Here is a 72089-nt window from a genome sequence, read left to right as displayed (position 1 = left end):
AATTTCAAACAAAAATTAAATGACTTATATACGATGAATCCCTAAAACCTTAGTGCTTTTATTCCTTACATTATGTTGAATTGGATGGTATCAAGTTTTATTCAAAATGATGCACAAATGAGAGAGTTCGAGTTTGAGTTTATTACCTCTGAACTAAGAATTAAAACCTGCAATGGATGTGTTACAGAAGTACTTTGATGATCTGGATAGCTTCTACGGAGCTTAGGGAAGCTTTTGTAATGCTTACTTGAGCTTGAGCAAGCATGGAACTAAGAACCCGATAACACCTACAAAACAGAAAATTTAAAATGGAAAACTTGGTTCTAGGTGTTACAGATGTGGATTAAGGGTTTGGATAGCTTATATGGAAGGTATATGGTGATAACACGATTTTATATCGTATATTTAGCTTGAAATCCATAAATATTTATAGCATTTTCCATTTATTATATTGTTTTATTATGATATTATGCGAGTATTTGCTTTGTTTCAGGTTTTACCATCTTATTGAGACTATTTGTGAAAAGGAGAAGAAATGAAGCTAAAATGACTACTATTTGTGCCTAAATGATGAAAAATGGGTGCTGAAGTGAAAAGGAGGTGCAAAAGGAGACCCAAATGTGCAAAGCAATGACCCAGCCCACGAAGGATCAATTGTGCGTGGCCCAAATCGTCCCAGCAAGTGGAGACGCACGTCTCCAACGTTCTTCTCCCACGTCACCAAGAGGAGACGCCCGTCTCCAACTACTCCTGGATTTTCTCCACTTGAGACGCACGTCTCAAGTCGTTCAAAGAGGTCTCCCCAAAAAGTGGAGACGCACGTCTCCAAGCCCCAGTCAGAGAGATTCTTGCTTTCACGCATTCCAACTGCAAAGGCTCGCCTATAAATAGAGGCAAATACTTCACTTCAACCTGTCCAATTTTCTGCTAACGAAGTGCTGCCGAAATTGTACCGTGACCGCTATTTTCTTCCTGCTTTCAATTTAACCGTTTTATTTTCTCACAGCAATTTCTACACCGGAAATTGTTGTGAACCTTTTACAAATCTAACCTTACGTTAGACTTATCCCTTTTTTATTCCTTGTTTTAAATTTCTGTCCGTTTAATTCCGAAGAACGATCCAGCCAACCTGTGGTGGAAGTTCGATACTTCAAGATTCAATTCAATTCAGCTTTATTTTATTTCAGGTTTATCATTTACCGCTTTATTTATTATTGTTATTGCATGATATATTGTATGCCATTTAACATGCCTTTTATTATAAACCAAATTAATTTATGCATGCTTAACCATATTTATATGTCTGGCTAATTAACTAAGATATCGGTATGTAAAGTAAGTTAACCGTGGAATCCGAAATAAATTGGCTTAATTATGTTTTATTAAATATCACTTGTTTTTGGTTTATATGTCTAATTTAGTTAGTAAGTCTTAAAACCAATAGAGCGAAAGTTTGAGGGGTTAAGACGGTCAAAGGTTAAAATCAATAGAACGAAAGTTTGAGATCTTTAACTGGATAGTAGACATAGGACATTAGTTTTAAGGATGGCGAAAGCGTATTAAAACTAGTTAGAACTTATTTATTTTCAAAAAATGTTTTTACACCCGAGCGGGATGGCGAAAGGGTACGTTAGGGATATTAGCATGTTCCGAGTCAACAGAGCGAAAGTTTGAGATTAGGGGATTTAAATAGATAACAACTTCATAAAACAAGCATTTTATTAATTACGTTGTTTTCAAAAAGCTTTTCTAAAATCTAATGGGATGGCGAAAGCGTACATTACGAGTTAGGATAGTAGTCTAAATCAACAGAGCGAAAGTTTGAGAGGAGGACTTTTAATCAATTGAATTAATAAAGATTTTTAATCGAATTATGCATTAGCCAATGGACCTTCGGATCACCTAAAGTTAAACGAAATACATACTGATATCCGTCTATTATTATATTTCTTAATATGCACAATCACTTTCCTTTAGAAACAATAAAAATATTAGTAGCCTTAGCTTTACATAGTAACCTTAGATAACGGTAGATCGATTCATAGTCCCTGTGGATTCGATATCTTTTAAAACTACACGACACGACTGTGCACTTGCAGTCATAAGATTAATAGACACGTAAAGTCGCGATCAAGTTTTTGGCGCCGTTGCCGGGGACTATTTAAGTCGACATCGTAACTCACTGTTACACCGTAGAGACTAGGGCAATTCTTTCCTTTCTTCCTGGACGATTGTATGCCAAATACTTGTTCACAAGGAGGAGATTTATTACAACGAATTAACGAGATCGAACGTTTCATTAACGTCAAACTTCGAGCTCGCAACCTTCCCGAAGTAGCACCAATTCTGATTAATCAGGAATTGATCTTTACTGATCAAATCAATCAAATTACCCCGAAGTTAGAGATGGCTGCTATTCGTCCTCTTAGAGACTATGCCGCTCCTTCACGCGCTGAACCGCACTCAAGTATCGCACCACCTGCGTTTGAGGCGAACAATTTCGAACTGAAACCTTCGTTGGTACAAGCTGTTCAAGAGAACCAATTCTCTGGAAGCCCTGAAGACGATCCCAACCTCCACTTATCTGTGTTCGTGCAATATGCCGACACTGTCAAAGCTAACAACGTTAGTTCCGAAGCTATTCGATTACATCTTTTTCCCTTCTCCTTGAGAGATAGAGCTAGAGCGTGGCTTCAATCCCTACCCTCTAATTCCATAACTACATGGGACGAATTGAAGAGAGTTTTCTTAGCAAGATACTTTCCGCCTAGAAAAACCGCTATGCTAAGAGGTCAAATTAACGGATTTACCCAGAAAGATAACGAATCACTCTTCGAAGCTTGGGAACGATGCAAGGACATGCTTAGACTATGCCCATATCATGGACTCGAACCATGGCTGATCATCCATACTTTCTATGGTGGTCTCCTTTATAACACTAAAATGACTATAGATGCCGCTGCTGGCGGAGCATTAATGGACAAACCCCATAATGAAGCATATAACCTCATAGAGAGCATGGCACAAAACCATTACCAATGAGGTGGAGAACGAGCTGCTCTAGAGAAAACCCAAACCAAAGGAGGAATGTACGAAGTAAGTGGTATAGACCGCGTTAACGCTAAAGTAGACGCTTTAACACAAAAGATCGAAAACTTAACCATCACTCCTTCAGCCACCGCTGCTGCCGTAGCACCTAATTGCGAGATTTGTGGATTAACTGGACACGCAGTTGCCGAATGTCAACTCTTAACTGGTATCCCATCTGATCAAGTAAACTATGCTCAAGGAAACCCTTATTCTAACACGTACAACCCTGGATGGAAAAACCATCCAAACTTTTCGTATAAGAACAACAACGCGTTGTACGCGCCTGGACAAGCACCTGCTGTCCCACCTGGCTATCAAAAAGCGCCTGTAGCTGCTCAAAACACCCCTAGGAAGTCGAACCTAGAAGTCATGATGGAAAACTTTATAGCTTCCGAACAACAAACCAATAAGGACTTCCTAAATCAAAACATCCACAATAGGGAGCAAATAAACAATTATCGAACAAAGTAGATGCCTTAGCTACGCATAACAAAATGTTAGTAACTCAAATTTCACAAGTAGCTCAACAACAAGCACCTACTGCTGCCCCTGCTGGCACGTTTCCTGCTCAACCACAACCTAATCCTAAAGGACATGCGAACGCGATAACACTACGAAGTGGAACGAACTACGATGGACCTATCGATCTTAGAACTCAAAACGCACCCATGTCACAACAAGAGCCAAAGGAAACCAAAAAGACATCAACTGATGATCAAACTGCTAAGACTAATGAAACAACAACGAAGTGGAATCTGAAAAAGAAAAACCTTACGTTCCACCACCACCTTATAAGCCACCAAATCCTTACCCTCAGAGATTAGCTAAATCCAAAACCGAAGCGCAATTTAAAAAATTTGTAGAACTTCTGAAACAATTAAACATAACCATACCGTTCACAGAAGCCATAACTGAAATGCCTTCGTACGCTAAATTCTTGAAAGAAATTCTATCGAACAAAAGGAAACTCGAGGAAAACGAAACTGTTACACTTACCGCTGAATGTAGCGCTATCATCCAAAATAACATGCCTCCCAAACTGAAAGATCCTGGTAGCTTTTCTATACCCTGCGTAATAGGAAAGACTATTATAGAAAAAGCCTTGTGCGATTTAGGAGCCAGTGTTAGTTTGATGCCTCTTTCAACCTGTAAGAAACTAAATCTGGGTGAGCTTAAGGCAACGAGAATGTCTCTTCAACTAGCTGACCGTTCAGTTAAATACCCTGTAGGAATGTTAGAAAATATCCCTGTGCGTGTAGGCCAATTCTACATCCCAACTGACTTCATCATAATGGATATCCAAGAAGATTCTAACATCCCGATCATATTAGGAAGACCATTCTTAGCAACCGCTGGCGCAATTATAGACGTTAAGCGAGGAAAGCTTACCTTCGAAGTAGGAGAAGAGAAAATCGAATTTATTCTTTCCCAATTCCTAAAAGCACCTTCTATAATCGACACATGCTGCTCTGCTGACATCATCGATGAGTGTGTCAATGAAATAAAATCCGAACCACATAAGGAAACCGAGATCCTAAGAATTCCTATACCGCCTATTCTTGAAGATGACAACTGGCGTGGGGAATATCAAGATAACCACCTGAGTGAATGTTTGGCATTAACTCCTGATCCTATACCTGGGCCTAAGAAACCTGCTATAGAACTTAAAACACTACCTACCGACCTTAGGTACGAATTCCTAGACGAAGAACTTAACCGACCAGTTATAGTTAACGCAAATTTAGGACAAACCGAGACTAAAAAACTACTTACTGTCCTAAGAAAATACCCAACCGCTCTAGGATATAACATATCAGATTTGAAAGGAATAAGTCCTTCCCTCTGTATGCATCGCATTATGCTCGAAGAAGATTGTAAAACCTCTAGGGAACATCAAAGACGAATAAATCCCATTATGAGCAATGTGGTTAAAAAGGAAATCCAAAAACTGCTAGAAGCCGGAATCATATATCCAATATCCGACAGTAAATGGGTTAGTCCTGTTCATGTCGTACCAAAGAAAGGAGGAGTTACTGTAATCACTAACGCAAAAGGCGAATCTGTAGCACAACGTACCCAGACTGGATGGAGAATGTGCATTGACTATAGGAAGCTAAACAAAGCCACCCGAAAAGATCATTTCCCTTTGCCATTCATAGATCAAATGCTCGAACGCCTAGCTAAACACTCACATTTCTGTTATCTAGATGGATACTCCGGATTTTTCCAAATTCCTATCTGAAGGATAGAAAAACACTTAGAAAGGGGGGGATTGAATAAGTGTGACTTTAAATCCTGGACGATAAAAATAAATTGCACGATTATTTTTATCCTGGTTCGCTGTTAACGAAGCTACTCCAGTCCACCCCCGCAGAGATGATTTACCTCAACCTGAGGATTTAATCCACTAATCGCACGGATTACAATGGTTTTCCACTTAGTCCACGACTAAGTCTTCCAGAGTATACAGATCACAACTTGATCACTCCAGGAACACTGCTTAGTTCACTCCTAAGACTTTTCTAGAGTCTACTGATCAACACGATCACTCTAGGCTTAGTTCACTCCTAAGACTTCCCTGCTCAGCCAACTGCTAAGACTTCCTAGAGTATACTGATCACACGATCACTCTAGTTCCTTACAATTTAATGTAATCAATTCAAGAGTTTACAAATGCTTCTTAAAAGCTATAATCACAAACTGTGATATTTCTCTTATCGTTTAAGCTTAATCTCACTAAGATATTACAACAGCAATGTAGTGAGTTGATGAAGATTCTGAGCTTTGATTGAATAGCGTTTCAGCAAGTTAATGTGAGCGTTTTTTGGTGTAGAATCGTTAACCTTGCTTCTCATCAGAACTTCATATTTATAGGCGTTGAGAAGATGACCGTTGAGTGCATTTAATGCTTTGCGTGTTCCGTACAGCATTGCATTTAATGTTATACGCTTTTGTCAACTACCTCGAGCCTTGTTCACGCTGTGTCTACTGACGTTGCCTTTAGTAGCTTTAACGTTCCTTTTGTCAGTCAGCGTAGTCTGCCACCTGTACTTCCTTCTGATCTGATGTTTGTGAATACGACGTTTGAATATCATCAGAGTCAAACAGCTTGGTGCATAGCATCTTCTGATCTTCTGATCTTGAAGTGCTTCTGTTGCGTGATACCATCTTCTGATCTTCAGTGCTTCTGATCTCATGTTCTTCTGATGCTTCCATAGACCCATGTTCTGATTCTGCTTCGACCATCTTCTGATGTCTTGCCAGACCATGTTCTGATGTTGCATGCTGAACCATTTGAGACACAACTTCTGAGCGCTGAATTATGCGTACTCTTTATATATTTCCTGAAAGGGAAATTGCATTGGATTAGAGTACCATATTATCTTAAGCAAAATTCATATTATTGTTATCATCAAAACTAAGATAATTGATAAGAACAAATCTTGTTCTAACAATCTCCCCCTTTTTGATGATGACAAAAACATATATAAATGATATGAATTTGCGATCAGAAAGAGTAGACGGCAAAAGACAAATTACACAGCTATAGCATAAGCATATGAATATGTCTCCCCCTGAGATTAACAATCTCCCCCTGAGATAAATAATCTCCCCCTGAAATAAATACTCGAAGAACTTTGATAAAAGACTTCCCTGATTATTTCGGTAGAGACGATCATATAAGCTTCTGCCTTCAGAGAATTCATAGCTTCTGACTTCTGTTTCCATTGGACAGCTTCAGAACTTGAATTTCTTTAGATCCTTAGAACACTCACAGCTTCTGATTCCTGCTTCCATCGTGGACAGCTTCAGAACTTGAATTTCTTTGATCTTCAGAACATTCACAGCTTCTGACTTCTGCTTCCATTCAGGACAGCTTCAGAACTTGAATTTCTTTGATCTTCAGAACATTCACAGCTTCTGATTTCTGCTTCCATTCAGGACAGCTTCAGAACTTGAGTTTTCTGGATCTTTTAGAACATTCACATCTTCTGATTTCTGCTTCCCTCGGATAGCTTCAGAACTTTGAATGTCTACCAACATCACTTCATGCTAGATTTGTATCAGAACATTGTTGAATGTACCAGAGCATCATCAGAGCATCTCTACATCCTGAAATGTTACAGAACAAAAACTAAACGACAAAAGTCAGCATGAACGAGTTAGAACATAAAATGTATGTTTGAATACATTATATTTCTCAGAGCCATATAGGCTGAAATAATGTATCAGAGCAAATAATGTATCAGAGCCATAACATTATATGTATCAGAGCAAATAGAATTTTGTCAGAACAGGATAGACAATGATATTCAAATTCTATTATCAGTGCTTCTGATTCATTCTTCTTTCTTGCTTCTGATCTCTGAAGCTTGACAGCACTCAGCTTGCTTCAGTTTCCAAGAGCTTATTCCTTTTACAGAATAACGCTTCTTATGGTTTTGCTTCTAGTGTTTGCTTCTGAAGATTCACTTCACTTCTCTGTATCTGCAAAACACTTAAACCATATAGAACTTGCAGTTCTGTTAGTGAATGTGTGGGAGCCTCTACCCAGCAACTGATAGATTTAATCAAATCATTTATCATTTATCTTCTCCCCCTTTTTGTCATAACATCAAAAAGAATATATAAAAAAATTCAGATGTATAAAACGACAAAAGAGAACATTTACTGGAATGTAAAACACAAAGAAACTTTTCATTGATAATCAAAAGATATTACAAAAGGTTCCTATGTTTAACAAGATGAGAAACATTCCTAGCAAATACACAGTAGAATTTCCAAAGAGGAAATTACTACAAAAAATAAAAACAAAGAAAAAATTCAGTCAAGAAACTGAATCATAGAAGTTGAGCATATCTTCCTCCAACTCAAGAAAGTCTTCTGTCTTTGGATGAAAGTTGATAACAACATCAAAGAAGGATCTGACTTGAGAGGTATTAGAAGAGCCATCCCGAGATGCACAGAGATCTGTCGCCTTTGAGTCATGGAGCTACAACAGGCTTAGGATGAACGCTAGGTTTTGAGAGAAGAAATGAAAAACGAGAGAGAGAGAGAGAAAAAAAAACTTTAAGAGGAAAACAAAGAGATAGGAAACCAAAAACCATTTTGAAGAGTATTTAAAAAAAAAAAAAAAATGAAACGAATGATGACTAGCATTTAATGTTACGTGACGTGAGGAGAAATAATAAAGACAAATGAGGTGACTAGCACAGTTACCTATGGTCGGCGTCCCTTCAACTGTACGCGCGTTTATCCATGAATAGTAACGACAGGTTTACCATCCCGAGATAAAACGTAACAGCTGTTTTGCTTTAAAAGAGGTTCTGAATCAACTTAGACAATGAAACGTTAGTAATAACCGAATCATAATTTCTAAAAGATTTTAATCAGAACTTCTGATAAGAAAAAATTCATTTCAGAAGATACTCATACATGAGAACTTCTCATCTTCTCATTCTGGGCATAAGTCCATACTGATGTTCTTCAGAATGAACTTAAACCTATCTTCAGCCAGGGGTTTAGTAAAGATATCAGCCCATTGATGGTCTGTATCAACAAAGTTTAAAGAAATAACACCCTTCTGAACATAGTCCCTTATGAAATGATGTTTAATCTCAATATGTTTAGCTTTTGAATGAAGGATAGGATTCTTAGATAAACATATAGCAGAAGTATTATCACAGAATATAGGAATGTTACTCTCAAATATCTAATAATCTTCCAACTGACTCTTCATCCAGAGCATCTGTATACTACAGCCAGCAGCAGCTACATATTCTGCTTCTGTTGTTGATAGAGCAATAGTTGCTTGCTTCTTGCTATACCAAGAGATCAAATGACTTCCAAGAAATTGGCAACTTCCTGAAGTACTTTTTCTTTCAATTCTGTCTCCAGCATAGTCAGCATCGCAGAATCCTACTAAGTTGTATTCTTTAGATTTTCTGTAAACTAAACCAACATTAGTAGTACCTTTCAGATACCTTAGAATTCTCTTAACAGCAGTTGAATGAGATTCTCTAGGATCTGATTGGAATCTAGCACACAAACAAACACTGAATAGAATGTCAGGTCTAGAAGCAGTCAAATATAGAAGAGATCCAATCATACCTCTGTATAACTTCTGATCTACCTTCTTACTTACCTCATCCTTACCTAGGATGCATGTTGGATGCATAGGAGTTTTGGCTTCTTTGCAGTCCAGAAGATTAAACTTCTTCAGAAGTTCCTTCACATACTTGGTTTGGTGAACACATGTTCCTTCTGATGTTTGATTTATTTGTATTCCAAGGAAATACTTGAGTTCTCCCATCATGCTCATTTCAAACTCAGCCTGCATAGACTTAGCAAACTCCTTTCCAAGTGTAGCATTAGATGTTCCAAAAATAATATCATCTACATATATTTGACAGATTAAAATATCCTTTTCAAAGGTTTTACAAAAGAGAGTAGTGTCCACTTTTCCTCTAGTGAAACCATTATCTAGAAGGAAAGAACTTAAGCGTTCATACCAAGCTCTGGGAGCTTGCTTCAATCCATATAATGATTTCTTTAATTTAAACACATGATTCGGAGACATAGAGTCTTCAAAACCAGGAGGTTGATGGACATAAACTTCTTCATCTATATAACCATTTAAGAAGGCACTCTTAACATCCATCTGATAGAGAATGATGTTATGTTGAGTGGCAAAAGAAATTAATAGACGAATAGACTCTAACCTGGCTACTGGTGCAAAGGTTTCTGTATAGTCAATCCCTTCTTGCTGACTATAACCCTGAGCCACCAGTCTGGCTTTGTTCCTTACCACTTCACCTTTCTCACTGAGCTTGTTTCTGAAGACCCATTTTGTACCAATTATATTGAATCCATCTGGTCTAGGAACAAGATCCCAAACATCATTCCTTGTAAACTGATTCAGTTCTTCTTGCATAGCAATTATCCAGTCTGGATCTTCTAGAGCATGATCAACAGAAGTTGGCTCGATCAAAGATACAAGACCTAATTGACAGTCTGCATTGTTCTTAAGGAATGCTCTTGTTCTGATTGGATCATCCTTCTTTCCAAGAATGACATCTTCTGAATGACCAGAAATGAGTCTGGATGATCTTCTGACAGATGGTTCTTCAGAAATACTTAGATCCTCCAGAGAAGCTGATACTTGATCTTCAGATTCTTTGCTTCTGAGAAGCTCTGCTTCTGATGCATTGCTTCTTGGCTCAACAACTTCTGATATGTCAATATCATAACCTGCAAAATTATCAACCTGCTTTGGTTTTTCAGAACCAAGCTTATCATCAAACCTGATATTGATTGATTCTTCCACAATCAATGTTTCAGTATTGTATACTCTGTAGCCTTTCGAGCGTTCAGAATATCCAAGAAGGAAACATTTTTGAGCTTTGGAATCAAACTTACCAAGATGATCTTTAGTGTTCAGAATAAAACATACACATCCAAAAGGATGGAAATATGAAATGTTGGGCTTTTTATTCTTCCACAATTCATAGGGAGTCTTATTTAGAATAGGTCTGATAGAGATTCTATTCTGAATATAGCATGCAGTGTTTATTGCTTCTGCCCAGAAATGCTTAGCCATATTGGTTTCAATGATCATAGTTCTGGCCATTTCTTGCAGAGTCCTATTCTTTCGTTCTACAACCCCATTTTGCTGTGGAGTTCTAGGACAAGAGAAATCATGGGCAATACCATTTTCTTTGAAGAACTCTTCAAAGGATCTGTTCTCAAATTCACCACCATGATCACTTCTGACCTTTATGATTTTACACTCTTTTTCAGATTGAATCTGAATGCAGAAATCAAAGAACACTGAATGAGTCTCATCCTTGTGTTTCAAGAATTTTACCCACGTCCAGCGACTATAATCATCTACGATGACTAATCCATATTTCTTTCCTCTGACAGATGCTGTTTTGACTGGTCCAAACAGATCAATGTGCAAGAGTTCTAATGGCCTTGAGGTAGAAACAACATTCTTAGACTTGAATGCAGGTTTGGAGAACTTGCCCTTCTGACATGCTTCACAAAGAGCATCTGATTTGAATTTCAGATTAGGGAGTCCTCTGACAAGATTCAGTTTGTTAATCTGAGAGATCTTTCTCAAACTAGCATGACCTAATCTCCTGTGCCAGACCCACTGCTCTTCAGAAACAGACATAAGACAAGTCACCTTCTGACTCATAAGATCTTGCAGATCTGTCTTATAAATGTTGTTCTTCCTCTTGCCTGTAAATAGGATTGAGCCATCCTTCTGATTTACAGCCTTGCAAGACTTTTGATTAAAGATTATATCATAACCATTGTCACTAAATTGACTGATAGATAAGAGGTTATGAGTTAATCCTTCTACAAGAAGTACATTAGAAATGGAAGGAGAGTTACCAGACTTTATAGTTCCAGAGCCAATTATCTTGCCCTTCTGATCTCCTCCAAACTTGACTTCTCCTCCAGACTTAAGCACCAGGTCTTGGAACATAGACCTTCTTCCTGTCATGTGTCGTGAGCATCCAGAGTCCAGGTACCATGACATGTTGTGCTTTGTCCTTCTCGCAGCCAAGGATATCTGCAATAGGAATAATCTTATCCTTAGGTACCCACATTTTCTTGGGTCCTTTCTTGTTAGATTTTCTCAAGTTCTGATTGAACTTGGGTTTGACATTATAAGCAATAGGAGGAACAGCATGATAATTTTTAATATGAGTTTCATGATATTTCCTAGGTTGTGTCACATGCTTCTTGGTGTGTGTAATGTGAAAACTTTGTGCATGTGAAGTGTGCCTAATATCATGAGAGTGGCCATACTTGAACTGATCATACAATGGCTTGTATGTGAGTTTCATTTCATCAACAGGTTCAAGTTTGTATGGGGTTTCACCCTCATAACCAATGCCAACTCTTTTGTTTCCGGATACGGCATATATCATAGAAGCTAGCTGACTTCTGCCAATACTTCTAGATAAGAACTTCCTGAAACTTAAATCATATTCTTTCAGAATATGGTTTAGACTGGGAGTGGATGTTTCTGAATTAGAAGGAGATCCAACATCATTGGATAATTTTAAAAGTTTATCTTTCAATTCAGAATTTTCCAATTCAAGCCTCTTTGTTTCAAATTCAAATAGCTTTTTCAGCTTTTTGTATTTAATACAAATCTGAGACTTGGATTCCAGAAGTTCAGTTAATCCGGAAACTAACTCATCTCTAGTAAGTTCAGAAAACACCTCTTCAGAATCTGATTCTGATGTAGATTCTGATCCGTCATCTTCTGTCGCCATCAGCGCACAGTTAGCCTGCTCATCTTCTGAATCATCTTCTGACTCATCCCAGGTTGCCATAAGACCTTTCTTCTTCTTATGAAACTTCTTCTTGGGATTCTCCTTCTGAAGATTTGGACATTCATTCCTGAAGTGTCCTGGTTCATTGCATTCATAGCACATGACCTTCTTCTTGTCAGATCTTCTGTCATCAGAAGATTCTCCATGTTCAAATTTCTTTGAACTTCTGAAGCCTCTGAACTTCCTTTGCTTGCTCTTCCAGAGTTGATTTACCCTTCTGGAAATCATGGACAGTTCATCTTCTTCTTCAGATTCTGATTCTTCAGGATCTTCTTCTCTAGCCTGAAAAGCGTTAGTGCAATTTTTGATATTAGATTTTAATGCAATAGATTTACCTTTCTTTTGAGGCTCATTTGCATCCAGCTCAATCTCATGGCTTCTCAAGGCACTGATCAGCTCTTCCAGAGAAACTTCATTCAGATTCTTCGCAATCTTGAATGCAGTCACCATCGGACCCCATCTTCTGGGTAAGCTTCTGATGATCTTCTTTACATGATCAGCCTTGGTGTATCCTTTGTCAAGAACTCTCAATCCAGCAGTCAGAGTTTGAAATCTCGAAAACATCTTTTCAATGTCTTCATCATCCTCCATCTTGAAGGCTTCATACTTCTGGATTAAGGCTAGAGCTTTTGTCTCCTTGACTTGAGCATTTCCTTCATGAGTCATTTTCAAGGATTCATATATATCATAGGCTGTTTCCCTGTTTGATATTTTCTCATACTCAACATGAGAAATAGCATTCAGCAAAACAGTTCTGCATTTATGATGATTCCTGAAATGCTTCTTTTGATCATCATTCATTTCTTGCCTTGTCAGCTTTACGCCTCTGGAATTTACTGGATGTTTGTAACCATCCATCAGAAGATCCCATAGATCACCATCTAGACCAAGAAAGTAACTTTCCAGTTTATCTTTCCAGTATTCAAAGTTTTCACCCTCAAATACCGGTGGTCTTGTATAACCATTGTTACCGTTGTATTGCTCAGCAGAGCCAGATGTAGATGCAGGTGGATTTGTCGGAGTTTCACCAGCCATCTTTTAAATGAAGCGTTTTTCTCTTCCTGAATCTTTTTCTAAACACGGTTAAGTGCTTGCACCTTAGAACCGGCGCTCTGATGCCAATTGAAGGATAGAAAAACACTTAGAAAGGGGGGGATTGAATAAGTGTGACTTTAAATCCTGGATGATAAAAATAAATTGCACGATTATTTTTATCCTGGTTCGCTGTTAACGAAGCTACTCCAGTCCACCCCCGCAGAGATGATTTACCTCAACCTGTGGATTTAATCCACTAATCGCACGGATTACAATGGTTTTCCACTTAGTCCACGACTAAGTCTTCCAGAGTATACAGATCACAACTTGATCACTCCAGGAACACTGCTTAGTTCACTACTAAGACTTTTCTAGAGTCTACTGATCAACACGATCACTCTAGGCTTAGTTCACTCCTAAGACTTCCCTGCTCAGCCAACTGCTAAGACTTCCTAGAGTATACTGATCACACGATCACTCTAGTTCCTTACAATTTAATGTAATCAATTCAAGAGTTTACAAATGCTTCTTAAAAGCTATAATCACAAACTGTGATATTTCTCTTATCGTTTAAGCTTAATCTCACTAAGATATTACAACAGCAATGTAGTGAGTTGATGAAGATTCTGAGCTTTGATTGAATAGCGTTTCAGCAAGTTAATGTGAGCGTTTTTTGGTGTAGAATCGTTAACCTTGCTTCTCATCAGAACTTCATATTTATAGGCGTTGAGAAGATGACCGTTGAGTGCATTTAATGCTTTGCGTGTTCCGTACAGCATTGCATTTAATGTTATACGCTTTTGTCAACTACCTCGAGCCTTGTTCACGCTGTGTCTACTGACGTTGCCTTTAGTAGCTTTAACGTTCCTTTTGTCAGTCAGCGTAGTCTGCCACCTGTACTTCCTTCTGATCTGATGTTTGTGAATACGACGTTTGAATATCATCAGAGTCAAACAGCTTGGTGCATAGCATCTTCTGATCTTCTGATCTTGAAGTGCTTCTGTTGCGTGATACCATCTTCTGATCTTCAGTGCTTCTGATCTCATGTTCTTCTGATGCTTCCATAGACCCATGTTCTGATTCTGCTTCGACCATCTTCTGATGTCTTGCCAGACCATGTTCTGATGTTGCATGCTGAACCATTTGAGACACAACTTCTGAGCGCTGAATTATGCGTACTCTTTATATATTTCCTGAAAGGGAAATTGCATTGGATTAGAGTACCATATTATCTTAAGCAAAATTCATATTATTGTTATCATCAAAACTAAGATAATTGATAAGAACAAATCTTGTTCTAACACTATCCACCCTAACGACCAAGAAAAGACCACGTTTACCTGTCCTTATGGTACGTTCGCTTATAGACGAATGCCTTTTGGACTTTGCAATGCACCCGCAACCTTCCAGAGATGCATGATGGCAATATTTGCCGACTTCCTGGATGGAATAATGGAGGTCTTTATGGACAACTTCTCTGTCTGTGGAGGAAGTTTTGAAACATGTTTAGAAAACCTTGAATTGGTACTTAAACGATGCGTAAGCGTTAACCTAGTCCTTAATTGGGAAAAATGCCATTTCATGGTTCGACAAGGAATCGTACTTGGACACATCGTATCCGATAGAGGAATCGAAGTGGATAAAGCTAAAATCGAAATTATCGAAAACCTTCAACCTCCCAAAACAGTTAGAGAAATAAGGAGTTTTCTAGGACACGCTGGTTTTTACCGAAGTTTCATTAAGGATTTCTCTAAAATAATCAAACCCTTAACCGAATTACTTATGAAAGACGCCGAATTCATTTTTAATGATAAATGCACTGAAGCATTCCGTACGCTTAAACAAGCATTAATCTCTGCGCCGATTATGCAACCTCCCGATTGGAATGAGCCTTTCGAAATAATGTGCGACGCAAGCGATTATGCTGTAGGAGCCGTTCTAGGGCAAAGAAAAGATAAGAAACTACATGTCATATACTATGCGAGTAGAACCCTAGACGAAGCTCAAATGAATTACGCCACGACAGAAAAAGAACTATTAGCTGTCGTATTCGCGTTAGATAGTTTCCGTTCTTACTTGGTAGGAGCCAAAATAATCATATACACTGACCACGCCGCTATTAGGTACCTCTTAAACAAGAAGGACGCCAAACCTAGACTGTTAATATGGATCCTTTTATTACAAGAATTCGACTTGGAAGTTAAAGATAAAAAGGGAACTGAAAATGTCGTAGCAGATCACCTCTCTCGACTGGAAAATCTGAAACCCGAACAAGTACCAATTGACGATGATTTCCCTTACGAAAGACTCATCGCTCAGTTAGAAGCTAACGAATTAGAACCATACCATCCAATGACTGAAACCAATAACTTCGCAGAAGTAGCTTTAGCCCGCTCTGACACACCTTGGTATGCAGACTTCGTAAATTACCTAGCTGCTGGTGTACTTCCTCCTGATCTAAGTTACCAACAGAAGAAGAAATTCTTCCATGACCTAAAACATTACTATTGGGACGACCCCCTCCTTTTCAAAAGAGGCCCCGATGGAATCTTTAGACGTTGTGTACCCGAGGAAGAAATAGGAAGCACAATAACACATTGTCATTCTGCACCATGTGGAGGACACCATAGCACATCTAGAACCTGCGCCAAAATCCTTCAATCTGGACTCTTCTGGCCCAACCTGTGGAAAGACGTTTATTTTGCTGTATTAAATTGTGATAGATGCCAACGAACCGGAAATATCTCGAGACGTGATGAAATGCCTCAAAAGGGCATTCTAGAAGTAGAAATATTTGACGTCTGGGGAATAGACTTTATGGGTCCATTTCCATCATCATTCGGAAATCAATATATACTCGTGGCTGTCGATTATGTTTCGAAATGGATAGAAGCTATCGCTTCTCCTACAAATGATACACGAGTAGTTATCAAACTCTTCAAAAACGTAATCTTTCCTAGGTTCGGTGTGCCAAGACTGGTAATTAGCGATGGTGGGTCTCATTTCATTTTAAGAATCCTTGAAAAACTCCTTCGAAAATATGGAGTAAATCATCGAATAGCTACACCATACCATCCACAAACAAGCGGACAAGTAGAAGTATCTAACCGCAAAATAAAGCAAATATTGGAGAAAACTGTTGCTATATCTAGAAAGGATTGGTCATCAAAGTTAAATGAAGCTTTATGGGCTTATAGAACAGCTTTCAAAACTCCAATTGGAACTACCTCATTCAAACTCGTTTATGGAAAATCATGCCACCTTCTGGTAGAGTTAGAACATAAAGCCTATTGGGCCATTAAGAATTTAAATTTAAACTACACTACCGCTGGTGAGAAACGACTTCTTGACATAAACGAATTAGACGAGCTTAGACAAGACGCTTAAGAAAATGCCAAAATCTATAAAGAGAGAACGAAAAAATGGCATGACAAGCGTATATCTAGGAAAAAATTTAGCATAGGCGATAAAGTACTTCTATTTAATTCTAGACTAAAATTATTTCCTGGAAAGTTAGGATCTAGATGGTCTGGTCCTTTCGAAATCACTAACATATTTCCGAGCGGAGCGATAGAAATCAAAGGAGAAACCGTCAAAACTTTTGTCGTAAATGGGCAACATCTTAAGTATTACCACCATCTCGAACAGGATAAAAACATTCAAATTTTTAAACTTGACGAGCTGCCCGCTCATTCAGAAAAATGATTTTCTATAAATCGTCGAGCTTACGACATAAAACAAAGCGCTTGGTGGGAGACAACCCACAGTTATTTTTAATTTTAATTTTATTTTTTTTATTTATTTAAATATTCTATTCTATTTTTGAATTATTTTTAATTTCTTTATATTTTTATGTTCTTCCTACATTTTATAATAATTACTATAATTATAACCGCTATCTTTAAATCGTGAAAATCTTTCCTTTTTATAATTATAATTATTATTATAACTTGTTACACTTTTTATTTTATTTTTCTCTTTATTTTTCCATTTAAACAACACTAGCCTAGCTCTAACTTATTTTAATATTTTCAACTTATAGGCTTTCTTAACTACTAACTCATCAAGATGCAAGAAGTTGACAATATGGAAGTTGTGTTCCGTGGTAGAGGGCAAGAAGCGAGATATGCTAAGCTGGCTGAGAGGCAAATGGATTTGACTCGCTATCCTCACCACCCGACTATGGAAAGGCTAGGTATCGAAGAAAGCGTCATGCACTTGCTGAACCAAATCGGTTGGACCGGTTCTCACCTGTTCCACAAGTTTAGTACTTACCGAAAGCTCACTCTAGAATTCTTGAGCTCTTTGACTTATCTTCCTAACTGTGGACAAGGACTGAGGAAAGGAGTTATCCTCTTTCGAATCTTTGGATTAGAATATCAGTTTTGCATCCGAGATTTTGCTGAAATGTTAGAACTACCTCATGGATCAGATGCATACACCACAGTCGCTGAAGAAAGTCTTGCATACTGGGAGTTGGAAAGATTTTGGGTTAAGATCACTGGAAACGATAACCCTGAAGAGAACGAGTTTCAATCCGAGAACATCCATAACCCTGCTTTCAGATACTTGCATAAGATCATCGCTCACTACATCTTTGGTAAACCCGATAATGTCACTGAAGTCTCTAGAGAAGAGTTATTCATCATGTTCTGCACCTCTCAGAATCGTCCGGTCAACGCCATCGCATTTATGCTAACAAACTTCGAGCGCATCACGCAAGACGAAGTTTCACCTATTCTGATCGGCGGATTTGTCACTATGATTGCAAATGCCATAGGTCTGAGAACACCACTACTTAGATTGACACCTTTTGGTTCCTACAACTCTATGGACATTCGTTTCTGCTTTAATCGAGGTATCATTGGTAACCTTGGACCTGATCAGTTTGATTTACTCATTGATAATAAAGTACTGGATCAGTTCACCTTACCGAGTCCAAGGACGAGTGTGCATAACCCTGCTAACTGGCTCTACTATGATCAAATCCCTGAAAGAGAATCGTCTCCAGAGACACCACAAGCTTATGAACATTTAGATGATGACATGTATGTAGCAGAACAAAATTCTGATCCTGACACTCCTCTTGGATACTATGAAAATGGAAATATACCCGTAGATTACCTTGAACCTGAATATGAACCTCTACCTGAAGATGAACCCATTCCTGAGTATGAGCCTGAAACTCCTACTGGTTCACAAGAAATTCAATCTGAAGACATGACTGACGTCGAGGTCGAGCAACAACAACCTGCTGCATCTGCTGAATCAGTGGCCCCAAGAAATGCTCCTCTGAGGATCGAGCCTGCTCCTAATCAGAACACACATGGGCAAGCCATCGATGCACTGCAACACGAAGTACAACATGTGCGCAACGAGCTACACACTCTGCAAATGCACTTCTTCGATTTCATCGACACCGTCAATGCTCAATTCGACGAAGTTTTCAAACACATTTATTCTAATGTGCACAACAATAGACGTGGCTAGATGTTAACGCATAGATTATTAGATTTTATTTCTAGTTTTAGCAATTTCCAATTTCTAGTTTAGAATTTTATTTTCTGCACTTTTACATTCTGTTTCTATCAACACTCAGTACCAATTTTAATTTCAAATGCATTATTTCATTTCATTACTGCTACTGTGTTATACTGCACTGCTATTAACTGCTATATATTCCTGAACACATATAATATATTCAGCTCTGATTACCATTCTTTTTATTGTTAATAGTATTAAAATGTGACACTGTTCTGAACAATCTATCAAACTGTATAATGTCTGTCAGAACTGTCTAGACCAATGCATGCGTGGAGATCACTCCCCTAGGATAGGAGACGCACGTCTCCATCTTTGTGGGACCACCCTTCTGCATGTGAAGGACAGGAGACGCCCGTCTCCATACCCTGTCCCCCAGCAGACTGACTGCCTGAGACGCGCGTCTCCCAAGAGCAGCGGGCTGTTTGACCACGCAGACCACATTCTCCCTCTTTGAATTTTGAATTTTGAATTTCAAAATTCATCATTCAATATTCTTCATTCTCCCCATTATTTCTTCCATTTAAACACCATAAACCTCATTCATCCTCCATCATCACCTCTTTAACTCTACATCATTTCCCATTTCTCCATTCCATTCAAACTTCAAACACCACCATAACTTCATTTTAATTCTATATTAACTCCACCATTTTCAAACCTCACTATAAAACCACACCACCACCACTCTTTTTCTTCACAACCTCCAAACCATTTTCTATTCTTCTACTCTCCACACTATCTTTTTCCAAACACATCATGCCTCCACGTTCAATCATCCGAACTGTGCGTCCTGAGAGGCCACCTCCCGACCTTTCACATATTATCTTTCGAGAGGAAGACAACGATGCTCAAAGAACCAAATACCTCGCATTCTATGAATGTTCGGTTGTTCCCACGAAATTTGTGAACATCGAATGTCTAGAAACTCTGGGTCTCATAGATGGTGTCACCCGTTTGCTCACAAAATCAAGCCTACATCATCTATGTACCGAACCCGTACCAACTTATGAGCCGCTCGTCTTAGAGTTCTTGAGCTCTTTCAATTACGACACTCCTTCTGATCAACCACTTCTAACCGGTAGCATCCAATTTCGGATGTTTAATCGTGAATTTAATCTGGACCAAGAAGAAGTTGCTACGTATTTGCATTTTAATAATGCACCAAATGCTAACCGCACTATCTTTCAAGAACTCAATGGTCGATCTTGGGAGGAACTCGCTTTCGAATTTTGGTTTAATCTTACTGGCGAAATCCCTACCGGTTGGAGGACTCTACACGCTTCTCATATTCAAAACCCCGCTATACGTTATTTTCAACGTGTTTTGGGGCACACTATTTTCGCAAGATCCAACAACCACAAGGTAAACCAAAATGAATTATTTTTCTTATACTGTGCGCTAAACAATATTCGTTTCAATGCCGCACCTTTTATGCTCCAACACATCCAAGGATGCATCAACGCCCCCGCTACAAACCCCTTCCTGTTTGGCGGCATTATTACCTCCTTGGCCTGTGCCTTAGGTCTTGGTGATGACCTCATCTCCCTCTCCCATCTTATGATGTCTGCTCAATCCCTCGATCTCACTTACTGCCGTGACTCTCACTTGGTTTCACCCCGTCATGATGGCGACTACACTTTGGTCGTCAACAAAGTTCTAATTCCTTATGTCATCCTGCCATGCCCAGAGCAAATCAACATCCGTTACGTTCAGCGTTGGAGGCTTATTAATGATAATCCTCAAGATAACCAACCTGAACATCATAATGAGCCAGCGGATGCAATGGAACAAGAATTCAACCAAGCACAAGCTGAAGTCAACCAACCTCCTCCAAACAACCATCCACCTATTACTCTTGATGCCATGTATGCTGCAATTCAACGCCAAGACCAACTCTTTCAAGCTATGCAGACAAATCAAAACGAAACACTAAGGCTCATTCGAGAGATGCAACAAGAGCACCGTGACTACACTATTAGGAACGAAGGTCAATACACCGAAATTGCTACACAATTGCATGATCTTAACATTCGTGTAAATGGCTCTCCTACTGATAGACGTCGCCGTGTTCGTACAAGAGGCGCAAGCAGTTCCCGCAACCGCAACAATGAGGAGTAGTTCACATGCATTGAGGACACTGTGTAGCAACCTGCCTAAAATTTATAACTTAGAGAGTCGCCACCTATTCTGAAGGGCGAATAGGAAACCCTACGCAGTATAGAGATCAGGGTAAGATACTATATTCAGGTCGAGGGAAGGTGTTAGGCACCCTCAACCCTTTCCTATTGGCTTTGAATCTAAGGCGAAGGTTTGATGGCTAAGAGTATTAAGGTAAGGTTTATGCTAAAGAATTGAATAAGGGGAAAATTGAGATTTTAGGGTGGGGGACTCGCCTTGTTGCCAAGTGCCTACGTATCTCCTTAGGGAGAATCAGAGTCAACGTAGTTCGGGCACAGGATTGTACGCCTTTGAATTATGTTTGAAGGCTTTTGAATGGCCTATCGTAGTTTTGAATAAGGATGAAAATCCGTAATTTGATTTGAAGTGTTTTGAATATTTTAGAATTTGGGCGTACAACCCTGATTTTAATTTGTACTATTAATCGCGATAATCAATAGGTTTGATCACCATAATTAACAGATTAATAAAAGCATTGCTAATTATTCTAATCGATTGATTCGATTATCACCGTTAGCAAATTGATGTGTTATTTAATTTTATCGTTATCCCTTATAATCAATAGCTTTGATTACAAATAATAACGAATTGACAGAGAAATGCTAATCATCATAACTAATAAGATAGTTACAACCTTTTAGCAAAATATATTTTATTTGAATCTAATTTAATTAATTAAATAATTATTTGATTATTACCCACCGCGATCAATTGATTTAATCGAAGCGAATAAAATTCTAAATTGTTCGGCTAAATACCTAAGTCGGTTGGAAGAACCCTAATCCTAATGCTTTGGCCACTGGCCAATGGGATTGGGCGAACCCTAATATCTTAATATATTTTATAGGATTTTTATAGTTTTTATAATTAAAATAATTAAATAAATTAACTCGAAAAATCGAGTAATCAAAATAATCGGGAAAATATAATTCTAAACCCTAGTCCTAATTTAATATTCTAATCCTAATTTAAATAAATAATTATTCAAATCTTAAATTAAAGTAAATTAGTTATAATTTATATTTAACCTAAATAATAAAAAATAGAAAAATATATTTGAATGAACCTGGGCGAGATCCTATGTTGCGCGCTTGGGAGAGTATACCATGGAACTGCATCTCCTGGGGACGTTGGATCAAGCTGCACTGGGATCCAAAGGTTGTTGGCTGCTAGTACACCGTATGCTTGCTCAGATCGTGCGCGCCAGATTATCTTATTAAGAAAATTGGACAAAAAGAGTGGGAACTGGGGATCGAACCCCCTCCCTCTTGGTCAATGATCGTTTTCGTTTGCCATGCGCGCTGGAACGTTTTCGTGTCAAAGAAAGGACCCCAATCATACATATATGAAACGATGCGAATTAAAAATAAAATAAAAAAGAAAGAAACAGATGCAGGATCTGTTCTTCTTCTTCATCACTGCATTTTTTCCAGGAAACAAAACCTTTAGCCACGGTTATCTCTCCATGGCCATTGACCTGTAGATCTCAAAATCGCCATATATGCACCATAAGTCGCAAATGAAAGCCCAGATCGATCTTATGCAACATCCCGGATCCATTAAACCCCTCAATTCAACCTGAAATTGACTTTATCTAAAAATCCCCAATTTGAAGCTTTTAAACCTAACAATGGCAAGAGTTGATTCATACGCTTACACAGCAATTAAACCACGCATAAAGCTTCGATTTACCATCAGGAACATGAATATATAATCAAACTTTATTCATCATGTGCTAATTAAACAAGACGATTCAAGTTTATAAACATCAAACCGTGAGCGTGTAGGCGAGGATTCCAGGCTCGTTGACTGGATGTAATGATTGGTATAATTCCAGACTCGTCCCCGGTACGTGTATGGATCAATGGTAGCTCTGGATTTGCTCTTAATCCCTGAATCCGAAAATCAATCTCTCCCTTTTTTGCAGCTTTTTGTGTTAGTAAGCCTGGAATTACAATTTTGCAGCGGCCAACCCCCTCGTTCTCAATTTCTTTAGATACTTATAGCCATATATTAGGTCAACATTCTTTGCACAAAATCCCTTTAAATCCTGCTCTTTGATGCCAATATCTTTGATTTGGAAACAATCCAATCTTGCTATATTTTGATCCTCCTTCTATTTCTCTAACTTTTCCGTTTCTTTTGGCATCCTTGATTTTTTTACAAAGTTCTTTTTTTCTTTTTTAATAACTTAATAATAACAAATAATAAAATAATAATAACACTAATATAATATATTTTAATTACTAAATCCTAATGATAATCCTAAATGTTAATAATAATTAATTAGTAAAAATAAATAAAATTAATAATAATCAAAAAACAAATGTTAGTGAAAAGAAATGTAATCCCCAAAAAAAAGATAAAACCCTTGTCCTAATTGGGCCCAAGTGCTTGGGTCCCAAAATACGTGTTATCCACACCTCTATTCCAATTTATAAGAAAATGTGTTTAACAATAAGAATGTTAAACCCCACGACCCTTAATTTAGTTCCCTTGATAAATTACTTTACCGAAAATGATAGGGCAAATTTTGGGGTATGACAGCTGCCCCTGTTCAATCTTCTTAAACCTGAAGAGGTAGAAGATGATTGGACACTGAAATGCCCTGAAATTTGCTTGCGTAGGGAAGGAGTTCCGTAGGAGATGGGCTTATAGATGCCATCTATTTGCCTGGAAGGGTACTTGTCTAAAGCGTATGCTTTTCATACCTGGATCATTTGATTGTATCCGAGAAGATACGGAGTAATGTCTTACATAAGACTACTTGAAGAGGTTCCTGAATAGGATGTATCGCAAGTTGATGCGAAGAAGCTTAAGCTTTGAACAATGCTTAGGAAGAATGTCTTAGAGAAGACTAACCGAGGAGTTCTTTAAAAGAACTAAGTGTGTCTTAGAAAAGAATGGATAAACATTTTAACAAGGCTACCTAGAAAGGCATGATATGTCTTAAATAAGACTCACCTAGAGAGGCTCCTAAAAATGTCTTAAACAGGACTACCTAGACAGGTTGTGGTACGTCTTACACAAGACTCACCTGGAAAAGCTTTTAGATAGGATATGGGATATCTTAAACAAGACTTAACTAGAGAGGTTCCTATAAAGGGAACGATACGTTTTAAACAAAACTACCTAGAAAGGTTCCTATAGAGGACATAAAACGTTTTAAACAAAACTACCTATAGAGGTTCCTATAAAGGATATGACATGTTTTTAAACAAAACTATCTAAAAAGATTCCTATAAAGGATATGAAACGCTTTAAACAAAACTATCTAAAAAGATTCCTATAAAGGATATGAAATGTTTTAAACAAAACTATCTAAAAGATTCCTATAAAGGATATGAAACTCTTTAAACAAAACTATCTAAAAAGATTCCTATAAAGGATATGAAATGTTTTAAACAAAACTATCTAAAAGATTCCTATAGAGGATATGAAACGTTTTAAACAAAACCATCTAAAAAGATTCCTATAGAGGATATGAAACGTTTTAAACAAAACCATCTAAAAAGATTCCTATAAAGGATGCGAGCGTTTTAAACGGAATTACCTAGAAAGGTTTGGGATATGTCTTAAACGAGACTGCTTGGGAAGGTTAGGATAGTTATCTTGGACAAGACTACCTGGAAAGGTAAGAAACTGTTTGATTGCTTCTGGATTGCCTTTGAAGAAAGACTTGGAATGAAGTATTGGAATTGTATCTGTTAAGATTGAATCGTTGATACGATCATGTTTGCGTGGTAATTTGATGATAACATCTTTTTGAAGTGAAGTGACCTGAAAAGGTAGCGTTAGTTTTATGCAATGTCATGATGCATGTGTCATGTAATGAGATTCTCAATGAGAATTATGCATGTACGCCTATCCCACACTGCGGGATGTGAATAGTACAGGCGTGATAAGATCAAATGTGCAACAATGCTCTTTGTATGATGCTAGTATGTCTTCCCGAATATCGGAAATTTTGAGAGATGTGCCCCTTGATTTGAAGGAGGGACCTTTCGAGGGAACTCGAATTTCACCATGTCTTGCCTGATATGCATTGCCCCAGTGTTTGAATGCTTGAAAGATATGCCCCTAGTCAATAGGATTCTGGATTGTATGCCCCTGTTCTAGGAAAACCCTCCGGATGTGGTTTCCTCATTCAAGAGTCTTTATCAGGAATGATCGTCTTTGATTAGGCCAATTTGGAGGTCTCCTTGATGCTAAGTGTTGATTTGAATGTGAAGCAGATGCTTTTCAGAATGAATCATGCGTTTCGGTCGCGTCCGACGGACAGTGATTTGCTGAGTACTCAGAATGAGATGATGTCTTCTATAAGACTACCTGAAAAGGTCCTTGGAAAGAATGGGAAATTGTCTTAAACAAGATTGCGCTTTAAACAAAGCTCAAAGGGATGTGTTTGTGCAGAGGGTCAAAAATATTCCTATAGAGGATAAAGACTGTTTTAAGGAATGTGACGTTTTAAACAAAACTTAGGAAAAGACATCTTGAAGAAGATCACCCTAGAAAGGATGGTGAACTGTCTTAGAAAAGACTCTGTACTTTAAACAAAGTTTGACAAGGTTCTTGAAAGCGTAAGAGAAGTTTGAATATGTCTTAAAAGACTAACTGGAAAAAGTTAAGAGATGTCTTACAGAAGACTACCTAGAAGAGGTTCTTGGAAAGGAATATGTCTTAGAGAAGACTGTCTGAAAGGGTTTGAAAAATAAAAAGGATAAGAAGGTGGGTCTTTTAAAAGACTGTCTGAAAAAGGCTCCTAGAAAGGGTAAAAAGTATTTGAACATGTCTTAAAGAAGACTATATGGACAGATTGAGAAATATCCTATAAAGGTTCTCGGAAAGGATGTGAGAGTGGTGTTGACACCATCTGATACTGAGTGACCTTTGCAACGTGCCCCCAGATAATGGGCTTGCCCCATGGGCTATCCAGCATCTTTGAGAGATTCTATGGATCTTGATTAGATTGCCCCATGTAAATGGGATAATGACGAGTTATGCCGTGTGTGCACGTTAGCCATTCCAGTCATGCGTAAGAGATGTTTCTCTCTTTTTTTTTTGACAAGCTTTTAAAAGCTACTTCATCAGTCAGTAGGATTTTTAGCCATTAGTCATGCCCCATGCAACTTCTCCCTGATGTTAACATTTAAATCTATATAGACAAGTGTACTTTGTAATGAAATGCAAATGCATACGTCTGTCTTGAAAGTTTGAAAACATTTTTTTGAGTAAAACAAAGTTTTTTTTTTTTTTAAGAAAGTGATATCAACTCAAGAGTTATAGTAGACCTTAAGGAGTCGGGATACCTTTGGTAACGATATGCTTTCGAACTAACCATGCTTCAGTTAGGACTTTTAAAGGTTGTAACGTGGCCTGGTTCACGGTTTAAAGAAACAAAAGATAAAGGCTCAAAGTTTATTTGTACCCATCCCAATCTTCGTGATGTTCTCCAGTCCTATGCTCAGTTAGCTATGCATTTAGTCTCCAAAAGAATTTGGGAATTGTGACATTGACATTTATGATGGTTCAAAAACCAAAGGTTTATCTGCAAAGGCAGTCATTCTCCTTTCATAATATTTCCTTTTTGTCGGAGGTTCATAGTAACCCTTTTTTTTGACTTTGTTATCCCTAGCTTTTGCCTGAACTGTTTGTTTTAAAACTACAGTCAGCGGGATGCCCCAATTTTGCCTAAGTCTCCTTAATAGGTTTTGACTTAGCGGGCTCTTGCATTGCTTTCTTTTCTTTGAGGATATTGACTGCCGGACTTAATGATGATGGGGAACCATCGGTGAATATGTTCAAAGGAACAACTTGGAATAATTAAGTTAACTGAGCAGCTACCCTATCCCAGGTTATATATTAAGGGTTTTATTTTGTATGAAGGAAAACTCCTACTTCTTTGGGCTCAAAGGGGTTGACGAGGGATTAACATCCTTATATCTCCACTATTTTAGGGATTGAACAAATGCCTGTACATCGTCAACACGGTCTGTTCGAAAGCGTAGTGTATGAAATTGTGGTATCGTTTCGTCATTCTCCCTCAAAAGGTGTAAAACTTTCCACTAGAGTTGAATATCACAAACGAGAAAATCGAGTAAAAACACAGTTTTAAATATAGTGAGAACACTAGGAATAAATCAAGACAAACGTAAGCAATGCATTAATGATTTTTGAAAAGTACATAGCATATGTCATAAGACTAATGTTTAAACAAACGGGAAGAAATTGCGAATGGAAACAAAAATAATGATCTAAGAAATCCTCCTTCTAGCCACCTATGGTGTTAGACTTGCTAGGATCTTCGAACTCAATGAGCCCTTCTTCAATCATATCTTGGATCTTGTGCTTTAATGGCCCACAATCCTCTGTATCATGACCAGGACTATCTGAATGATAAGCGCACCTAGCATGATGCTTGTACCCGGGAGCGGGGTTAGCCGGAGCTGAGTATGGAGGCAGCAGAGTTATCAAGTTCTGACTGAGCAAACGTTGCAAAGCTTGAGACAATGGCATATACAACGGAGTGAATGATCGTTTTGGCTTGGACCTCCAGGTGCGTTGGCCACCCTGTTGCTTTTGCTGATCCGTTGATCTCTTCTGCTGAAATCTTGTTGGATAATATGGTCGGGATGTTAGGTTATCCTTCCCAATGGTCCCTTGTTCTGGAGATAGAAGAGGAATCTTCTCTTAATGTCATGAAAATGATGTGTATGCCATGCATGATATGTATGATATCCTTTTTTCTTTCTTTTTTTTTGAATAAAATATGATGCAAGAATTCCCCTGATGTATGATGAATGGAAAAAGAAATAATAAAAAAATGATCAACACATATATATACATATAGCACATAATCACATAAGTTCATAGGTTCGACGTAGCGGCTCTTGGGAGCCAACCTTTTTATAGGGGGTTCTAGAAGGTCTCATGGGGTCGTTCGTAGCCTCCGAGACTTTTTGTCTCTTTGGATTTTAGAACAACTCATTTTATCCATGAGGTTCGAATTTTTGGGGTAGGTTCTCGGAGAGATCAGCCAAGTATCCAGTCCTGCCCTCAACAAAGTCAAGCCTCGTTTTGGACATTTCCGAATACTCAACCCACTCCGAGTGGAGTTATCAATGAGACTCGTAGGAGATTCATGCTCCCCTATTGATCTCAAAGTTAACCCCCACACTTAGGGTTTTAACACAACATAATGCCAGCAGTGCATATAAAAATACAACAATTAGGCAATTAAATATAAATATATTAACAAAAACAATTAAATATAAACATATTATAAACAATTAAATATTTTTTAGACAAAAAACAAATAAACAAATTTTTTTTTAAAAAAAATAAAAATAAAAATAAAAAAAAATAATTACAAACCCTAAAAAAGGCGAATTAGCCAAACCCTAAAAAGTTGTCAAACCTAAACCCTGCCAAAACCTAAAACCTATAGGAGCATAGTATTCACTATTAAGTTGTCCCCAGCAGAGTCGCCAGCTGTAGCAACCTGCCTAAAATTTATAACTTAGAGAGTCGCCACCTATTCTGAAGGGCGAATAGGAAACCCTACGCAGTATAGAGATCAGGGTAAGATACTATATTCAGGTCGAGGGAAGGTGTTAGGCACCCTCAACCCTTTCCTATTGGCTTTGAATCTAAGGCGAAGGTTTGATGGCTAAGAGTATTAAGGTAAGGTTTATGCTAAAGAATTGAATAAGGGGAAAATTGAGATTTTAGGGTGGGGGACTCGCCTTGTTGCCAAGTGCCTACGTATCTCCTTAGGGAGAATCAGAGTCAACGTAGTTCGGGCACAGGATTGTACGCCTTTGAATTATGTTTGAAGGCTTTTGAATGGCCTATCGTAGTTTTGAATAAGGATGAAAATCCGTAATTTGATTTGAAGTGTTTTGAATATTTTAGAATTTGGGCGTACAACCCTGATTTTAATTTGTACTATTAATCGCGATAATCAATAGGTTTGATCACCATAATTAACAGATTAATAAAAGCATTGCTAATTATTCTAATCGATTGATTCGATTATCACCGTTAGCAAATTGATGTGTTATTTAATTTTATCGTTATCCCTTATAATCAATAGCTTTGATTACAAATAATAACGAATTGACAGAGAAATGCTAATCATCATAACTAATAAGATAGTTACAACCTTTTAGCAAAATATATTTTATTTGAATCTAATTTAATTAATTAAATAATTATTTGATTATTACCCACCGCGATCAATTGATTTAATCGAAGCGAATAAAATTCTAAATTGTTCGGCTAAATACCTAAGTCGGTTGGAAGAACCCTAATCCTAATGCTTTGGCCACTGGCCAATGGGATTGGGCGAACCCTAATATCTTAATATATTTTATAGGATTTTTATAGTTTTTATAATTAAAATAATTAAATAAAATAACTCGAAAAATCGAGTAATCAAAATAATCGGGAAAATATAATTCTAAACCCTAGTCCTAATTTAATATTCTAATCCTAATTTAAATAAATAATTATTCAAATCTTAAATTAAAGTAAATTAGTTATAATTTATATTTAACCTAAATAATAAAAAATAGAAAAATATATTTGAATGAACCTGGGCGAGATCCTATGTTGCGCGCCTGGGAGAGTATACCATGGAACTGCATCTCCTGGGGACGTTGGATCAAGCTGCACTGGGATCCAAAGGTTGTTGGCTGCTAGTACACCGTATGCTTGCTCAGATCGTGCGCGCCAGATTATCTTATTAAGAAAATTGGACAAAAAGAGTGGGAACTGGGGATCGAACCCCCTCCCTCTTGGTCAATGATCGTTTTCGTTTGCCATGCGCGCTGGAACGTTTTCGTGTCAAAGAAAGGACCCCAATCATACATATATGAAACGATGCGAATTAAAAATAAAATAAAAAAGAAAGAAACAGATGCAGGATCTGTTCTTCTTCTTCATCACTGCATTTTTTCCAGGAAACAAAACCTTTAGCCACGGTTATCTCTCCATGGCCATTGACCTGTAGATCTCAAAATCGCCATATATGCACCATAAGTCGCAAATGAAAGCCCAGATCGATCTTATGCAACATCCCGGATCCATTAAACCCCTCAATTCAACCTGAAATTGACTTTATCTAAAAATCCCCAATTTGAAGCTTTTAAACCTAACAATGGCAAGAGTTGATTCATACGCTTACACAGCAATTAAACCACGCATAAAGCTTCGATTTACCATCAGGAACATGAATATATAATCAAACTTTATTCATCATGTGCTAATTAAACAAGACGATTCAAGTTTATAAACATCAAACCGTGAGCGTGTAGGCGAGGATTCCAGGCTCGTTGACTGGATGTAATGATTGGTATAATTCCAGACTCGTCCCCGGTACGTGTATGGATCAATGGTAGCTCTGGATTTGCTCTTAATCCCTGAATCCGAAAATCAATCTCTCCCTTTTTTGCAGCTTTTTGTGTTAGTAAGCCTGGAATTACAATTTTGCAGCGGCCAACCCCCTCGTTCTCAATTTCTTTAGATACTTATAGCCATATATTAGGTCAACATTCTTTGCACAAAATCCCTTTAAATCCTGCTCTTTGATGCCAATATCTTTGATTTGGAAACAATCCAATCTTGCTATATTTTGATCCTCCTTCTATTTCTCTAACTTTTCCGTTTCTTTTGGCATCCTTGATTTTTTTACAAAGTTCTTTTTTTCTTTTTTAATAACTTAATAATAACAAATAATAAAATAATAATAACACTAATATAATATATTTTAATTACTAAATCCTAATGATAATCCTAAATGTTAATAATAATTAATTAGTAAAAATAAATAAAATTAATAATAATCAAAAAACAAATGTTAGTGAAAAGAAATGTAATCCCCAAAAAAAAGATAAAACCCTTGTCCTAATTGGGCCCAAGTGCTTGGGTCCCAAAATACGTGTTATCCACACCTCTATTCCAATTTATAAGAAAATGTGTTTAACAATAAGAATGTTAAACCCCACGACCCTTAATTTAGTTCCCTTGATAAATTACTTTACCGAAAATGATAGGGCAAATTTTGGGGTATGACACACTGCATCATTTAAGTCTGGGGGAGTCGTATTACTCGCTTTATTATTATTTCCTTTTAGTTTATTTCCTTTCCTTGTATTTCCTTTCCTTGTAATGTTTCTTTTCTAATTCAATAAAGCATATTTATGGAATTTCAAGTCTTATATGTATAATTCCGTAGCTATTACAATTTCTTCCATTTTCTTGAGCCATAACAAAACGATAAACGCATAACCCCACACGTTCGAGAAGTACGAAGCTACTCAAATACTCAACGCATAGAAATCAATCCTTATTGTCCCGACACTCTAAAACCCCCAAGTGTGCGTAACCGATTTGAATACCCTTTATACCGAAACCATCGACTTTAATTTTTGAAGTAACCCCTATTAGTTTATTCTAGCAGTCGGCACCGTCTTAGATACCACTACGCAGAGAGTCGATGAATATAAGTGTATGATCCTTATAATAATAATTATGTGCCTAACCTCTAATAGAAATGTGCCTACTAAGTAAGGTGATCCTCACAAGATCATTTAACCTAACGGTCACAAATCTCATATACAAAGAATTTAAAAACTCATTGTTGATTGGTTCAGAAGTTATCTGGTACTGAACTTGGTAGGAAGGACTATTGTCCGATTCCCCACAATCTACAAATGAGCGCAAAGGAGTATACCACATAAGTGTGCCAGAACTCCATAAGAAGGATCATAGTCACTAACCGGCTACTCTGCTATGTGTGTGTCAAGATAATGGGCTTAATGTGATTGCGCGCAAATGAAAAGGGTAAAACATGATGACGAGTCAAGGTCAAGCTATAATGGCATGATTCGGATTGGTATGCACGCTGGGAGTTGTCTAGTGTCGCTACTATAAGTTTATTGCTAGGATCTGCAGCATTATTTTCAAACAAGAACATTCTGTAGCTGAGTATGACCGAACGACGTGGTGGAAGCGTACTTCATTTCTCTGTCCTCCTGTCTTTATCTTATTATTTGTTTGAGGACAAGCAAAGGTTCAAGTCTGGGGAAATTTGGTAACACGATTTTATATCGTATATTTAGCTTGAAATCCATAAATATTTATAGCATTTTCCGTTTATTATATTGTTTTATTATGATATTATGCGAGTATTTGCTTCGTTTCAGGTTTTACCATCTTATTGAGACTATTTGTGAAAAGGAGAAGAAATGAAGCTAAAATGACTACTATTTGTGCCTAAATGATGAAAAATGGGTGCTGAAGTGAAAAGGAGGTGCAAAAGGAGACCCAAATGTGCAAAGCAATGACCCAGCCCACGAAGGATCAATTGTGCGTGGCCCAAATCGTCCCAGCAAGTGAAGACGCACGTCTCCAACGATCTTCTGCCACGTCACCAAGAGGAGACGCCCGTCTCCAACTGCTCCTGGATTTTCTCCACTTGAGACGCACGTCTCAAGTCGTTCAAAGAGGTCTCCCCAAAAAGTGGAGACGCACGTCTCCAAGCCCCAGTTAGAGAGATTCCTGCTTTCACGCATTCCAACTGCAGAGGCTCGCCTATAAATAGAGGCAGATACTTCACGTCAACCTATCCGATTTTCTGCTAACGAATTGCTGCCGAAATTGTACCGCGACCGCTATTTTCTTCCTGCTTTCAATTTAACCGTTTTATTTTCTCACAGCAATTTCTACACCGGAAATTGTTGTGAACCTTTTACAAATCTAGCCTTACGTTAGATTTATCCCTTTTTTATTCCTTGTTTTAAATTTCTGTCCGTTTAATTCCGAAGAACGATCCAGCCAACCTGTGGTGGAAGTTCGATACTTCAAGATTCAATTCAATTCAACTTTATTTTATTTCAGGTTTATCATTTACCGCTTTATTTATTATTGTTATTGCATGATATATTGTATGCCATTTAACATGCCTTTTATTATAAACCAAATTAATTTATGCATGCTTAACCGTATTAATATGTCTGGCTAATTAACTAAGATATCGGTATGTAAAGTAAGTTAACCGTGGGATCCGAAATAAATTGGCTTAATTATGTTTTATTAAATATCACTTGTTTTTGGTTTATATGTCTAATTTAATTAGTAAGTCTTAAAACCAATAGAGCGAAAGTTTGAGGGGTTAAGACGGTCAAAGGTTAAAATCAATAGAACGAAAGTTTGAGATCTTTAACTGGATAGTAGACATAGGACATTAGTTTTAAGGATAGCGAAAGCGTATTAAAACTAGTTAGAACTTATTTATTTTCAAAAAATGTTTTTACACCCGAGCGGGATGGCGAAAGGGTACGTTAGGGATATTAGCATGTTCCGAGTCAACAGAGCGAAAGTTTGAGATTAGGGGATTTAAATAGATAACAACTTCATAAAACAAGCATTTTATTAATTACGTTGTTTTCAAAAAGCTTTTCTAAAATCTAATGGGATGGCGAAAGCGTACATTACGAGTTAGGATAGTAGTCTAAATCAACAGAGCGAAAGTTTGAGAGGAGGATTTTTAATCAATTGAATTAATAAAGATTTTTAATCGAATTATGCATTTGCCAATGGACCTTCGGATCACCTAAAGTTAAACGAAATACATACTGATATCCGTCTATTATTATATTTCTTAATATTCACAATCACTTTCCTTTAGAAACAATAAAAATATTAGTAGCCTTAGCTTTACATAGTAACCTTAGATAACGGTAGATCGATTCATAGTCCCTGTGGATTCGATATCTTTTAAAACTACACAACACGAATGTGCACTTGCAGTCATAAGATTAATAGACACGTAAAGTCGCGATCATCTGGATTTGTAGTTTAGACAATGTGTGAGCCAAATGAGAGTTTAGTAGTTAAGGCTCAAGAACACTAAAAAATGGAGGTTTAATGGTGATTCTGGTTTTGAGGTGTTTTTGAGGGTGGTAATTATTATGAACAACTTCTAAATGATGTATAGAAGCTATTTGGATGGTTGTTTGACACTCAGAAACTCTAGAACTTGAAATGGCTCAAAAAATGGAAATGGCTAAAAAAGAGAATCAAAAGTGAGGGGGTGACTTGGAGAATTCTGGTGTATTTTATGCAAGAGACTTTGGTCTCTATTTATAGGCAAGAATTTGGGTTTGTGGAGGGAAAAATTAGAACATTTGAAGATCACATGTGAAAGTTATGTCACTTTGCTTGTTAGTGAAGAAAGCTTGAAGTTATGGTTCCAAGATTGAAGTACAAAGCTTTAGCATGCTTGGAGTGGCCTTGTCTGTATTGTAGAGGTTTGCTTGTGATGTTCAATTTGCTTTTGGTGCAGAAGAAACATGGGAGAGGCTCAAAACAAGTTGACTTGGTGATTAAAGCTTCTTTTTCAAAATGGAAGTTTTGCCTTTAGTCTTGAAATAGAATGAAATCTTGGACAATGCTTGAAACAATTGGGTAATGGCTCAAAAGCAAGTGAAATCAACTGAACATGGTGTTTCCAACAAGTTACATGGTCTGAAAGCAGGGATCTTGCATATTTGAATCAAGATTCAAATTTTGTTCTTCATGAAATGGCTTGAAATTCAAGTGTCATGGTGCCTTATTCACAAATTCATATCTCATGGCTCAAGTGTTGAAATTTCAGGCTAATGGTCTCTTTGGAAAGCATTTGCTACATACTTCAATCCACTTGTTTGTTGTTTCTTCAAAATAATTTTGGAACTAGGTGAAAATTGGTCACAAAGTTGGAAGAAAACTAGGTTTTCAAGCCTTGGAAATTTTGCTAAGTGTTGGATAGATCTTCATGAGCCCATATCTCTCAAATGATTCATTTTTTGGGAAAAATTTATATGTGACAAAGTTGTTCATTGAATCAAGATCTACAACTTTCATGTTGAAAGTTTTTTCAGTTGCATACTTGAGATGTGAAGTTACTTGCCCATGAAGTTATGACTAAAACACTTGAAAATACTTAGAATTTTTTGTCATTGAATTTTTCAACTTTGACTTTTGTTGACTTTTTGATTCTTGATTGATTTTCTTGATTTTTCTTGATCAAATGTCTTTAATAATCATATGTTGATGATTTTGATCTTCAAAAGTCCATAGTTGACCAAATTTTTCAAAAGTCAAAGGTTGATCTACACAGTTGACTTTTTCCAAATGAACTGCATTCTTGTGGATTCCAATTGAATCAAGCTCTTATCTTCAAATGAGTGATGTGAGTGGATTATAATGTTGAATTTAAGATCCTTGAATCATGGTTTGAGTAATGGAGCCATGTCCTGATTAAGAGTCAACTTCCCAGATGAGTTAGGTCAAAAACCCTAATTTGTGCACCAGACAAATTTGAAAGTTGTTGATCCTGAATTGAACCACATTTAAACTTGAAAATTGATGAGGATAATCATTTGTTCACCAGACGAATTTGGAAGTTGTTGATCCTGAATTGAACCACATTTAAACTTGAATATTGATGAGGATAATCATTTGTTCACATGAGAATGATTTGAGCTTCTTTTGTTCCTCAAAACCCTAATTTGCTCAGTCTCCTTTTGACCAGTTTCCTGTCAACAAGCAACACACAAGCAACAATATTTTTGGTATTTTGGTTAGCAAATAATATATACATGATGATAATGATAATGATGATGATCCTACTATTTGAAATGGGGTGGGATCACAGTGGTCAAAAATTGAGGTACAACAAATATATGTTTACATAGTCGAAGCAGTTGAAGGCAACATAGTTAAGATAGTTGAGTAGGAGTTAGCAAGTAGACCTCGGATGGTGCAAGCATGAATAGACGTGTCATGTTGTAAATAACACAACAACTTCACTTTAATAAAACCCATTTTCTCTATAAATTTTTCTCTCTCGCTTTTCCTTTTCTTCTTTCTAGAAACCTTGTTCCAACAGTTTTATATGTTAAATATAGATATTGTCACCCATGCCAAAGTTTTGACAACAGTTCAAGATGCTAAATATAAATATTGTCACCCATGCCAAAGTTTTGAGAACTCCATTTGACTTGTTTCTTAATGAACTTAACAAGAGAGTTTGTTGATAATAAAGAAAATAAATGCATAAATTCTACAACTTGATTAAAGTCCATCTGACTAAAATAGTTGAAGTGTCCACAACTTGCTTTCTAAGTCCATCTCATTAAAACAGTTGAAGTGTCCACAACTTGCTTAAAGTCCATCTCAAAGTTAACATTAACATACTGAAGGTCACAAATGTATAACAATAGTGACAGTAACACACACATTTTGTGTGTCCAAATCTCAAATTTTTATGATTCTGTCTATGGTGGGCTTAATATTCATTACAAAAAGCCCTTAAATACATGAAACAATATTCAGCACAATAGGTTGCCTATGTACAGTATACACTATACATTCTCTTTGCATCAAATTTCTGTTGTTTGTATATATATAAATCAATATTTTATTTTTGGCCAGGCTGTTGATTATTCGGCCTTGAAATATGGAGCATCAATGTTGAACTTTAAATACTTTATATACTGAATCTGATAAGAACTGAATCACATTTATTTGGTACTTTGCTGCATCAGAGGGATCATAGTTGCATAGGAACTAATCATCTGAGAGGTCCTTTGGGTTTCCTAGACATGAGTCACTAGACAACTATTGCTTGCAAATGCAGTTCTGCAAAATAGACCATAACAATAATAAGCATCAGAAAAAAAAAACATCGATTTCATGGCCATAATTGCGAACGTTGACCGTTTTATAACCATGGTTGCAACTTGCAATACCTTTTCAAAAAAAAATCTAATGAGCACACTTCATGTTCTTTTCACCAATGAAATTCCGGTAGGATCGCCACCCATTTCTTCCAACACAACCAAGAAGTTCCCGCCTGAGTTCAGCCACGAGCGAGGAATATGATACCTGTCGAAAGACAAAAATAGGTTCTCATGATCTTGAAATATTTACATTGTTGTTGTAAAGTAAATTGAATGGATGGAGTCTTACCATTTCTGAGTTGGTTGTCCACAATTTGTTCGGCATTTTTTATCGGTGAATGTTCCGGCATAATTACAACTGCCACAATTACCACGTGCTATATATCCCGGCCAATGGCGACCAATGCTCTTACCGTTTATCCATATTTCACCCTTTCCCATGCTACTCATATCTAGAGCCAATGGATCGTTTCCAGCAGGCGCGCTGAAAGTTGTCTGGCAGCATTGAAGCATAAAATGAATCAGAATTCATGAAGATACAGATAAAAACTTGAACTACACTAACAAAATTGCGACATTTGTAGAGAACTCATTCTTACCTTGTACCATGTGAGAGGTTGCTTCTTAGACAAAAAGGATCCTTGTGTCCATTTAACTGAGGAACTTCCAGTTGTGGTATGAAGGTTCAAAGATTCACCTTTCAGTCCAGTCTGTCCAATAACATAAAATTTACTGACCGGACTCAAAACATGATAGCAAAACACAAAATCGGCTCACATATGTGTACTTAACCATGAACCTTTGCATCATTAGCAATCTATTTGCTAATTTTTATTAACAATTATTTTTCAGTCTTGTTCGCGGTAATAAAAAGTTCCTAGAAAGCAATGAATATATAAGATAACAAACCTTGTAAGACCATTTTTGTTTAGACAAGTCTCTTGTCCCCTCATTTAGACCCTTCAATGTTACCGGGCCTAACACTCCGACGTTCCATGTTTCGTAATGCAAGCCAACATTCTGGAATTAATTTGAATACAAAAATGATTAAAAACATTTTTTTTTTAAGAAAATCTAAAATGTCGCATATAACATAGACATAAGAAAACAGACAACTAACCGAGAGACCAACAGCAACACTAAGTAGAGAAATCTTGTTATTGCCAGCCCATAGCTTCACATTACTACTTAATGTTAATTTAGGATTATCAATTCCTCCATACGCAGTTCCTACATTGATGCAAGAGATGATTATGTAAAGAGAGTTTCTATTTAGTATGGTAACTATTTCATCGAAACACGCGAATACTGACATGATGCATTTTAAAATGTATTATATATCTCGGGATTTTGAGGAACTAGGAAGCAAGCTCACCTGAAAGTTGACCGTTAACAAAAACATGTAGAACATGGCCGGCCGACATTGCAGTAAGAACAGGATATTGGCCATTCTTTAAGAAAGCTTCATTAGGACTAATGTTGACACTAAACGAGGACAAAAGATTTAAGTATCACTAAATATTAAAGAGATTAACATTCCAATTACTTGTAGTCTTTAAGAAAGTTCAGGAATTCGAAAGATTCTTACTCTGTCATGTACCACAAATAATCTGACGAGTCACGAGTCACTTTGACCTGCTCCAAAAGTGCATTTATTGTGATCGAACTTTCTCCACCGGTGGTGGCAGGTTGTTCATTGTACGACTGCCAATTAAACGCGCTGTTTACAGGAGTCATCTTTCTATGGAACCTTGGAGCATTAACCTGAACAAAATTGATAAATATTTGCAAATGTTCACACTTCGAAAAGCCTTGACATAGTAAATGCAAAACTTATGTAACATATTCAGCAAACTTGTGTTACCTTTGCGGTGTTGAAAACCTCAGTTTTGCAGTCAGGAAGAATACTGATAGACCAAGGTGGTAAGTCGTAATGGCCATTTCCAAACGGAACTTTTGCCCACGATGAGGTGTCGTAATTTGCAAGGAAGGCAGCACAGGCACCAAAGCTTGTCTTGTAAAGGTGCACCTACGATTACATTAATAAACAAAATCAAATGAATGTTCAACACATTAGTAATTCTGCGCCTTTTATAAGAACCACCGCAGCAAAGTCTTTACCTCTAGGTTTTTTCCGGGCCATGACACTGTCGGATCCACGGACACTAAAGCTGATTCGCATTGCTTTATCGCTTTATGTAAATTTTTTAGATGCCCCCATTTTGGTTCATTTGTAAGTCCTGATTTAATGGTAGAGTTGAACAAACAAACATCAATATATTTAACTATCGCCATTCAAAGCTTGTAGACGATTTAAACCTTAATACTGCATACCGTATTCATCGATAGGAGCATCGTAGTCGTAGCTTGTGGCAATGAAAAGGCCACTAGTTGTCCTTCCAAAATTAGTTCCTCCATGGTACTAGACACAAATAGAAGACATTATTAGACTCAAATCGAAGTTTCTAAATCATAAATTTGTAGCTAACAAATCAAATAAGCAAGAGGGTTAGCATAAAAATACCATATAGTAGTTAACATATGAGCCGCGATTCTGTACGAATCTGGCAACTGAGAATGCCAAGTCTTCTGCTGGTCGATAAGGGACAGCACTACCAAAATCAGTGTACCTAAAAAACAAGCACAAAACTAATATAAGATCCGAAATGAAACATTTTTCTAACTTAAAGGTAGCATTTGCATGACCTAAACTGTAGCATACCAGCCAGTCCAATTTTCAGTCCACATTTTGGGTTTGTAGTTCTTGTTGGGAGAGAAGTTTTCACAGTAATATCCATTGCAGGTATCAATCTACAAAAACAAAGCCAGTAAATACAGATCAGATAGTGCTAGAACAGAGATCCTAATCCTAAAGAGTCAAGATACCGAAAAAAACGCAAGCAATGATTGCACAATGTTTGCAAAAAGTAGCTCTATCAATAACTATATGCCATAACCAACATACAGAAAAAGATGCAAAAGACAAAAGAATCAGCACAAGTTTCCTTTCATCAAAAGTTGAATTGAAATTCAATCTTAGCAGGTGGAAAAGAAAAACGTAGAAGATAATAGAAGTATTGAAGCAAGCCAAAAAGCATCTTCCTTCAAATAAAGGAAAAACAACAAAAGGACAAAAGGTGAATTGGACTTATGAAAGAACATCATGACATAGTAAAAGCAACAACCTTAGTTTAAACAAAATAAGCATGATACTGTTATAAACCCCACCACTAAACAGGTCATACAAATTTTAACGATCAGATTAAGAATTTCGTAACATACAAAAAGCTTCAAAGTTACACACCACACGAATACGTTTACAAAATTCGTAAGAAGTAAAGATTGCTTACAATAGGATCTGGAGCATCTTCTTGCTTGCACATAATCCAGGGTACACCCGTGTTTAGACCAACAGCCATTTGAGCAGCCCATTTCGTATAAGCTTTTCCAGGAGCACCAATCTCCCATTCCACTGGTCCATACTCATTCTCAATCTGTATCAATTCAAATTGAATTTCAATCTTCCTTTTTCATGTAGTTAACAAACTTCTGTTAAAGACAAATCGTTTAACAGAACCCGAGTTTAAATCTTAACTATAACAATCATCAGTCAGATTTTACTTATTTATCAGTTAAACTCCGAATTTCAGACTCCATAAACTTTATAGTAAAAAATTTATGAAACTCTATAGTTAAAAGAAAATGTTACTAAAAATAAAAGATATAAGAAAACATATTAAAATACCATTTTTCTTTATTTACCTGAGACAAAATTATTGGACCACCTTGGCTTTGAAACAATCTTTCACCTTTCATAATACTGACAATCTTTGCAGTGAATTTTTGCATTGCAGCCTAAACATTATTACAAAATTCGGACGGTTAATTAAAAAATTAATTAAACAAAAACTAATTAAATATCCATAACCAACCATACAAATCATTAGAATTTAAACCAATGAAACTCCAAAATAGAAAAAGTTCCAACCTTGAACGGCTCGTTGTCTGTTCTGAAAGCAACACCTGGTACATACTTTAGCCAAACAGGAAATCCCCTGCATACAAAAACAGAACGTTGTTACTACTTTTGAGTAATTGCTAAGAATTTACCTAAGAATTGTTCTTTTCTCATCTAAATGATTAAAATCATTACCCGAAATTCCATTCCGCGCAAACATAGGGACCGATACGCAAGTGAACGTATAGTCCAGCTTGTTGTACCACTTTCACAAACTTAACCAAATCAAACCTATCTTCAAAGTAATACTGAAAACAAAATCATCATTTAATAAAACTCGAATTATCGAAAATCTATACACAAAAGATATTGAAATTTGAAACTAGTTGATTACATTTCCTTGAGAAGGTTCATGTCCATTCCAAAACACATATGTTTCAATCACATCAACACCTCCATCTTTGGCCTTCTGAATTAAATCTGGCCACATCTGCATTAAGAAACACTTTCTATGAGTCTTTTAATTTCTACGAACAAACTTTTTTTCTTTCCAAAAATATGACACAGACACTGACACCTCAACACCACCTCAACACCAATAATAATTTTAAAAAATGAATAAATTAAACATAATTACATGTTTGACACAGACACACCTATTTTCAAATTAAATGTAATCGCATGTCTGACAAAGACATATCTATTTTCAGAGGTGTGAGTGCCCCGGACTGCATAAGTCCATAGCATGAATGATGAATTGAAAAAACAAAATTTGATGCCAATAGAGTTTGTACCTGAGGAGTGCTTCTTGGATAATGAATTGAACCAGAGATCAAAATTCTTCTCTGTCCATTAATAATAATAGCTTTGTGATCATAAGTCACTGAGGCTGTGACAGAACAAACACAAAAACACAAAAACAACAAAACCAAAACCATGTCAAACTTTCTCTCCATTGTCTTTTGTTTCTTCACTTTTGATCCAGTTAATGAAACATTAAAAAGAGAATGGAAAACAAAGAGAAAAGAGCTTCTAGTTTTTATTTGAGGACAGTTAATCCAACCACTTTGTTATAGGGTGAGGTGTAATAGTTTGATGGGTGAGTTGAAGTGAATGGAATAAAAATGCAACTGCTTTATATAGATTTTGAGAAAGATAGGAAGAGGAAGGAGTAATGTATGGGTCCCATTTCACTTTCTTTTTTTCTTTCCTTCACACGGAACTACTAAAGGAATTATTACAAACATTTTAAGTGCATGTTTCTTACATTTTTAAGAATGTCTAAGAAAAGTTTTTATTTTTTCATAAAATTGGAGATAGATGAGGTAACCCTACATAAGAAGAGTTTATCTTTAATAGATTGGTTGCTTTTTTTTTATTATAACTAGTTTAAATATATGGGACTCTGCGACTCACAGAATCAGTCAAAATAAACCTTAAATCTGCGGCTCACAGAGTCAATCAAAAGATATTTTTACATCAATAACAGAAGTTAAATTTACGATCTCTCAATATTTGACAACTATGACTACAAATCTACAATAGAGTGGTTGTTAATAGAAGAAAAGAAAAATATTTTTATATAAATATGGTGAAAGTATTGAATAAGTGAGGTCATTTGTAGACCCCTTTAAAATAAATTAAGAATCAAAATATTGTTCTTGCTTGGAGATAGTGCAAATTAGTAGATATACTTATATTTCACAAGTGGCAAATGTAGGTCCATGAAAAATTATATTATATGGATAATACCTTAATAATAAGTATCTCTTCATTTTTTTTCTTCTATTTTTATCATAATTAAAATAAAATATTAATATACAGTTGTGAATTGGACTCTGTTATTGGGTTTGTTGAGGAGTGAATTTGATTTCCAATCATAGAAAACTAAATTTAAGAATTAGGTGACAGATGGGATTTTCAAATTTGGGAAAATGATTTGGTGCGGGTAGGTACACGGTGTTATAATGAGAAGCAGTGAATCTATAGGCTAATAAGTATGGAGCATGATAGACTAGTATAAATGTGGTCCAGATTAGCCCTTGCCTACATGTAGCTTTCTGGTGGGAGATTAATGGGTAATAAATAATAGTCTCTTTTTTACTTGTGTAGTGAAATAAATGGTCATTTAAGAGCATAGTTTAAATGTGTTAAATTATTGTCATTATTATTGTTTGTATTTTAAGGGTGTTATTATAGTCTTTAAATGTAAATAGATTTTTAAGTATCTCTTTTATTTGTCTTTTTATATACTTAATATCAATAATTATATTTGAGTATTGTCGGTTATATGTTCAGGGATTCAGCCTCATCTTCGAAGATCCGACTATCATAAGGAAAAAACCTTTTAGATTGGTCTGATCCAAGCAAGTTTTATTTCTAGTCGGACCACCTCCAAGCGTAACAACATTCTGAATCCATTTCAAGTGGACATTAAGACTTCTCGAACATTTCTCTAACCATTGAATCTTTAGTGATCTTGAAGCAGAAGATTCATTCCCCCAAAGCATTTAACGGTCATCCGCATCTCATGCCATTTAGTTAGCGAGTTAGTTATTTAACTTCTCTATATATGTGGACGACATCATTTCAGGTAATAGTTTTCGAACACAATTTAAGTACTATTTGTCACTCACATTGACTTAAACGTTGAAGTGTTAACCTTGCAGGTACACTCCCCACTTCGTCTCCTCGGAAGCTCTCAACCAACGTAGCTTCCGTGACCACATCTATTTATGTTTTCGATACGGAGCAATGACGCCATCTTTGAGAATCGACTTCTAATTCTCGCATATTCATCAAAAGCAAACGAGTGTAAGCAGCAACTTGATGAGAACATTTGAGAAGAAGGATCCAGATTCAGTTTTTTACATTTCATCGCCGATCGACATCGTTCGGAATTTTTAATGAATATTAATGACAATTAAATTGAAAGCATGAAAATTAAAGAGTTTTTAATACATTTTTAATCTTATAACTATTACTCTTTAAATGATTATATGTTAAAAGACACATCAATATTTTTTATGTATTTTTTTTTAAAATTAATAACTAATTATTAAAATAATAATAATAATAATAATAATAATAATAATAATAATAATAATAATGATAATAAGAATTTAGTCGAAAGTGTGAAAATTGAAGAGTTATGCTACTAAATGTATTTTTTTAGTATATTAATATAATAATATATTTGTAATGGTCACTAATATTGAAAAGAAAAAAGCTCAACAATGAAAATAATATGAATTGAATATATTAATAGACTAATAAGTTGAAAGTAAGAAATTTCAAGAGTTTTTAATAAATTTTTAATGTTATAATCGTCACTTCTTAATTGATTATATGAATGAATTTGAATCATTAGATTTTAAAATAAATTGTAGAGAGTATGTGTTATTCTTTTTTTCTCTTTCATCCATCATTTATTTTAATAATGGAGGAGAGAGAAAAAAAGAATGACACATAATCTCCACCATTTATTTTAAAATCTAATGGTTCAGATTCATTATCATGTTTTCACATAAAAATGTCATTCTCATATGATACATCATATGAGAACGTATTCTATGAGAATGTCATTTGTATGTGAGAACATGAGAATGAATCTGAACCATTAGATTTTAAAATAAATGGTGGAGATTATGTGTTATTTTTTCTCTCTTCTCCATCATTTATTTTAATAATGGAAAAGAGAAAAAAAAAGAAGGACACATAATGTTGGGACGAAAGTAAAAAAGGTTTAACTCAACGACGATAAAATTATAAGAATTTGAATATTATGTAGTATTTATGAGTAGTGACTTGTATTTTACGGTTAAGGAAGTTTCTCCTGCGATTGGATCTAAAAGAAAGAGGTGGTGAATTAGGTCACAAAGAGGAAGACGACAAGCAAACGTCAGGTTACAGAAAAATTATACTCAATAATGACTTGTAAACTATTTTCACACGTAAAAAATTAGAAATTGTCCAATTATTTAAAAAAAATGCCAAGTAAGCGACCACGTAGGTTTCCGTTAAGTGAAATAGACGGCAGAGACGGAAAATATGAACGAAAAATTTTATGAGAACCATTCTTTAAACGAAAATTTTCTAATGACTAAAACTAGATTTTGAGTTATTTATAGAAACCTATAACATATTTAACTCTACATTTTCCAATAAATTTAAGATAATAGATATAAGAATTTTAAGAATTATATTCTAAAAAGTGGATAATTTTATAAACAGTCAATTAAATGACTATTTATGAGAAAATTTAATGGAAGAAGTTATAAAAATAATCAATAATTAAAATATATTAATGTTAAAGGAATTATTAAAATTAATTTATAATTATATAAGAATTAAATATTAGAAAATGAACAGTTTTATAAACAGTCAATTCAATTCAATTTATTAATTGTTACATTTATTTCTTATATGTTTCTAATAATTTTTAATATAGTATCTGTCATACCCCAAAATTTGCCTCATATATTTAGTCGGTAAGAATTTGAGGTTAAAAGGTACAAGAGCGAGAGATCCCGGGCTCGAATCTCACTTCTATCATTTCTCTTTTTTTTATTTGTTTTCTAACTCCTTTCTTTTCTTTTCTTACATTTTTATCTTTTTTTTTAACCTTATTTATTTATTTATTTATTTATCTTTATTTATTCATATTAAAAATCACAAAAACTGTTTTTTACTTTTAAATAATTTATTAGGTTTTTTTTTCTTTTTTGTTAACATATTAAAATCATAAAAGAAATAAGTTTTAATAGTTAATTTTAGATGTTAGTTTAGGGTTTTTTAAAATAGTTTTGTTTTTTAATTAATCCTTTTATATTCTTTAGTCAAAAACTCAAAAAATATTCATATATTGTTTTTATTTATAATCAAAGCCCAAACTCATTTTTCTTTTTTAACCTAGATTTTTTAACCCAGAGTTAAGTCGATACCTTGGACGGTTCCTTAACAATCTACCTTTAGATCTAAGTCGATACCTTGGACGGTTCCTTAATGATCTACCTTTGGAGTTAAGTCGATACCTTGGACGGTTCCTTAACGATCCACCTTCAGAGTTAAGTCGATACCTTGGACGGTTCCTTAACAATCTACCTTTAAGATCTAAGTCGATACCTTGGACGGTTCCTTAATGACCTACCTTTGGAGTTAAGTCGATACCTTGGACGGTTCCTTAATGATCCACTTTCAGAGTTAAGTCGATACCTTGGACGGTTCCTTAACGATCTACCTTCAGACTTAAGTCGATATCTCAGACGATTCCTTAAACAATCAACTTTTCAAAATCTAAAAGCAGTTCCGTAACGATCAACACTCAAACAACTACTTCTCAAACACTCCAAACATAATATAATACATGATTTACTGGATGGCATCTTCAAGCCCATCTCCGACAAAGGTCCTTACTTCAGCTAGGGCAAATTTCTGGGCATTCTAGTGTTCAATCCTCTTCTACCTTCAGATTCCGACAGGCACACATGCCAGTCTACACCTTCCGATATAAGAAAATTGAACAGGGGCAGCTGTCATACCCCAAAATTTGCCTCATATATTTAGTCGGTAAGGATTTGAGGTTAAAAGGTACAAGAGCGAGAGATCCCGGGCTCGAATCTCACTTCTATCATTTCTCTTTTTTTTTTTTATTTGTTTTCTAACTCCTTTCTTTTCTTTTCTTACATTTTTATCTTTTTTTTAACCTTATTTATTTATTTATCTTTATTTATTCATATTAAAAATCACAAAAACTGTTTTTTACTTTTAAATAATTTATTAGGTTTTTTTTCTTTTTTGTTAACATATTAAAATCATAAAAGAAATAAGTTTTAATAGTTAATTTTAGATGTTAGTTTAGGGTTTTTTAAAATAGTTTTGTTTTTTAATTAATCCTTTTATATTCTTTAGTCAAAAACTCAAAAAATATTCATATATTGTTTTTATTTATAATCAAAGCCCAAACTCATTTTTCTTTTTTAACCTAGATTTTTCCTATAAATATAACAACAACAAACCCTTATTGGGGGACTGACTAATATATACCTAACATTCTCAGCATAGAGGGAACACGAAAATTTGCTCAAGAAACCCTAGTCAAGTTCTCAAACTTTTGCAAAGATTAGGGCAAGACAAAAGTCAACTTTTCAGGGGCATTCAATCGAAACCAAGGATTTATTTACTCTCTTGAGGCTCCCAGCAGTGGTTCCAGATCGTTGTATAGGTTCACGGCTTCCCAGAATCGCCCTGTTCACGTTGCACCGGTTTTGTATATTATGTTGTTTTCAAACTCTCAATTTACATAATACAAAACTTTTTTATGCATCCATTCATGATCCCGACATTATTTAGAGTTGATGTGACGTTTTACTTCTGAGTTTCGACGCAGGTTTGGTCATATACCATTGTTAGGGCACCAAGGTTATGTGCCTTCGTTTTCATGGTTACAAGGGCTTTTAGATCGATTTAACAGTTCCATCAAACTCGCAGCATGGCTTTTAGTGTGGCTGGGTGGTTTTGTTTCTTGTTTTCGTGTGATTTGCAGGGATATCGACGAGAAACTCGCCTGAAGAGATGACCGGAACTGTACAGTTCCGGTGGCTGAACGTTGCTGATCCGGCAAAACACGCGTGGTGGTCTATGGTTGGTCCGTTTGAAATCTGGGGAACACACAAACAGGCGCGCAAGAACTGGATTGGTTGGTCAACCCACGTGCTCTCTCTCTCACTTCGCCATTGGCTTAGACACAACGCAAGGGGCCCACATGCCGACTTTTCTTTTGAAAATTCTATTTACTAAATGTTTTTATATTTGTATTCTGTTAATCAATCCTTTAACAGCTAAAGACTTCAGCACGCATGGCAGAGAGAGTATATTGGTAACCAAGGGAACCTGGGGTCGATCCCCACCCATGTATAATATTTTTCAGGTTTTCTTTCAACAGATCCTGTACACCTGACTTCGACATGAGACCACGCTGCACCCTAAATTTCTCACCACTAGATGCTCAGCCAGGCAGATCAAACGTCCATGGAGCGCATGTCTATGATGCTCCTTCAGGAGCCAATAACACTGAATCAAAGCTAAGTTCTTTCTACTTTTTATTATTTTATATTTTAATTACATAAACCTTCTATTTATTTCTTTGTTATTATTTTGAAAATTATTTTTAAAAATGTTACTTATAAATTAAACAAATTATTTTTATTATATGATAATCATTTTTTTTAATCGAAGATTCGATTTTCTCCTGACATTAAAAATACTTTTTTCTTATATATAATAATAGGGTTAATAATTAGCTTTTTTTTGAATGTTTTTTTAAGTTGATTAATTAGGTTAATTTTAGGTTTGTTAATTTTAACCCTTAATTATATTTTTAGATTTGTCCAGTAACCCTCAAGATTTAGAATTTATCACCATAAAAAACCCTCTAACCCTTGTTGTAGAGCTGCAATGCACTAACATTTTTCTTCTTCGTGGCTAATTTTCAGGAGTAACCAAAATCCTTCAGCCACGTGCGTTCATATCAAAAAGCTAAGTTTCTAACTATCTCTTTGTTTAAATGTCATTTTAAATTTTTATTTTTGCCTTTGGATTAAAATAGAGTTTTTTATTTTTGCCTTTGGATTAAAATAGGGTTTGTTCCAACGCCAATGAATTTGTAATGCACTCACCCCCACTATTTTCTCAGATGATCAGAGTCAATCAACGGTTAAAGGAAGATCAAGGCTCAAGACCAAGATGATAAAACTAATTATTGATTCCACTTATTCTTCTGTCTTTTAATTTCCCCCATCCCCGCAGGTGTTTATTGTAATAGTTGTAGGTTTTTATTTTCCTGCCTTTAATTTCTGCTCATTTTAAACTGCGTGGTTAGTAAAATAGGGAGTGCAACCATGAATTGAACATAGATCACTAACTTATAAGATAAATGTCATTGAAGTTAACCACGTGATTGTGCCACACACACACCTTTAGGGTAACCCCTCTTGTTGCCTGTTGCCTTATATTGTTGCCTATATGGTTGCCTGTGCCTTTAAAATTGTTAAAATAGTCAAGTCCCTCGATTCCGAGGATACCTAAAGCAAATGTTGCCTTCAAAGTTATTGAAACTCCCTCGATGTTGCCTCGATAAATGATTTGTCCCTCTTGCTAAGGTATCCTCGCATGATGCCTTAAATGACTATTATATCCTTCCCTTAGACTACCTGCCCTCTTTATGGCAAGGGACAGTCTTATGGCGAACGATAATTCTCGATGACCCTTCAACATCCAATTGAAAGACTTCCTGCCCTCGCATGGTACGGATAGACCCTTTCGCCCGAAAGACTTAAAGAACACGAAAGACAAACGTAGGGTAGGTAGCTATTAATTGCTTGCTCACTTCAAACAAATTCAAAATACTTTTCACACCTCATTTTTAAATACTTTCAAACAAAGCTACGCTTATTTACAAGCTAAAGTCCTTAACGAAGTTTTTACTATTCACACACGACACTTCAAACTTTTCAAACAAACAAGTGAGCTAAGCAATTAAGAGCCCATGGATAACCATGGATGCAAAGGGTGCCTTACACCTTCCCTTTGTATAACCTACCCCCCGAACTCAATCTCTTTTCAAAGGTCTTTCCTGTTCTTTTTGCCTTTCCAATTGGATAAAATAAAAGTCGGTGGCGACTCTTGCTATCCGCAACATTCTGAATAAAGTCAGTTCACCGTATTACAGAACTGGCGACTCTGCTGGGGATGCTTTCGATTAAAAGAGGGGTTACCTTAGAGTTTAGGATTCACTTTAATTGTTTGATTTGTCTGCTTTATGTTTCAAAGGCTGTTTTGGGTATTTACTTGTGTGAAAGATCCTAACCCGGATCTGAGTACCTTAGGTATATGGCATGAGATCAAGGAGACTGCACAGCGTATACTGATGTGGTTGATCTGATGGCCATCGTTAGTGTGACACATTGGTTTGTCCTGGTGTTCCTTGGGATCCGACCTGAGGAAATGCTTGGCTGCCGCGTGGTGTCATTAAGCACTAATTCGCCCTTAGAACCTTAGTCGAACTTGACTTTGGCCTTTTAGAAAGTAGCGAGATGGCTGGCTTTGGTTCCGAATGAAGTTGGTTGATACTCGAAGCTACACTCATATGGACTGGACTTTCAGGACCTTCTCGGTTGGCGATTCGATTGCCGAACTGAGATAAGCGCCTTCGAGAAAGGTCAATGATATGAGCTCCCTAGAACCCGGTCTTTATAGGACAGGTTGAACCAACTTAACTTCAGTGGGGAGGGTACTTACCTACAAACTTCATGCAAGCCTCTAAACCTAAGGGCACTTGTGTGACTTGTTTGTGTTTGCTACTAACCTTCGTTTCCTTGCAGGTTTTGTTAAAAGGACTTGTTTGTCCTTACTATCTCACACAATGCCTATTGAACTGCATTCGCATAACATCATGACACCATAAGCATAACATGATTTAACTAACCCTTTCAAGGATCTTAGGAATTTAGGGCGCACAATTTCAGGTGCTCTTATCAAAGACTGAATTCCTAATCAAGGGGCAAGAGGATTTATTTTCCTCTGGCCACACACCTTCCAATTCAAAGACTCGGTACCTATCAAGGGGCAAGAGGATTTATTTTCCTCTAGCCGTGTACCTTCAAATTCAGAAGTATCCCGAATCAGAGGCTATGACCCACTGGATATGGTGAGCTTGATTCCCATAGAAGAACATCCAAAAATCAGAGTTCTTCAAACAAAGAAGCGACCAAATCATTTTTTACGTTGCTAACTAAATTTCCGGAGATCCTTGAAAATATTGCATCTGCATTCATAACATTGCATCACAGGTTTCCACCACAGGTTTCTCACCTCCTCGCTGTTTATTTCAGCCCAAATGGATCTCGAGCAATCAGTCAAAAATCTTCAGGCTCAGAACAACCAATTCTGAGAGATGATCTTTAACTTGGCCAAGGGGCAAGAAGAATTAAAGGCACTCCTATTCTTGGGGTACAATTATAATGCGAGATGCGCTTATTATTCGAACAATCCTGGCTATGGTGTAAAGGATGGTAGACCGTTGAAGCGTGCCATTAAAGATTTAATCATGACACTCAAATCAGAAAAGACCACGGCAATGAAGTCACGACAACTGAGTCACGACAACAAAGTCACGACAACCGAGTCACGATAATGGAATCACGACAACTGAGTCACGATAATGGAATCACGACAACTGAGTCACGATAATGGAATCACGACAACGAAGTCACGACAACTGAGTCACGATAATGGAATCACGACAACTGAGTCACGATAATGGAATCACGACAACGAAGTCACGACAACTGAGTCACGATAATGGAATCATGACAACTGAGTCACGATAATGGAATCACGACAACAAAGTCACGACAACTGAGTCACGATAATGGAATCACGACAACTGAGTCACAACAATCAATTCACTCATATGATCCAGATGCTCAAGGCAATCGAGCCAACGAATTCTAACACCTACTATAAACCCAATGCGAGGTGCGCCTACCATTCCAACAGTCTTGGACATTACACAAACAATTGTTGGACATTAAAGAATAAGATTCAAGATCTGATCAATGACGGAGAAATCAAATCCAACCCTCCTGAAACCCCTGTGGTGATCACCGCTCCTATGCCTAGTCATGACATGATTGATTGACATCTCGACGGACGAACTTTTGGATCATTAGATCTACTTTCATTTGCAAGTTCTTTCCTGTTTGTTTAAACATTCGACTCATGATAGACATTATCTGTTTTAATAATCATCATCAGTGCATTGCATATATTTGTCTTGAATAAATTATTTCGCTATCACTCATTTTAAATTATGTCTCTACTTTGCATATGTTTTGTGATATTCAACTCCTGTTAAAGTTGTATGCCTTTCGAGGGAGGATGACGAAAACGATACCGCAACCTCATACAATATCCTTTTGAACGGACTATGCTGATGATGTATAGGCATTGTTTCAATTCCTAAACAGAGGAGATATAAGGATGTTAATCTCTCGTCAACCCCTTTGAGCCTAAGAAGTAGAAGTTTCTTTCTTGTACTAATCAAAACCCCTTGATCATAACCTGGGGCAGGGTAGTTCTCAGTTAATTTGGCTGTGCATTCTATTTTAAGAGAATCATTCCGTACACCTTTCAACAAAGGTTTCAATCACAAGCGTTCGTCCGCACACATCAAAGAAGTGTTGGAGATGTCAATCAAAAGCCAATGATGGTTCATCAATCATTAAGCAAGGCAGTCAATATCTTTCAAAAAAAATGATGAAAAAAACATATATACAAAGAAAAGCCTGCTAAGTCAAAATCAAAAAGATGACTTAGGCAAAAATCAAGGCATCCCGCTGACTGTAATCTCAAAAATAAACAGTTCAGGCAAAAGTTAGGGATATCAAAAAATGAAAAAAGAGAAGTCAATAAATTCTTGAACAACACAATGTGGTGACTACCAAAAGGAAGAGGTGACTGCCGTCTCAAAAAGTTCTCTTTGCTTGTGAACCACCATCATTATCAAAGGTGCAAATCCAAAAGTCTCTTGGGACCTGAATGCATAAGTTGAATTAACTGAGCTTAGGACTGAAGATCATCACGAAGAGGGGTGGGTACAATCAAATTTTGAGCCTTTATCTTTTGTTTCTTAAAACCGTGAACCGAGCCACGTTACAACCTTTGAAAGTCCTAACTGAAGCATGGTTAGTTCGAAAGCATACTGTCACAACAAAGGTATCCTGACTCCTTAAGGTTTACCACAAATGCTGAGTTGACGCTTTGTTTTTACAAACATCACGCTTTTACAAACATTATGTTTTTGCATATCCAGTTTTAATGTTTTTCAAAAAAAAAAAAAACTCAAAGACAAACGTATGCATTGCATCTCATGAATTCATTATTAAACAAATTCTGCTACATAATTTCAAATGTTAGCATCAGAATGAATTTGCACATGGTATAACTAATGACTGAAAGCTATCCCGACAGACAAGACTACTCCAAGAAACAATGTCTCCTACGAATACAAGGGGCATGACACGTTTCGCTCAATCAATCTGGGGAAATCCAGTCAAGATTCAAAGAATCTCTCAAATGCCAAAAAGTCAAAGGCATACATCTCAAGTGGGTTTCAAACTATTTCCCGATCAATCTGAGGCAACCAAGTCAAGATTCCGAGAATCTCTCAAAGAGGCCTAAACAATCAGGGGCATGCACCCAAGGAGATCTGAAGCTACTTCTCAACCAACATAGGACAGTGTCTTGAGCCTATGATTACTAGGGGCATGTCGCCCATAGGTCATATCTCATAAAGCCCTCGCAAGGCGAATCTTTCCAAAGTACCTACTAACTGGGGCAAATCTATACAAGTCCAGTTTGACATTTTGACCAATACTCAGTGGTGTGTCCTAATCAATACTTAAATCCAGGAATGGTAATAGCTATAATACTGGGGGCAACATTCAAGACACCCATGTCTCCCCACAAAGCTGATCCCCACAAAGTAATCACTAAGAAGATGCCTTCAAATACTCTCGCCCCGACAAAGACATGACTCCCCAACAGAGTTTACATCTTCAACACTACCGGTTCTCCAACACTTTGCTCTCCTCCAGCATGGCGTATTAATATCTCTAATCCCCAATCAGGGTACATCAAGTTACTGATCGTCCCCAAGCAGAAACCATAAATCCTCAGCTGAGTATCTTCAAGACAAGATCGGACAATAAAAATCACAAGGATACAAAGATTTATTTTCTCAATCAAGACAACATAAATCATATTCACATATCACATGTCATAAACATATTCATACAATTGCATACACGTTCATACATAATACACAAAGCATCGCGACAAGTGCATACATAACATGCGAGGTTCTCATTTATTTTGAGAATCCCGTCACATAAACGCATTACATGCATCATGACATGGCATAAAAAACTAACTTTACCTTTTTCAGGTTATTGCTGCAGTCAAATAAATATTATCTACCTTTAGATCTAAGTCGATACCTTGGACGGTTCCTTAATGATCTACCTTTGGAGTTAAGTCGATACCTTGGACGGTTCCTTAACGATCCACCTTCAGAGTTAAGTCGATACCTTGGACGGTTCCTTAACAATCTACCTTTAGATTTAAGTCGATACCTTGGACGGTTCCTTAATGATCCACTTTCAGAGTTAAGTCGATACCTTGGACGGTTCCTTAACAATCTACCTTTAGATCTAAGTCGATACCTTGGACGGTTCCTTAATGATCTACCTTTGGAGTTAAGTCGATACCTTGGACGGTTCCTTAACGATCCACCTTCAGAGTTAAGTCGATACCTTGGACGGTTCCTTAACAATCTACCTTTAAGATCTAAGTCGATACCTTGGACGGTTCCTTAATGACCTACCTTTGGAGTTAAGTCGATACCTTGGACGGTTCCTTAATGATCCACTTTCAGAGTTAAGTCGATACCTTAGACGGTTCCTTAACGATCTACCTTCAGACTTAAGTCGATATCTCAGACGATTCCTTAAACAATCAACTTTTCAAAATCTAAAAGCAGTTCCATAACGATCAACACTCAAACAACTACTTCTCAAACACTCCAAACATAATATAATGCATGATTTACTGGATGGCATCTTCAAGCCCATCTCCGACAAAGGTCCTTACTTCAGCTAGGGCAAATTTCTGGGCATTCTAGTGTTCAATCCTCTTCTACCTTCAGATTCCGACAGGCACACATGCCAGTCTACACCTTCCGATATAAGAAAATTGAACAGGGGCAGCTGTCATACCCCAAAATTTGCCTCATATATTTAGTCGGTAAGGATTTGAGGTTAAAAGGTACAAGAGCGAGAGATCCCGGGCTCGAATCTCACTTCTATCATTTCTCTTTTTTTTTTATTTGTTTTCTAACTCCTTTCTTTTCTTTTCTTACATTTTTATCTTTTTTTTAACCTTATTTATTTATTTATCTTTATTTATTCATATTAAAAATCACAAAAACTGTTTTTTACTTTTAAATAATTTATTAGGTTTTTTTTCTTTTTTGTTAACATATTAAAATCATAAAAGAAATAAGTTTTAATAGTTAATTTTAGATGTTAGTTTAGGGTTTTTTAAAATAGTTTTGTTTTTTAATTAATCCTTTTATATTCTTTAGTCAAAAACTCAAAAAATATTCATATATTGTTTTTATTTATAATCAAAGCCCAAACTCATTTTTCTTTTTTAACCTAGATTTTTCCTATAAATATAACAACAACAAACCCTTATTGGGGGACTGACTAATATATACCTAACATTCTCAGCATAGAGGGAACACGAAAATTTGCTCAAGAAACCCTAGTCAAGTTCTCAAACTTTTGCAAAGATTAGGGCAAGACAAAAGTCAACTTTTCAGGGGCATTCAATCGAAACCAAGGATTTATTTACTCTCTTGAGGCTCCCAGCAGTGGTTCCAGATCGTTGTATAGGTTCACGGCTTCCCAGAATCGCCCTGTTCACGTTGCACCGGTTTTGTATATTATGTTGTTTTCAAACTCTCAATTTACATAATACAAAACTTTTTTATGCATCCATTCATGATCCCGACATTATTTAGAGTTGATGTGACGTTTTACTTCTGAGTTTCGACGCAGGTTTGGTCATATACCATTGTTAGGGCACCAAGGTTATGTGCCTTCGTTTTCATGGTTACAAGGGCTTTTAGATCGATTTAACAGTTCCATCAAACTCGCAGCATGGCTTTTAGTGTGGCTGGGTGGTTTTGTTTCTTGTTTTCGTGTGATTTGCAGGGATATCGACGAGAAACTCGCCTGAAGAGATGACCGGAACTGTACAGTTCCGGTGGCTGAACGTTGCTGATCCGGCAAAACACGCGTGGTGGTCTATGGTTGGTCCGTTTGAAATCTGGGGAACACACAAACAGGCGCGCAAGAACTGGATTGGTTGGTCAACCCACGTGCTCTCTCTCTCACTTCGCCATTGGCTTAGACACAACGCAAGGGGCCCACATGCCGACTTTTCTTTTGAAAATTCTATTTACTAAATGTTTTTATATTTGTATTCTGTTAATCAATCCTTTAACAGCTAAAGACTTCAGCACGCATGGCAGAGAGAGTATATTGGTAACCAAGGGAACCTGGGGTCGATCCCCACCCATGTATAATATTTTTCAGGTTTTCTTTCAACAGATCCTGTACACCTGACTTCCACATGAGACCACGCTGCACCCTAAATTTCTCACCACTAGATGCTCAGCCAGGCAGATCAAACGTCCATGGAGCGCATGTCTATGATGCTCCTTCAGGAGCCAATAACACTGAATCAAAGCTAAGTTCTTTCTACTTTTTATTATTTTATATTTTAATTACATAAACCTTCTATTTATTTCTTTGTTATTATTTTGAAAATTATTTTTAAAAATGTTACTTATAAATTAAACAAATTATTTTTATTATATGATAATCATTTTTTTTAATCGAAGATTCGATTTTCTCCTGACATTAAAAATACTTTTTTCTTATATATAATAATAGGGTTAATAATTAGCTTTTTTTTGAATGTTTTTTTAAGTTGATTAATTAGGTTAATTTTAGGTTTGTTAATTTTAACCCTTAATTATATTTTTAGATTTGTTCAGTAACCCTCAAGATTTAGAATTTATCACCATAAAAAACCCTCTAACCCTTGTTGTAGAGCTGCAATGCACTAACATTTTTCTTCTTCGTGGCTAATTTTCAGGAGTAACCAAAATCCTTCAGCCACGTGTGTTCATATCAAAAAGCTAAGTTTCTAACTATCTCTTTGTTTAAATGTCATTTTAAATTTTTATTTTTGCCTTTGGATTAAAATAGGGTTTTTTATTTTTGCCTTTGGATTAAAATAGGGTTTGTTCCAACGCCAATGAATTTGTAATGCACTCACCCCCACTATTTTCTCAGATGATCAGAGTCAATCAACGGTTAAAGGAAGATCAAGGCTCAAGACCAAGATGATAAAACTAATTATTGATTCCACTTATTCTTCTGTCTTTTAATTTCCCCCATCCCCGCAGGTGTTTATTGTAATAGTTGTAGGTTTTTATTTTCCTGCCTTTAATTTCTGCTCATTTTAAACTGCGTGGTTAGTAAAATAGGGAGTGCAACCATGAATTGAACATAGATCACTAACTTATAAGATAAATGTCATTGAAGTTAACCACGTGATTGTGCCACACACACCTTTAGGGTAACCCCTCTTGTTGCCTGTTGCCTTATACTGTTGCCTATATGGTTGCCTGTGCCTTTAAAATTGTTAAAATAGTCAAGTCCCTCGATTCCGAGGATACCTAAAGCAAATGTTGCCTTCAAAGTTATTGAAACTCCCTCGATGTTGCCTCGATAAATGATTTGTCCCTATTGCTAAGGTATCCTCGCATGATGCCTTAAATGACTATTATATCCTTTCCTTAGACTACCTGTCCTCTTTATGGCAAGGGACAGTCTTATGGCGAACGATAATTCTCGATGACCCTTCAACATCCAATTGAAAGACTTCCTGCCCTCGCATGGTACGGATAGACCCTTTCGCCCGAAAGACTTAAAGAACACGAAAGACAAACGTAGGGTAGGTAGCTATTAATTGCTTGCTCACTTCAAACAAATTCAAAATACTTTTCACACCTCATTTTTAAATACTTTCAAACAAAGCTACGCTTATTTACAAGCTAAAGTCCTTAACGAAGTTTTTACTATTCACACACGACACTTCAAACTTTTCAAACAAACAAGTGAGCTAAGCAATTAAGAGCCCATGGATAACCATGGATGCAAAGGGTGCCTTACACCTTCCCTTTGTATAACCTACCCCCGAACTCAATCTCTTTTCAAAGGTCTTTCCTGTTCTTTTTGCCTTTCCAATTGGATAAAATAAAAGTCGGTGGCGACTCTTGCTATCCGCAACATTCCGAATAAAGTCAGTTCACCGTATTACAGTATCAATTTAATAAATTTATATATATATATATATATATATATATATATATATATATATATATATATATATATATATATATATATATATATATATCAACTATGGCATAATAGATTAATAATTATAATTTTTATAAATAATATTATTTTTAATAGTGGTAGCTATATAATATATTAATTTTATTATTATTTTCTTTTATTATTATTATTAGTTGACTATTATATTATTAGTAGTGGTAGATGAATATTAAATTACTATTTTTATTAATTATAATTAAAATTTAGAATAATAATTATAATTTTTATAATAGTTGTAGTTGGATATTATATTATTATTATTATTTTATTTTATTATTATTAGCTAAATATTATATTTTTATATATTATTTAAATTATTATTATAATTAATAGTGATAGTTGAATATTATTATTATTATTATTATTATTATTATTATTATTATTATTTATTTTAATGTAGAGTTAAATTTATAAATAAAAGAATTAATTTTTTTTCAGAAAATAATTAAGATTGTCATCAAAACAACTTTGAATTTATATATTATTAAAATTGGACTTGTAAACCATACTCTGTGACCAATTCTACACCTTCCCCTCAAACAAGACACTAAGTCTAATGTTGGTCTTTAAAAGCGGCTGAGTGTCCTATTATAATGTCCTATGAGGCTATGTGTTTAATAAACGATGCTAATGGTTGTCCCACCGAGAAATTAGGTATCCCAATTGTAATTTTTACGAATTTTATAAAGCTCCTCTGCTATATTTCCAGTAAATTGTCAATTGGTATGTAATTTTGGTAGGGGCTGATTTTTTGTTTCGGTTCCTTCTTTTGTAATTAGGTTTGAGTACCCCTAGCTTAATATATTCCTTAATTAAAAAAAAATAAAATAAACGATGCTAATGCCTTAAGTTAAACCGGCTTTGAGTCTAATCATGTTATTTCATAATCTATGTATTTTTTATTTTTTTTTACTTTAACCTTCCGGTTTCAAAAACAACTAATTTATATTAATTCGAGTTATTGGAAGGTAATAAGTAAAGTGATCTAAAACAACTATTAATTATTAATTCGTTTAGTGGTGATAGACACAACATTTAATAAAAGATTTATGGTTTAATTCTTCGCAATTAAGATCGATAGAGTACTAAAAAGTCTAAATGTATAACAGTAAAATTAAACAAAATATATGACATTTTATACTTTTTGGGATATCAATTTATTTGAGTTTTAACATGTGATCTACATATTTCATTTTATCCTTTCTTTATCCTAACTAAGGAGCAACAGAAAGAACATAACAGACATGCGTTGAAAGAACTCAAACAACAAACAAAACAGCCCGTATGTGGGACATGGGCGGTGCGGATGAGGATGAGCAATATCGCCACGTCAGTCAAACCATCTCCACACTTGTACGATGTAATGTTAATGGTTCATTTTTTATAACTCACTTTATCTAAACAAAGTTAATGTTTATTTTAATTTTAAAATAAGTGGTATGAGTTGAGTTTCGAAAATCTATCAGTTAGATAAAGTTAAGTTTATATCCAAAAAAATAATTAAAAAAAAAACCATTACTTTTTCTAATGATTACAATACATATAAGTATTGATGATATTTTCAACAACAACAAAAGAAATTGATGATATTTCCAACCAGAAGAAAAAAAGATATTGATGATATTTTCAACAAGAAGAAAAAAAGATATTGATGATATGGTTGTTACAAAAGAAAGAGCTACGAAACTTAGAAGTCATACCCGAAAGATTCCTTTCTACCCAACTATGTTAATCAACCAAAAGATCTTATTCACATCCTTTCTTAATCATTTTTTTAGGACTGGACTGCTTAACTAAAATAAAAATATTATCTTGTATTTTCCAAAACAAAACAAAATAATCGTCATGTATAATTGTATTTTATGTTATTCTTAAGACTTAAATATGTTTCGAGCTATGTGACATCTAGTGCCTATACGTGTTTTTCTTTAAGGGTGAAAAAATTAGTCTAACTCGCCTAATATATCAAATTTGTTAGTAGTAGGATTTTAACTCTATACAAATATGTTTGTCGGTTCTATCTAAGAGTTGTAAAAATGAGTCTAATCTATTAGATATGTTTGTTTTGCCCGCACTCTCTAATATGTCTGTTCCGTTCTGATTTTTTTGGACTTTTGCGGACATGGTCATTTACAATAATTTTTTTGTGTTTTTAGGCTTAAAAGGTGCAGTGTCCGCGGATTTTTTCTGTTCCGCCCTTACTTTTTTGTGGGGTGTACTTAGGTTTTAGGCCCACATCCTCCACTATATCCGTCCTGTTTTTTGCGAGTTTTTGTGGGACGGATCTAAATGGAGCAAACATGCCCGTTTACCACCCCTGATTCTACCTCATTTATTTTGCAAAATTTTGCAAATTCTAATATTAATAAGAATTTTGAAATTTTTTAATTTAAATAATTTATAAGAGTGCAACGCTCACGTATATCCGTCTAGTTCCACCTTTATTTAAATCAGAACAATATTTCATTACTTTTTTCTAAACTTTTTGCCCGAATACTTTGATTTGGATTTTTTTTGAAAATAGTTCCTGAATATTAAAAAAAAATTGAATTTAATCCTTAAATTTAAAATCCGTAGAAAAATTTGCAGGTTTCTTGCAAATTTTCTTGAGAATTTTTCTACGAATTTAAAATCTATTAATTTCTTGTGAATTTTTCTACAGATTTTCAATTCAAGAATTAAAACCATTTTTTTTTAACATTCAAAAACTATTTAAAAAAAATCTAAAACACGTTAACTCATCGAGACTAACATAGTTTGAATAATTTATCAAATTTTCACCTTATATAAAAATTGAACTTGATAGATTAATAATTAAATATTACTAATCCTTAACTCTCATAGCTCATATATTAAATCTATGATCCTACTTCATATTGATCAAACGTTTTTAAAATAATAAATTCGCACTAAGTTCCATGACATATGTACTTAGAGGACATCTAGAAAGCTTTTATACAAAGTCTTATCCGTTGATTTTAAAATTGAAACGTGAACACGAACTTTCAACTAAGGATTAATTATTCCATCTTAATGATTAACTTTATGAAACAACAATAAGAATATATTAGAGAAATTTAGCACTAAGCAAGCACATGTTCACACTGTTTAAGTTCTATTCACTTCATAATATATAAGAAACACAAAATTAAGATCTTAAACGACGTTATTTAAATATATTTTGTAAAACCCACGAAAAAATAAAAAACAAATATAATTGAGAATAAAGATATAAAATATTATTTTATTTGCAAAAAAGTAAAGAAGTTCGCGATCAATTAATGCATTTCTTTAAATGTCGTATAAATACTTGATTTAATAAAAATTTAAAAATATATATTTTACTGTACATTTTCTAAGAAGTACAGTCATAGAACATCTCTGTTTTTTATTTATAAAAAAAAAAATACAGAAATTATATATTTTAATTTTAAATATATAAATATTAAATTTTGTTGAATTAAAAAGAAAAAAACTATATGTATCAGTAGTGGTATTAATATTCATCCTAATCAATTAATCATGTAGCAATAATGCTATTTATATTCATCCTAATCAATTAATCATGTATCAATAGTGGTATTTATATTCATCCAAATCAATTAATCATGTATACCAATAGTGGTATTTATATTCATCCTAATCAATTAATCATGTCACCTAAAGGATATATATCTAAAGTATCCTATCGTTTTCCTAATAACTCAACATATTTATAAGCATGTCAATCAATCCAAAAGAGAAAAAAAAGACGATGTTGGACGGAATTACGTGTTATCGCCATTGAAAACTTACATAATAATGTCTTATTTATGTATATCCCTTTTAGTTAAACATCTTTCACTATCAACATACAATTTTTTTAAAGGGCCAAAAAAATATAGATTATTCAAAATTTAAGATTGGAGCTCTATCATAATTAAATGTGTATCCTGGACCTTTCCTATTTGACATATCTGTTTGTTTGGCAATTCATTCGGACAATACTTTATATTCCCTTTATATAATTGGTAAAGTTAAAAACAATTAAAATATATAAAGTATTAACTATTACTAAGCTTGATAAATTATTATTACCCCCTCTCTCTTTTTAAATATATACTTTTCCGTCTTCCTCCGTCTCACAATAGATATTTTCTTTGAAATTTGCAACTATTTAAAAAATAGTTAATTATGTTGATCTCAATGATAAGGATAAGTTAGTGGGAAAAAAAATTTAAATATTACATTGATATTCTAAATTGACAAATAATTTGAGACAAATAAAAATTAAAAAGAAAATATCTATTGTGAGACAGAGAGAGTATTTTTTATCAATTCCACTTTCTATTACTTGAAGTTCTCTCTCTTTTTAAATATATATTTTTTATCAATTCCACTTTCTATTACTTGAAGTTCTCTCTTTTTGAAAATATTTTTTTTATCAACTTCCCTTTTTATTATTTGAATATCTGTTTAAAGTTAGAATAAAATTATATATAAATTGATTAAACACAAAAATTATTAAATTTAATAGAATTTTTAAGATTCAAGTCTTCCCCATTAGATTAATCTTTAATATTTAATTTTTTTTATAAACTAGTAAGAAACCCGTGCTATCGCACGGGTCTGGTCGATGTTTCACATTACATGTATCCAAATATCACTTGTTAAAGTTCTATTATATAAATCAATTATATATATATTTAACCAAAATGCAAACAAATTTTAGTCCATGTTAATCCCAAAAACATAATACTTAACAATGAAAGAACTAATAATACATCAAATTTTTTAGCTCTTTAAATAAAAACAATAAACATATGGATTCATATTACACGTATCAATGACTAAATTATTAAATATGACATCATATTTTCAGTTAGGTAACATTAATATATTTATAACTTCTAATCATTTATCAAAATTTAATTGATGTGTTTGGAATATCAAACATAATTCATGTTTTTGGAATATCAAACATAATATAACTTATTTTGCAATTCATAAATATTCACGTAATTTCAATCAATAATATTTCATAGATACATTCACATCTACCCGTCAATTAATTTTATAACTTCAAATATATATAAAACAGTAACAAAACAAATAGTTAAAAGATAGACATTAAAATGATTCGTCAATCACTGGTATCTCATAGATACGTTCACATCTATCCGTCAACTCGGATGAGTTAAGAAACCTAGTTGAATCCAAATAAGTTAATTCTAAAAACAACTCTCGTTAAAAGATAGACATTAAAATGATTCGTCAATCACTGGTATCTCATAGATACGTTCACATCTATCCGTCAACTCGGATGAGTTAAGAAACCTAGTTGAATCCAAATAAGTTAATTCTAAAAACAACTCTCGTTAAAAGATAGACATTAAAATGATTCGTCAATCACTGGTATCTTATAGATACGTTCACATCTATCCGTCAACTCGGATGAGTTAAGAAACCTAGTTGAATCCAAATAAGTTAATTCTAAAAACAACTCCCGTTAAATGCTTAAGAGTTTCTACCTTTAATATAATATATATTGTTATAGTATAAAAAATATAATTTTATAAGTTAAAAAAATATAATTTAATTAAGAAATTAAACATAGTTAGAGAATAAAATTTATTAAACCTATTTGAGACATTAGCTCATTTTTTCAAACCTAAAATGTATGACATCTCCCGTCAAATATTAAAAGTTTCTACATTTAATGTATACTTAAAATATTTAAATATTGGGGACAACTTCTCTACCCATCACTAAAAGTTGGGTAGTGTACCTTCAACCAATTAGAATATCCCATTTAATTTTAACATATTTATTTAATTATAAAATACTACAATTATTTGTTGTTTCCAAGACATTTTACACTGGAATGTAACTTTACCCAACTTTTTGAGTTTGGTAGATAAGAATATTCACCTTAAATATTAAACAAATAATAAAAATATGAATATATTAATAGAGTAATTAGATCTTGAATATGTACAATTATAAAAAAAATAGAAATTTAAAACCTATGTATGGTAAATAATATATATTTATTCTCAAATATTTAAAATAGGCACATTAAGTAGACTCCATTGGATAGTGTAATAAATATAAAATCGCAAATTTAAAATGCTTTGTAACTTATTCCCGTTTATAAAAACAATCGTACTTTATTCAATTTATAAAATTGACTATATTAATAAATTTTTATCTTTTATCATTATTTTTTATGATTACCATTTATCATTAAATTTTCATGACTCCAGTAACATATTTTTAACATGTTACAATTATGAAGTTAATTTGAAAATATTCTGAGATGTTTTAGTTATTTCATAAGTTTACAAAAATTACAAAATCTCAATTAATTTTGTTTTTGTTTTATTAAACTTTCTATAAAAGTCTAAATAATTTCAAAATAAATTTTATCTCAAATAATGATCTAAATAATTACAAAATAATTTTTATTCTTATATTTTTATAATGAAAAACTAAATATTTAACTTTGGAATAAAAAAAGATATAAGGTGTGGTAAAAAGTTATCAATTTTATCTCTATTGATTTAGATTTGTTTTTATTAACCTTTTCCTAATAATCTAAATGATTACCAAATATATTTTATTTTAAGTTAGAACTTTTAATTTTAATAAAAAAATTAAATAAACAAACAAATTAGAAGTATAAACAAATTAGTTGTATTATAAATAAATTTTAAATTAATAATTATGAGAAATTATTTAGTTTTCAATTCAATAATAATAATTTTATTCAACATTATAATTATCATTTAATAGAATTTAAGATTTAAAAAAGTCTACCTTTTAAATGAAAAGGTAAAAAGATTGAGTTTCCGTATCTGCATCAAGAAATTTTTCATCTTCCTGTGTGACCTTTCAAAATAATTGCATTGAGCAACAAAAAACCTTTCAAATTAATTGCATTGAGCAACGAAAAATTGATTTTACGTTGAAAAGTTAAAAACATAAGTTTTAATAGCTATGATAATTAAATAGTCATTTACCCATGATTATCTGTGACATTAGCCTTTAACTTCTTCAATTATTGAAGTATTTTAAACATAATTTTAATATATATATATATATATATATATATATATATATATATATATATATATATATATATATATATATATATATATATATATATATATATATATATATATATATATATATCCACTTATATTACTTTAGGATGATAAAAAACACGTAAATGAAATTTATTTCATTTTTAACTCCTAAGAATTATTTTGATGTTTTGATGATATGCATTAATAATAATAATCAATAAATATTATTTAATTTTATAATAATGGTGATTGATTTTATAATCAATTTAAAAGGTGTAATTTTTTGTATTAAATACATAAAATATATTCCTATTTATTTGAACATTGAAGCAACTATATTTCAATATTTTTTTTCAACCTGCATAAAAAATTGATGAATAGAATTGGAACATGTAGTATCATTACTCCCTAGTCCAATATAGTTATGCCATTTTCAGGTATTTTAGTTTTTATATATTATAATAGATAATATATTGTATGACAGTACCCGTCAGGATATTTTTTAAATAAATTCATAAAATCACTTTTAATTATGATTCTTTTTAATTATTATTTTTATATCAATAAGTTCATATTTGTCCTATCATCTTCCATTTTTATTGTAGTTTAAAAGTATTCGTAATTATAGTTAATATATTAGATATATTTTAAAAAGAGTATCACAAATAAATAAAATATATAGATATAATTATTGTATACAATTCTTTTACATTTTATTTAATAAGATGAAATTTACTATTGATGCGCGGTAAAGTTTATATGTACTAATTAAATTGGATAATAATTAATGAGAAAGAAATAATTTACTTTAAGTATGTCTTTCCATTTAAAAAATAATAAGTTATGATTTGATATATTTTAATGTTTAAAACAAATACATACAAAAATAAAATCGTGTGTAGATTACCATTGAAAGCTAATTTATTTTTTTTATAAATAAATTAGCTCAGTAATTAATAATAATAATTAATAATAATTACTAAAATTAAGAAAGAAAGAGATTAAATTTTGAACATTATTATTTTATGTTCTAATTTGTTGGAATTTTGAAGAGCAAGTTTGACGGTTGGTTTGAGAAGTTTAATCATTAATATTATGTAATTAATAATTATGGTATAAATATATTTGGTATAATATTAAGTTAAAGTGAAAAAAAAACGTAATGATGGTAATATTTAAGTAATTAAATATATTATGTACAATGAAAGATTATTGGGAAACAATTATTGTAACTTCCAATACCAACTAATTAAAAGAAAGAGATACGTGTTTAAAGACCAGAAAAGACAAACAAATTAAGTTGGAAGATAAACTTTATTAAAAAAATTATGAAAAATAAAAAGGGTAATTATTAATGATCCATTCAAGCATATGTGTACACCTCTCACATAGAAGGCTTCCTTACAGTTTGCCGCAACAAAGCAACAAAACTCTTCCTACCTGATGATCAAGAATGGTGGAGCCTGAGTCGGCAGTACATGCATAGCCATAAAATGCAGACATCCATACTATACAAACATCAAACTTCAAGTTTCCACTTGAATTTCAGACCAAAAAAAGGAGGAACAATCACTTGAATCAAATACAGCTACAAAAAATGAATAAAAATATATTAGATCATAAGTAGATAAATAGACATACAATCTGCATAAACATATAAATTTCAGACCCAATGTGCATACATGTGAATCAACCAAAATCATTATGTGTTCTTTGTTTGAAGCACGGAAAACAGTCACATATGCTTACACCTAAATGCAATCTTCCATAAATTCTTCGAATCATTGATGTCTTTGACAACTTCAATAGGTCGAGCCATAGTTTGATTTATAAGCTGTAACACAAACACGAATATAACAGAATCAGCAAATTAAAAAACAGAAAATGGATGATTCGCAAAATTAGAAATGGTGTTCAAATTAAAGAATATGATACGTAGATAATCCGCAAATGGATGATACAATGGAAGCAAAAAATGAATGCCACAACATAAAGATAGAACAAAATAGAGAACAAAAAAAATGGAGATTGCAGATCTAACTTTTCAGCTACCCCTTGAAGTTTGGAGGATAATAGATTTTGTGAATATGAATGGTGTTCCTTTGCCATTTTATTATCAGTTTCAGTTTCATGGAGATCAATCAGATGAAGCATACTGTTTTTTATCAGGTACTTTCTCTAATTTATGCAAAGAGGTAAATAGAATTTAGTAATATTCTAAACCAATTAGAAAGAAATATTCGCTCAAAAAAATATAATAAAAAGTTTTTCAAAATTGTATCCCATAAAACCTTCAAAAAATTAAAAACATATATTAGTAATTGAAACTCGTTTTCATCGGGAAGAAACTAAGAACATTTGTAACCCTGAAGCCCATAGATTTGACCGACATAAAAACCCATAAAACCCATCATCTAAAAATCAATTTTTTACGATTCAAAACAACTAACAAAAACATTTGCATACCATTGTTAGGGTTAAAGGTGGTTCGATGTCAAAGGTGTACATAAACAGATGCTTCTTGTTGAATCTTTAAGGTGGGAGAAGCCATTGAAGATAAGAGGAAGAAGGTGAGTTGGAACGATTTTCTTAAACCACTGGTGGGAAAGTTTGATGATATATAAATTGAATATATAGGGGAAATAATTTGGGGAAAGTAGGGTTAATTGAAAGATGGTGGTATTTAATGGAGAATTGGAACATTTGGAAGAAATTCAAAAGTATCGTTTTGTACTCCTGAAGCAATTGAATGTTGGATACAAAAGCAGTGAATATGCAGAATCTGTTGTTTTCAAGGATATTTGAGAAGCGACGTTTAGCATTTTAAGGATAGAAGTTAGTATTGCAATTGAAAGGTTTAGGGTTCAATTAAATGAAAATTAATAAATAAATTGAATAAGGAAAATAAAATAAAAAGTAACAAATTGCAATAAAATAAATCAAAAATATACAAATGTATTTTACCAATTAAAATGTGACACATCAGACAGCATTTAATGTCAAATGAATATGGTTGATTTATTCATCAAAATGACCAATTTAGCCATGAAATTTGAACGGTTTTAGTTATTTAATCAGAGGGCTTAAAGTGTAATTATCAGGTACTTTACTTTTTATATATTATAATAGATATAAGCTCTTTTAATTTCGTTGGGTCCTTAATTAAATCACTACGCTATTTAAACAACTCAACACAATCATTAATTACAATTAAAGTAGTTAATTAATGAGATTTTTGAAAATTGAGTATAACTTCAAAGGCACTTAAAATTTAGCAACCTAAAATTTGAAGAATAAATGAGTTAAAAAAATGGGTCATGCTAACATGTGCCCTATAGGGCACATGTTAAGAGTTAAATATAGAAATTTTTTCTTATAAATTGTGCATTGTTTTCATAAAAAGTTTATAATTAATGTATTTATTATGTTTTCCAATGTAAATTTACTATATTTAGGTTTCTTAACATGTGCCCTTAGGGCACATGTTAGCTTTATCCTAAAAAAATAAGTAAACCTTTACACTAAAATAATAAATGATTGTCATGGAAGATCTTTTCCCTGAAATAGGGATTATTCCCTCTTGTAAAGCTTCAGGTTCGGGCATCAACAAATCGGTGCAAATCGAGAAAGACAAGATTTGGAAGGTCACTGATAAACAACCTAAATCCTTTGTGGAGGCGGTGAACAATGTTTGCGACATCCCGATTAGTCAATTTCCTACACCGTGTGTGAAGGGAGATAGGTTGGCAATTGTAATTCTAGAGGATGAATATCAGAAGGGAGTGGAAGCGTGTAAGCACAATCTTCATGGAAGGGTAATCTGGACTAAAGGTTCTAAGCCTCTTACGGTCCAAAACTTAAAGGAGAAGTTGCTTGGTCTGTGGAAATCTTTAGGAAAGTGGGGTTTGACATCTCTGGGTAAAGGATATTTTGAATTTTCTTTTTCTAGTTTGGAAGATGTTCGCAGAGTTAGGTCCATATCTTCGTGGAATCTTAACACAGGAATCCGAAAGCTTTTCACATGTAGCAAAGACTTCAACCCTGTTATGCTCAAGCAGTCTTCAGCTCAGGTATGGGTTCGCATCCATGACTTGGCTCAGGAGTATTGGAGGCCAAAAATAGTCTTCGCTATAGCTAGTAGTGTAGGGACGCCTTTATGCACAGATTCTGCCTCTAATAGCAGTTGTTTTGAGAGACCTTTTGGTCACTTTGTCAGGGTTCTGGTGGATATGGATTTGACTAAGGAATTGAGATATAAGGTGCTTGTAGAAAGACAGGGGTTTTCCTTTTTTGTTGAGCTAGAATATGAAAATTTACCAGAATTTTGTAATCATTGCATTTGTATTGGGCATAGCACGAGTAAATGCAAAAGAAAAGAGACAATAGCAGGGGTTGAGGGCGGTAAGCATTTCAACAAGGTAACTGATAAAGTTGTTACGCAGGTGAGAAACTCTGAGGCCTCACTTCTGTAGGTGTGGAAGTTGTGGTTCCTACAGAAGAAAATAAGGATGATGAGCATGCTTCGGATAACCCGATCCATTCGGTGGCGGTTGTTGAGGCGGATCTTGTAACACCCCTCTAATAACCCGCGGCAGTTAAATAATTATTAATCAGAGTAAACATGCAAGAGGTGTCACAATTCATAAAATGAAGAAAAATACACGTCGGTACATATCATGCATTCACTGAAACAACTGAAATTATAACTCATTAAATAAAATCATGTTTTACACAGCGGAATTAATTCATCAAGTCAACATTCATCAATAATGTATCAGACTTTAAACATCATAAACAAATACAAATAGAGTTATAATCAGAACTCTAAAAACAAAGCGTTCCCAGTGTTACATCTATCAGAGCATGACACCGACACAATACTAAAAAACCGACTTATGAGCTAATCCTCACCAAGTCACGCCGCTATCCTCAATCTGAAAATGACAACAAGTAAGGGTGAGTCTCATCACAGTTAACCAATGTTATTGCATCATAAATAATAACATATCATAGTTATATCATTCACCCAATCGTTTCATACTCAGACAATTTCATCATTCATACATCCACAGATAACAAACAGTCAACATGTATCATCTATCATCATGCTATAAACAAATCATGCACATGTATGAAACTGACACTATGCATGTGGTACCAATCATCACCAGTGGAAATCATCCACCGACCGATCTATCATCATCCAGATACGGCCCTGCCAGCACAAATTCCACACAATGGGAATTCTGCCCCTCGCTGAATCCTCTCATCATATAGGATTCAGCCCATGTTTATGAATGCATGCAACATATATATAACATACTTTTATCATCACCATTCTATGAGTAGCATCATCTATACTCATTTCATCATCATCATCATCAATACTAAGCATGTTCATATATACATTACATCATTCAATACAATCAATCATCAGTAAACCACAGAATAACATCACAAGGTTTACACAGTCTAAAACAGCATACAACAGGCCTACAAATCGAAAGTTACACATCATCGAACTTTCCAGAAAAAAATCACAAAACAGAAATTTCACATACAGGAAGCCATACGCGTATCATAGGGCCCATACGCGTCCATACGCGTATCCCCCTTGCCTCATACGTGTATCATACGCATCTCAACAGAATCAGATTTTGCCTACAAGCAACCTCATACGCGTATCAGTCTTGCCATACGCGTATCACCAGAATAATTTTCCTCTTTCCAAATTCCCATACGCGTATGAGTATCCTCATACGCTCTCATACGCAAAACACCAGTACATGGTGTTTGGGACAGGGCAACTGCGTATCATACGCGTATAGCCCATTGGGAGTGTCCCCCATACGCGTATGACCCCATCCCATACGCGTATGGCACTGTTTCATACGCGAAACACCAGAAAATGCCCAGAACCTGCAGAATTCGTAACAGTCCAAAACCCATTCGTTTTTACTCATACCAGTCCACGATTTTGAGTCCAAAAACCAGAGAAAAGCACATCTAAACAGCACACGAATTCATCCATAACCATAGCATATGATTCCCTACCAATTATATTCATCATACCCTAAATCTATCAGTTATTAGGGATTAACAGTTCAATTTTAATGATGAACACAGATGAATATTCAAAATATAGAATCAATGGATCAAATCATACTCCTAATCCATACTATCACCTATAATACGATAAAAGAGATTAAACGGAGAGTCTCCCCTTACCTCAGATAGAATCTTGGTTCTTGATCTCTCCCTCCACGGTTCTCCTTCACGTTCCTTGTTCCAACTTCTGTTCTCTCACGTTCTTTCTTTCCCAATTCTCCAACTCTAATTATTTTATGAAAAATAATATTAATTAGTAAGGGCTTTACTGCACCACACCCCCCCTTCTTACTAATCTCACACATGGCCCAAATGCCATTAACCATCATTTTCCTCTTATTTTCATAAAATCCATAATAATAATAATTATTAATCTAATATTCAAATTAAATTAAAAATTAAAATTATACGGGTGTTACAACTCTCCCCCACTAAAAGAGTTTTCGTCCTCGAAAACATACCTCAGGTAAAAAGTTCTGGATAAGAATCCTTCATCTGACTCTCTAGCTCCCAGGTAACATTTCCCTCAGCAGGTCCTCCCCAAGCTACTCTGACCAAAGCTATTTCCTTGCCTCGCAATTGCTTCAGCCTTCGATCCTCAATCCTCACAGGTAAAGTCTCAACCGTCAAGTTATCTTTCACCTGTATATCATCTACTTGGATCACATGGGACGGATCTGAAATGTATTTCCTCAACTGAGACACATGAAATACATCATGTAAATTTGCAAGCATCGGCGGTAAAGCGATACGATAAGCCACTTCTTCCACTCTTTCAAAAATTTGGAATGGTCCGATAAAACGCGGAGTCAACTTCTTCGACTTCAATGCCCGACCAATCCCTGTCATAGGAGTAACTCTCATAAACACATGATCTCCCTCTTAAAACTCAAGTGTTTTCCTCCTCTTGTCATGATAACTCTTCTGACGAC

At 34.8% G+C, this 72089-nt stretch overlaps 1 protein-coding gene and 1 non-coding gene across 2 annotated transcripts; both read right to left on the bottom strand.

Annotated features, from left to right (window-relative positions):
* Positions 1-2781: 2781 nt before the first annotated feature.
* LOC131639483 (small nucleolar RNA R71) lies at positions 2782-2888 on the bottom strand. The gene has a single exon (XR_009294973.1). It is a non-coding gene; the product is annotated as a small nucleolar RNA R71 (small nucleolar RNA).
* A 33521-nt stretch (positions 2889-36409) lies between these two features.
* On the bottom strand, positions 36410-42009 carry LOC131639482 (beta-galactosidase-like). Its single transcript, XM_058909974.1, has 19 exons — positions 41684-42009; positions 41284-41379; positions 41085-41197; positions 40920-40986; positions 40694-40786; positions 40282-40425; positions 39654-39742; positions 39456-39561; positions 39266-39353; positions 39053-39171; positions 38796-38960; positions 38520-38695; positions 38307-38416; positions 38052-38161; positions 37841-37951; positions 37531-37641; positions 37221-37426; positions 37001-37136; positions 36410-36890 (listed from the first exon to the last, which is right to left on the bottom strand). The coding sequence occupies exons 1-18, from the start codon at positions 41843-41845 to the stop codon at positions 37031-37033; spliced, it is 2172 nt and encodes a 723-aa protein (XP_058765957.1). The 5' UTR covers positions 41846-42009; the 3' UTR covers positions 36410-36890; positions 37001-37030.
* Between the last annotated feature and the right edge of the window lie 30080 nt (positions 42010-72089).

Source organism: Vicia villosa, unplaced genomic scaffold (assembly GCF_029867415.1).
Source record: "Vicia villosa cultivar HV-30 ecotype Madison, WI unplaced genomic scaffold, Vvil1.0 ctg.002650F_1_1, whole genome shotgun sequence".
NCBI lineage: Eukaryota > Viridiplantae > Streptophyta > Magnoliopsida > Fabales > Fabaceae > Vicia > Vicia villosa.
The sequence above is the reverse complement of the archived record's forward strand: the minus strand, read 5'-3'. Positions and strand labels throughout refer to the sequence as shown.

Coding starts and splice junctions, on each gene's coding strand:
- LOC131639482 (XM_058909974.1), bottom strand. CDS start 41,845: ATGGAGAGAAAGTTTGACATGGTTTTGGTTTTGTTGTTTTTGTGTTTT. Junction 38,696..38,795: donor AGGTTTTCAACACCGCAAAG/GTAACACAAGTT, acceptor AATTTTGTTCAG/GTTAATGCTCCAAGGTTCCA. Junction 38,417..38,519: donor TATTTGTGGTACATGACAGA/GTAAGAATCTTT, acceptor GTCCTCGTTTAG/TGTCAACATTAGTCCTAATG.